Source organism: Nanorana parkeri, unplaced genomic scaffold (genome assembly GCF_000935625.1).
Source record: "Nanorana parkeri isolate BGI_ZX_2015 unplaced genomic scaffold, ASM93562v1 scaffold852, whole genome shotgun sequence".
Classification (NCBI taxonomy): Eukaryota; Metazoa; Chordata; class Amphibia; order Anura; family Dicroglossidae; genus Nanorana; species Nanorana parkeri.
The window spans coordinates 448,135-511,177 of NW_017307120.1; the positions used below are offsets into that span (position 1 = coordinate 448,135).

General features: G+C 43.5%; 1 protein-coding gene across 1 annotated transcript; it reads left to right on the forward strand.

The window, feature by feature from the left end:
- Nucleotides 1–9,614: 9,614 nt before the first annotated feature.
- Nucleotides 9,615–36,685, forward strand: KCNJ4 (potassium voltage-gated channel subfamily J member 4). The gene is made up of 2 exons (XM_018565489.1): nt 9,615–9,804; nt 35,128–36,685. The coding sequence occupies exons 1-2, from the start codon at nt 9,785–9,787 to the stop codon at nt 36,434–36,436; spliced, it is 1,329 nt and encodes a 442-aa protein (XP_018420991.1). The 5' UTR covers nt 9,615–9,784; the 3' UTR covers nt 36,437–36,685.
- The last annotated feature ends 26,358 nt before the right edge of the window (nt 36,686–63,043 follow it).

Consider the following 63,043-nt stretch of genomic DNA (forward strand, 5'->3'; position numbering starts at 1 on the left):
CCAGGGAGCCGGTGGCTTGCGTCCCAGTGCGTTCTAGAGGCCGAACACTCTGGAAAGCAGACTTTGGGGTTATTAACTGGCCCTCTCTCTTGGCTGTCTCTTCTCTCTCTCCCCACGCTCTCTCTCAGCTGTTTCTATCTGCTGTCTCTTCTCTCACTTTCTCTGTTGTCTCTCTTCTCTCTCTTTGCTGTCTCTTCTCTCACTTTCTCTGCTGTCTTTCTTCTCTCTCTTTCTCTGCTGTCTCTCTCCTGTCTGTCTTTTGTTACCTCCACTGAAGCAGCTTCCCAGGTCTCCTCTCGTGCGCCGGCGTCCTGTCCTCATGTGGTGCTCATGTGGCCGACATTGCACATGGGGAGAGGTGTCCCACCCCTTCCCGTCTGCGCCGTCTGGCACATTCAGCCGCACGAGCCCCACGGGAGGACAGGGCACAGGTCAGTGAGCCAATTGCGATCAGCCAGTGTTCGCTTTGCGATCGACTGGTGCCTAATGGCCACCCCTGCTTTACAAGATCAAGCAGCAGCATTCATTGAAAGTGATTTTAATATCATTTTTTATTTTTTTTGTATCAAACATTGAAATTTTCAAGTATAAGCATAGAGCAGTTTACAGTAGAAAGGCATTATTGAGTGCAAATATAAAACATAACCATATACAGGTATGCCGTGTGATACTTCAAATTAAATAAGCAATTGTACAGTCTGTAGACTTTGTTAGGAAAGGAAAGACAATAGCTCACAGAAGGATCTAGGAAATGGAGGGAAAAAAAGAGATCCCGTAGTTCCGGGGAAGGAAAGATTTAAAGGAGTCGAGGGGGTGGCATTGAGGTTCTAAAATTTGCAGAGGAAGTCCAGAGCCTAGAGGGACATCAAACTTTCTGGGGACAGAGAAGGATGCGTGTAGTTGATCCATGGTTGCCAGATCTCCACAAATTTCTTGTTAGCATCCTGCAGAATGCTCGTCAATTTTTCATTTGGGAAAAATAAATCTATCCTCCGCTTGACTTCTTCAAATGGCACAAATTGTTTTTTCCAAGCAGAGGCTATAGTCTGCTTAGCTGCCAACAGTAAATAGGTGGTCAAGCGGTGTTGGTTTCTAGTGAGATTCAAGGGTTTGAGGTGCAAAAGAGCCATTCATGGGTCCCTTGCAATTGGTATAGAGAATACGTTACTCAATAATCGGAATACTTTAGTCCAGAATCTGGCAAGCATGGGGCATGACCACCATGTACAGAGAACATCACCCCGGGCCAGACAACCCCAAAAGAAAGCGGACGAGTGTGTAGGGTGAAGATGGGCTATTCTGGAAGGCACTAGGTACCATCTGATAAGGGATTTGAATGCAGTCTCCAGACAGGTCACATTAATAGTACATGTGGCCATGGAAGACCAGATCTGTTGCCAGGCCTCTGGGGTCGGTGCTGTCCCAAGGTCACGCTCACACTTAGTGACATAAGTGTGTTGGCAGGGGGAGGTTAGTGAATTCAAATGGGAATAAACTAGAGAGAGGGAAGCGCAGCGAAGAGATACTGGGGAGTGGTCCGACCATGATGCCGAGAGGATGCGGGCGTCAACAACTGAAGGGAGGAACCCAGGTTGCAGGAAAATGTGGTCAATGCAGGATGAACTGTTGTGTGGGTGGGAGTAAAAGGTGTAGTCTCTGGTAGTTGGGGGGCGCTTCCTCAAAACATCAATTAGGCTATGGTCAGTTAACGTTGCCTGGAAGAGAGAAGCTTGGGATTGTATGTGTGGTGCTGGCGCAGAAGATGGGCGAGGTTCAGATTTGTCTAGTTTTGGATTCAGGGTTTGGTTGGAATCTCCCGCCACCAGCAAGGTACCCCGAGATTGTTTTTCGAGCACATGAAGGAGATGTGAAAAGAATCGATTTTGGTGGGTGTTAGGGGCATAGTAGGAAACTAAGGTCAGCTCCACATCACAAATGGTGCCCTGTAGTATTAAATATCGACCTGTAGGATCTGCTATCTCTAGTGAACACTTAAAGGGGGTATTTTTATGGAAAACGACCAGTATGTCTTGTTTCTTTTCGCGAAAGGTGGCTTGAGATGCCTGTAGGTAGTTCTTATGTAGATATTTAGGGCAGAATGAGGTGGAGAATTTTATTTCTTGTAAGCAGACTATATTTGCTTGGTGAGAGGAAAAATAATTAAAGGCCAACCTACGCTTTTGGGGTGAGTTTAAGCTCACGTTATGTGAAATAGGTTTAAAAAATTGTGTCGCCATATTTACCGAGAAAAGAGGGCAGCGCTGTGTTCAAGGTGCAGAGGTAGAAAATCTCGAGCCTGCAAAGGGGAAGAAGGAGGAAAGGAAAGATCAGAGAAAGAAAGAGAATTAGAATTACACAGAAAACAAAAAACGCAAAAAAAACAACAATCCAATTCAGCGTAGGCGATGAGTAGTAGGAAGAAATACGGATTAGTATTTCAACAGGTCTGAGGGTGCCGTACCCACCCGGGCGTGGAGGGAGAAGAACAGTGGCGTCGCTACAGGGGGGGGGGGACACAATTCCCCCCAGGCTATTGCTTGCCCCCCGATCTGTGGTAGCTGTGCAGGGTAATGACGGCTCTGGAGCAGGTGTGCGGGGGGTTAATGGTGACTCTGAGAGCATTAACCCCGCACACCTACCCCAGAGCCGACATTAAACCCCCCCACCACCACCACCTACCCCAGAGCCGACATTAACCCCGCACAGCCACCTGGGAGCCACACAGACAACCATGGACCCTGCATTTCCCACCTGAAAGTCCACACAGCAGACCACAGACCACCTGAGAGTCCAAACAGCCCACCATGGAACCTTCTCAGGCACCTGAGAGTTCACACAGCCACCTGAGATCCTCTGCAGGAGACAGGCCAGTACCCCGGAGTAGCACAGAGTATTTCTGTATAATGTATTGCTGGAATTTGTAGTCCTTTATAGCTGGTGGTATTCTGCATTGTTGTATATTGTATTTTTAGGTTTTATAGTCCTCTATACAGTGGCAGAACTACAGGGCCCTAGCATTGCATTCTGTCACTTGGGGGGCCCAGGCATTAATCCAAGCACTTCTGGCCCTGAGTCTAACCCATCTGTCTACATACACATACCTTTATCTATATCTATATCTATATATACTTTATTAGTTTTTTTTCAGTGGTATGATTAAGTGGTGAAAATTATTAGTGCCCCCCCAGTTTTTTTTTTTTTTAAATCAGAAGTCAACTTTATTTGACAAATGCTAAGTACAAACGGTACAGGGGGGGCGGTCACCCCAACATCATTACAACATCTCCTGAGGAAATCAGGGGTGTAGAGAGACACAAATACAAGCTTACAATACAATGTGCACATTACAGTTACAGGGTAGTGGTTTGGCTCAATGGATACATTGGTCAATCTGCTATTACTGCCGTCCTAGTGTCATCTAGACGATGAGATGTATAGTAGGAGCACAGGTGGTGTAAAAAAATGTAGTCAGGTTAAAATTACACTGTTGACACTGTGGGGCTTCGTGTATCGGTACAACAAGCCCTAGCGTCCTATCCCCCCCAGGGGCCGCCAACGGCCACGGCTGGGGGGGAGGGGAGGAAAGAGCAGCCATCTCTACCCCCCGACACCAAACAGCCACAGCAGAGGTAGTGGGAGCTGATCCTGCTGTACGACATTCTAAACATGGCATAAAAGGATAAACAAGTAAAGCAGAACAGAGCAGGAGCCGAGGCACATGGCCACAAAGTCAGATAGAGGAAAGAGGGAGGGGGGAGGAGAAAAGGGACAGGGGCAGGGAGAATTTGCAGGAGAGAAGGGGCACACATGTGAGCATCACCTCGGTAACGTTTTAACTGTATTAACAAAATGAACAGGATAATACACGCCTGAGACCAGCAATCATGAATAGAGGAAATGGCTGGTTTGTACTAATAGAGAGTTGGTATTCAAAGTTCGATCTTTAATGCTCCCAAAGGCGTTGAGTGAGAGACAGGGTATCCCCAAAGGTAAGTCCTTCAGTACAAAAGGTAACATCGTTCAGTTGGTCCTAAAAATTAAAGCAATGAAAATAAACAAGCTAATGTGGAGAACCGCGAAACTATGTGGAGACGGCGAGGCTATTTGAGGGAGCAGAATATTTCTGCTATTGGGGTGTTCATATGAAACCCAGGGATGAGAGACCGAAGCTGATAAAGCTGATAAAGATCAATCTCCATTGTCGAGGGTCGGGCGTGGACGTAGTTTTCTTGTGGATCCTCATTGGGATCAAAGCCGACGTTCCCACAGCGGAGCTAGGCGTCGCTCTTTCGGGGGAGAAGCGTGCCGTGGGGTCGTGATGACATTTGCCGGGAGGAGAAGTTGTAGTTGTTCCAGGAGAGGCCCCGCTTCTTCAGGAGAGGAGAATGAGTAGGCCCGTTTATCAGAGCTGAAGGTGACCTTGAGTGGAAATCCCCATTTATACTTAATGCCATGTTGTAGAAGGGTGGTGAGAAAGGGCTTCACGGCTTTCCGGCGCTGAAGCGTCTGGGGAGCTAAGTCCACATAGATTTGGTAATCATAACCTTGAAAATGTAGGGTCCATTTTTCCCATGCAGCCTGCTATTGGGTATTTGAAATTGCAATAGCCAATTACAGACTGGCTATTGCACCTGTCAATCAGCAGAGGAGGAACCTGAAGGAGAAAGTTGTCCATCAGGTCCTCCTCTGCTGATTGACAGCAAGCAGTGGGCGGGTGCAATAGCCAGCCTGTTATTGGCTACTGCAATTTAAAAGAGCATATTACAGGCTGGCTATTGCGGCTGACAGCAGAAGCGCAGCGCGGAGGGGTGAGTAGACTGCACGGGGAAGGAAACTCACAGACTGTCAGCGATTTCTTCTTACAGGCTGTAATCGACTGTCTGTCCCCTCTGACACAGATTGATGCAGCCGATTACAGCCTGTAAGGAGAAACCGCTGCCAGTCTGTGAATCTGCAGTGGGGAGAGTTATCTGTGGGGACGGTGCTAACATTTCCCCGCCCCCCACCCAACAGCACCCTTCGGGGGTGATAGGAGTCCTTAATGCTGCTGTGCGCAGACAGCATTAGGAGCCCTGTCACATTCAAGCATGCATCACAGCCGCCGAACATCTTGAGATGAGATGTTCGGCAGCTGCAATGCACTCTTGGATGTGACTGGGCTCCTAATGCTGTCTGCGCACAGCAGCGTTAAGGTCCCCTGTCACTTCAAAACTGACTGTCCCGCTAGATTATGCAGCCGAGGTTGCTGAATTCTGTGCAGCCCGCCTTTCCTGACTGTTTCGGGGGGGCATTTTTGCCACCCCCCTGAAAAGTGCCGTGTAAGGCAAACGCCTTGTTTGCCTCGCAGCAGATACCCCCTGGGTCTCCTGAAGAGGAAGGCCAGGCTGGACAGCTTTTTGCCCCACAAAAGGCTGATTACCTTTTGCGGGGCGACATACATCTGATATTCAGTCTTAGTAAGGCTGGCCATACACTGCTCTATTTCCTCAAGTGTATGGTCACTCTTAGTAAGTAAAGCTGGCCATACACTGTACAAATTCCAAAACCAACTAAAATTAATTCAGTGGGTGCCCCTGTTGACACCCTTCTGCCTGGCATTCTTCCATCAGAAAATAAAAGAAGACGGGTGGAAAATTTTCAGGCGAACAATGTTCACAGCCAATCAGCTGCCATCACTGTTCAGGTATTGTGACAGCGGTGTGACTGTCAGAATACAAAGGACACAGTGGGAGTTTCATCCATTCTAAATGTTTAGTGTGGTGGAGGACTCTAATATGTTTTTTCATTTAGGCTGCAATTTTGAACGAAAAAAATATAATAGTGTATGGCCAGCTTTAGGCTTAACCAAGTACTGTTTATGGTACTGCTAAAAGTTTTAATGGCTACTTTACAATGGGCTTAATTAAAAGCATTTGGTCATAGAGGTTTACCATGGCTAAGTAGCCATTAAGAGGTTTTGCAGACCATCATGGCAATTACCAACATACTTGTTCTAGCTTGAGCTGTGTTGATGGAATTTAACTCTGCTTCTGTCTCTGAAGCTAATTTATGAATTTGTGCAAAAATGAGATTGACACTGTGCTCAGTACAAATCCCAGTTCTCAGTTTGGGATTCATCAGACCTCATAATTGTCCTAACACCAACAATCAGTCTCACCTTCTGAGAGACTCTGCATGCTGAAGTATGCCAAATCTGCACCTTTACACAGGAGAATGGCATCCACAGAAATCTATTGCCCATTTAGGGCTTTCTTGCCAGGATCGATGACTAGGTTACAATATGGACCACTTTCAGAGCTTATGGGCTATTCTCCTAAAATATTTGTTTAAGGCTTAAAGCAGATACTGAACAATTTTTAAATACTGTTTTTGTTATAAAATTAAAGTGTCCTTAACCACATACTACAGTGGGACCTGACACCGACTTAGTGATGGCCAAAAATATTGCCACCCCTACATTTCTGTCAGATAACGCACCACTTTGCGCAGAAAATTGTCGCAATTACAAATATTTAGGCATTCTCATGTTTATGTCTTTTGTTTGTATTGGAATGACAGAAAATCTGACACATTTCACACAAAACTCCTAACATGGACTGGACAACATTATTGGCACCTTCTCCAAATTGCAAGAGATAATTGCATTCCAAGTTTGCAATGCTAATGTAATTTGTAATTAAACTCACCGGTATCAATTAACAGGTGCTGACAATATAGAAATCACAGCGGCAACCAGTTAAAATGGTGAAAAATTGACTCAACCTTTCTGTTGTGTGTCTCTGTGTGCCACATGCAGCATGGAGAAGAGAAAGAGCAGCAAAAAATTGTCTAAGGATTTAAGAACAAAAATTGTGGAAAAGCATGGACAATCTCAAGGTTACAAGTCCATCTCCAGAGATCTTAATGTTCCTGTGTCCACTGTCCGCAACATTGTCAAGAAGTTTACAGCCCATGGCGCTGTAGCTAATCTCCCTGGACGTGGATGAAAGAGAACAATTGATTAACGATTGCAATGAAGGATTGTTCGAATGGTGGATAAAGACCCTCGATCAACTTCCAGACAAATTCAAGCTGACCTTCAGGTACAGGGTACAACTGTGTCAACTCGCACTATACGGCGCCATCTGAATAAAAAGGGACACTATGGTAGGAGACCCAGGAGGACCCAACTGCTGACACAGAAACATAAAAAAGAGATATAGGAGTTTGCCAAAACGTACCTGAGGAAGCCAAAATCCTTTTGGGAGAATGTGCTGTGGATAGACGAAACAAAATGACAGCTTTTTTGTAAAGCCCATCATTCTACTGTTTTCAGAAAAAGAAATTAGGCTTTTAAAGAAAAACAATAAAGTCCCTACAGTCAAACAGGGTGGAGGTTCACTGATGTTTTGGGGTTGCTTTGCTGCTTCAGGCACTGGATAGCTTGACTGTGAGCCTGACATTATGAAATCTGAAGACTACCAAAGAATTCTGGGGTGCAATGTAGGGCCCAGTGTCAGAACGTTGGGTCTCCGTCAGAGGTCATGGGTCTTACAGCAAGACAATGATCCAAAGCACACTTCAAAAAGCACCCAGAAATGGTTTCAGACAAAGCACTGGAGAGCACTGGAGAGTACCTATGGAGAGATCTCAAAACAGCAGTTGGGAAAAGGAACCCTTCCAATCTGAGAGACCTGGAGTAGTTGGCGAAAGAAGGGTGGTCCAAAATTCCTGTACAGAGGTGTAAGAAACTAATTGAGGGTTACAGGAAGCAATTGATTTCAGTTACTTTTTCCAAGGGCTAGGCTACCAAAACAGGAAAATTGTATTTCATACTTACCGTAATTTTCCTTTCCTGTCCAGCTCCATGGCAGCACACGAATGGGTTAATCCCTACCTCCTCCCCTAATCAGGATCGTAACTCATAAAAGCTGAAAGAGTCCCCTGGCTTGCCGTTCCGTAACTCGACTACTATATGGGTGGGCCTTGTGCTGCCATGGAGCTGGACAGGAAAGGAAAATTACGGTAAGTATGAAATACAATTTTCCTGTTTTCCTGTCAGCTCAACCACGCCATTAACCTGTCAATTGACATCCAAACAGACAAACGTTTTCTGCTGAAAGACATAAAATCTCCAGATAATTGTAAGGTGCATGGGCTCCTTTAGGCGCCCAGACCAAGTAGGAATATCTCCTCCACCCATAAGGAGCAACAGCAGTGTACTTACACCTTGTTAGCCAGGCCCCGAGGATCGCCAGCGAGGCTCCCATGGACCTGCACCATTTAGGAAAGCGCTCACAGGTACTTCGCCAACTCAAGGAGGTAGAAGAAGGCGGATAGCAAGAACTTTATCCCTGCTAGGTAGGCACCGTGCTCGGATCCTGACATATAGGAGGAAAAAAAAAGAACGGCAAGCCAGGGGACTCTTTCAGCTTTTATGAGTTACGATCCTGATTAGGGGAGGAGGGAGGGATTAACCCATTCGTGTGCTGCCATGGAGCTGACAGGAAATATTAATTGAGGGTGAAAATAACTTTGTCCCGTCAATTTTTGGAGTTTTGCGTGGAATGTGTCAGATTTGGCTTTTTTTCTCCCCTTTTTGTGTAATAACAATACAAACAAAAGAAATAAACATGAGAATGGCCAAACGTTTGTAATTGCAACAATTTTCTGCGCAAAGTGGTGCATTATCTGACTGAAATGCGGGGGTGCCAATATTTTTTGCCGTGACTGTATATAGGCACTGTATTCCCTCATGTGTTAGAATTAAATTTGTAACAACTGATAAGCATTCCATTATAATGCCAGTTCTCATCTCATCTCGACTGTGGCCTAATTCAGCTCACAGAACTGTCCACAGCTGGGGGCAACAACTATACAATGAAACACTGTTACATTGAAATTAACACTCTGTTCGTGGATACTGTTCATTAATATTACATAATAATGATGGAGTTGCTTTAACAAGTGTTGCTGAATTGGGTTCTAACGGTTTCTGGTACTCAGTAACTTAATTTAATACGGAACATGCAGATTTTCTACCAGCCTTTAAAATCCATATCCATATGCAGTAATGTCTATCAAGAATTATTATGCAACTGAAACATGAAGAAACAGATAAAAATAACCCACTTTCTCCTCTGTGCACATTACAGCAGATGGTTTTCCAAAGGATTTGGCTTGCTGTTTCTTTTATCTGATGCTATTTTTCTTTTCCCAACAGTGAGTGTGTGGATTGTCAACCAGGGGGCGGCTTGAGACTCTGCTGCTAGTTACGTATGATACCCCAATACTTTTCCACGAAGAACATTAATGTCAACATTTCTTGAACCACAAAGGACATATTGTACCTCTCTGATTTACTTCGCAATCAAGTATTCCCAAAAGTTTTCTGAGCATCTGTAGTAGCAAAGGTACAGATTTTATAATGGAGATTATTGGATGTAATTTGTCAAATCACAAGTTTATTTTAAAAGCTGATCAGATCGGGACTGTGTACAAAAGGCAAGCATAGCCCAAAAGCATTTAATAGACTACAGACTTCAAAATCTCAAATCTCCCACCATATTTTTTATTTTCCAAAAGAACTTGCATGTCACATTTGCAAACACAGTTGTGAACCAAATGTCCAAAGATATGATGTTAGAGAATTACGGCTTTCAAAAATGTGTCAGGATTTTTATTCTACAGTGATGTCTTTAGATGGACCTTGGATGGTTACGCAAGTTGGCCTGAGCTAAGGAGTATCTTGCTCTACAAGCAGATTCCTGTGTCTTTCTCCTGGAACGTAACTGTTGAAACTACAATGGATACAGTTCGTAGCAGGTAAGAAGGCACATAACTTCAGAAGTAATCTTTTCCAAAATCAATGCAATACCCAGGTAGATATCGAGATCATTATGCTCAGCTTATCCTAAACCATTTTAAAGCATGGTAAAAAAGTAATGATAATCTTTCTCTGCACTCAAAAAAGCAGCACCAAAACAGCCTTGCAGGATTTTTTATCAACTACTATTTAGTGAGAGGAAGATTGGGTTAGATAGTACACACCGTAAATACCAAATTACAATGCATTGGAGAGAAATTAATTTTCACTGCATCTATTGTGGAGCAGGTATATTCATTTAATTTTAGAGCTCATTCACACTAGCATGCCTGCTAAAACAGAACATTTAAGCGGGCGGCTAGTGTGTTGTGACAGCACTGACAGTGTGTGGTGTACCTGCTGTTTCATTTTTTTTCTTTCTTTTTTTTAAAAGTACAAACTATACATGCCACATGTTGCGTTGTGGTGTGCTGATGGTGCAGTGAACTACTTTTTTTCATCCCAACATTCAACGCAACGCTATTCTGTTAATGCACTATTAGTAATAGCTAACATCATTTGGGTATAGCAAGGTAAAATCTGAAATCTTTGTTTTTAGGCTTCTTTGTCATTTTACCCTGCATAGCATCCATGGCCATCTGAATGACCTTTGTTCTGTCCCCTCTACACATTACCCTGTGGGCTGTGTATAGCTCGACATGCAGCTTAACCCTCATATACTGCAATAAGCCATACTGGATGAAATCTTGAAGCTTTATTAATAAAATAGGGTTCGGTGAAACTGGTGAAAAGAACATGAAAACATATAAGCAATATATGAACGTGTAAATTAAGTGATAGCTCACAGATATAAAGAGAAACAAGTTCGTCCATACAAGCAATGCTGCCGTATGGGGGATCTGGGCATTTGCTCCTTGATTAAGAATTTACCATTGTTCTATAGCAGGGGTCGGCAACCCCCGGCACGCGTGCCCGGCTTGGCACGCGAGGCCACATCGGCTAAAGATATATGCTCTACAGCACCATCTTGTGGCTGAATTTGAAATGGCAGGTAGGTAAGTCAGAAATCTGATGCCCGAGGACAGAACAACCTTTGTTATTACTTTAGATGTCTGCCACCATGTTAAAACAGCTCAGATGAAGCTAGATCTTATGAATTTTAAAAAGATGCAAAACTGCAAAAGCAGACTCCTTAGGGCTAAATCAGATGCGGAAATGCACTGTGCGGAAATAAAAGCAGTTCATTCCCGCAGATTACACTAGGAGAGTGCAGCTCTCCCCATGCAATTACTGCAGCAAAATATGTTCCTGATGTATACCTAATACAAATGTATCTCCTCATTTACCCTTTTTATTTTATCCTCCATACTTTTAACCTTTTAAAATTGTGTTTTGCCTTAAAATAAAGTTTTTGTGATCAGAAACATAAACATTCTAAAGAATAACATATGCATTTTTGATGAGGTATTTAGTTCACAGAAAGAAGAAAAAAATGTGGTTACTATATTAATGTAAATCTGTTCTGTTCCAACATTCCGATTAAGGGCTCAGTCAGTTTACTAAACATTGTTGCATGAGATAGTATGGTCATGTGTCCTTTTTCAGTGAAACATCACATGTGATAACAAAAAGGTAAATTAATTAAAAACAAATTAACAAATGTGAGATAAATAACACAAAAACTGTAAAAAAAAATAAGATAAACATTACATTAAAAACATTAACGTAAATTCACCCCAAAAAAGTATGAGGTGATTAGCACATGTTGATGGCAGTTGTTACTTGCAGCCTGTCAGTCTGTGGCAGTGTGCAATTGTTCATAACAACCACTTTGAGGCAATGGAAGTATTCAAGGACACATTGCTGGAGAATAAGTTCATCCAAAGGAGGATACAGTGAAGAATGCCATCCTCAAGGCGGTTATGGGACCAAATAAAAAGCGTTTTTTATGCCTTGCTGGTTTTTAGTGTTATGGGTGCAATTTACTGCACCCATATGCCTTTTTTTAATTGAAAATGACCAAAAAAAATGAAGCCTACATGATGAGATAAATACCACATGTTTTAAATCATTATCCCATTCATAGATTTGATTGAATTGTATGCTTAAAGCGGACCTTTACACTCAAAAATCAAATTCTACCAATGCATCCCTCTATGTATGATGATTAACCCCTCATGACCAGCGACGTACAGTGTACGTCACTGGCATCGGGGCTGTTTAAACAGACTCCTGAAGGCTTTTGGCGCCGGGACTCTGTTTAAACTTGTAAAGTCGACTGTCGGCTTTACAGTAGAAGCGATTCTGGCGGCTCAGCTGCCACCAGATCACTTCTACGGGCCGCTGAACGGGTCCCGCCCGACACCTCTGCCATGTTTCCCGGGCTCCTTTTGCCCCTCCTATGGGCCTGGGACCGGCTTCTTTGGTGTGGGCGGGAAGCTGGGGAGGAGATGGGCGAACCTCCGTTCACCGATCCCCTCCCAGTTCTATGGGATCGGGAACGATGCAGGTTGCATCACTTCCGGTCCCATAGCTGTCAGTGCTGGGCGTCTGAAGCCCAGCTATAAGCTATTAAAGTGCGATCTGCACTTCAATAGCTTATTTAGAGTGTAAAGGTGACACTGGGGGTCCTTCGGACCCCCAGCATCACCTTTAAGAGTACCTGTCACCACCATCTGCTATCACATGGGGGGTTTGTAAGCCCCCCTATGTTATAGCAATTAAAGTAAATTAAAACAAAAAATTAAAAAATAACAGTTTTTAAAATAATGTTCAAAATTTTTAAAGTTCCCCCTGCGAGCACGCGCATTTTTACGTAAACACGCGTTGCATGTCCCACGTATGCAAACGACGAATGCGCTACACATGTTGGGTATCGCTACGCACACCGGATTGAGAGCAATGATTCTAGGGCCAGTATTTTGGGGTATCTCTAAACTGATGACCTGTGAGGGCTTTTAAAGCGTCGTCTATGGACTTGTGGGGGTACTGAATTTTGTGGCCAGATGCACACCATTTTTAACCTGGGCATGTTGGGTATCTATTTACTTGTTGTAACCTTTTATACTTTATTAAAACAATGGGTATTTTATTGTGTTTTGGGGTCATTTAAGTGCATTTTTTCAATAGATTTTGGGGTTTGATAAGGAGTTGCGCTAATATTGTGCAACATAAAAATTTGCAACTGCCACCATTTAATTCTATAGGATCTTGGCTTTCAGAAATTATATAATGTTTCGTGGTTTTAAGTAATTTTCAGGCCTAAAATGTGGAATATAAGATGGGTGCAAAAAATGGGGGAAAAAGGCTGCAGTCATGAAGGGGTTAATAATAACATAGACATATCAGGTGTAAAATGCTGCGATTTTAGAATACTTACACTTGCAGCATTCACTTCCTGCTTTAAAAGGGTAAAATTACTTCAGTTTGCCCAAGCATTGCATCCTGGAAGGTTACATCAGCAGAGCATTGCTGGGAAATCTCATCTCAGGGAAAGGCATTTTCGTACCCTGAGATGATGTGCATGGTCACATGTCCTGGTCACATGTCTAGTCACATGGGCCAGAAATCCAGATGCAAATGCATCGATGCAAGACTTTAGGATACATTAATGACATTATATGATGAACCTATTTATTTGAAAAAGATGTTTAAAATTGTTTACCATATTGTTGATGCCTAGAATGTGGCTGTGTGGTCCAAGGAGTCTATATGCCTATAGTCATTTTAGATAATATTGTGTTGAGAGAGATGCTGTCGATACAGTATTGGTGGGATTATACATTGGCTCTTTTTTAGTTATTTATTTGTATAATAAAAATATATTTTTTAATAAAGATATATGTGCAATATGTGTTCTTCATGCCTATAGTAACACCCTAAAAGCCCCACTCTCTTCAGTTTTTGATACATATATATTTATAAAAAAAAACAAAAATGCATTAAAATGAGGATGCACAAATCCCAGGAACCCCGTATGCTCCTTAAAAATGACAGCTGCCTCCTAACTGTTGAATTTTTCTCTAGTCTAGTCTAGTCCTGGAGCTGGAAAAGTATCTGTACATGTACTTGTACCGAGTACGGTACTTGGTATCTGTACATCCCGAAAATAAAACGAAAACATCAATCAGTAATCTGACTAAAGAAGATAGACACATGAACTGTGGAAAAATGGTACAAAAAGGTATTCCTCTGTAACACTAGGAAGACTACCATGATGCAATAAAAATGTGTCAATAAAAAGATATCAATAAAAAGAATGTCACTAAAAATGTATCAATAAAAAATTCACAAGACAGATGACATACTTTGATGATGTTATATCTAGACAAACGTAAAGGGCCATATATAAAAAAAAAACTATTTAGCATAAATAAACCCTTAACCAGTTGACATCCGCGCTGTTAAACCCCCTTCCCATCCAGGCCATTTTTCAGTATTCAGCGCTGCAGTACTTTGACTGACATTTATTCCGTCATGCAACGCTGTACTGAAATTAATTTTATACCATTTTTTGGGGACAGATAGAGCTTTCTTTAGGTGGTATTTAATCATGACTGCGGTTTTAATTTTTTACTATATTAAGGAAAAATGAGCGAAATTTTACCCAAAAAAACTGTTTCCCCTATATTAAATGATAAAACATTTATTATTACCCAATTTTTTGGTAAAATATAAAAGACGGGGTCACGTCGGGTAAAAAGACACCAAACATGTCAAGCCTTAAAATTGCGTGCACGCGCGAAACCTCAAAAAACGATAATACCCAAAATTGGCCATAGGCGACGCTTTAAAAGCTGTTACCGCTCATCAGTTTAGTGTTATCAGTGATTGATGGCCCTAAAATGATTGAGTCTCTTAACTAATCCACGACAACCCACTTCAAGGCTAGGAACTCGAGTTTGTGAGCAGGGTAGTTCCTCTCGGAGGGGTTAAGGCTTCGGCTCACATAAGCCACTGGTCGTAACAGCCCATCATGCTCCTGTTACAGCACTCCCCTAAACCATCTCAACTAGCATCGACATGTAATTCGTAGGGTTTAGTGGGACCAGCGTATACTAATAAGCTTCTTTTAAAACTCTTGAAGGCCTCTTCGCAAGATGTATTCCACTTGTGTTGTTTGGACTTTCTTGGGCCTTGATGTTTGTGTCTGGACCCATCGAGCACTTCCTCCTCCTCCTCTCTTCTGGTCTTTAGCAAGTCAGTCAGAGGCCAAGCAATCTTTGAGAATCCATTCACAAATCTTCTGTAATAGGAACAGAACCCCAGGAATTACCTGAGCTCATTGACATTTTTAGGCCGCAGCCAAGTTCCGGTAGGCAGAACTGACACTTCTCCAAAGATAACTTCAACCCTTCCTAATGGAGTCATTTGAGAACCTACTAAAGTTTCTGTTCATGCTCTTCCAGGGTTTTCCTGAAAACTATCAGGTCACCTAAGTACACCAGTACTCCTACCATCTTCTCCATTAGACGCTGGAAGCAGGAGTTCCAGTTGAGCCCTGAGTCATGCGGTTGAATTCGTAGAACCTCAAAGGTGAAAGCAGTCTTCTAGTTATCTTCAGGTTGCATAGGAATCTGGTGGTTTCCACTCCGCAAATCCAACACGTTGAACCACTAGGCTCCCGTCAAGCACTGTAATGGATCCTCTATTCTGGGAGTGGTATACTTGTCAGGAATGGTCCTCCGATTGAGAGTGCGATAAACTATGCACAAACGGATGGACCAATTTTTCTTGCAGACTACCACGATAGGAGAAGCATAGGGACTTCTGGGACTTCTCAAATTATCCCAGTCCTTTTAAGCTCTGTCAGCTGCTCTCGTAGATCATCTAAGTCTCCCAGGGGAACTCGCTGAGACCTTTCCCAAAAAGGTCTATCATCCTGCAGACGGATACATGCTCTTTGCACACCCCACATCAAACTCATCTTTGGAAAATAGATCTTGTCACCTGAGGAGCTGAGCTTGTGGTCTCCTTTTCAACTCCAATGAGATAGGGGACTCTTTGGGAAATAACTTTTCATCAGGGATGTTCCTCTCTGCTCCCTACCACTAAGTAGGTTAGTGAGAGGGGGGTAGCTGAAACCACTTGCCCGACTGGCAACTTCGTTTTCAAAGTCACTGGAGCATCAGAGGTATTGCATACATTTACCAGAACTATGCCTCTGGATCAGTACAAAGCCTTTGTGGAGATTAACTCTGGGACTATCTCTATCCCAGAATACCCCAGATATTCAGTATAGGTTTCTAGGATTACATAAGGACCAGGCTGGGTCCATCTGGCTCTGGTACACGTCACTTCTCCAGGTTGCAAAACTGTTTCCAGAGGTGTCCCACTTCAGCTGGACCTTTCTGCTCCTGCATCATTTGAAGGTATACAGGCTGTAAAGCTGGATGTACCCTCGGAGAATTAAACTTCTCTTCAGTCACTAATGGAGTCAGAAGCCATCTTACCAAGTCGGTGTTGGTTCCCACAATGATAGAGTTCCTATTGGACCCCAGTGGTGGAGCACTCACAATAGCTAGTGTGTCAAACACTCCAGCTTGCCCAACAACAGTAGGGCTGAACTCCATTTGAACTTGTACATACCCAGTATACGGAAGATTTTTGGTTCCAATGTCTCAAATCTCAAGACCTTCTAGCTTCTGCAATGGTATATGCTTCAAATGTTTCTTGTAGAAGTCTTGATATATTAAAGTGACTTGAGCACCAGAATCTAGAAGGGGCTTTGTGTTGACTCCCTCCACTTGTACTGGTACTATTGGGGACAGACCAATCAACTCGTCTGAGTACCGCTTGTGATTGGCAGTGGATGCTTGAGCTCCTGTCGATTTTACAGTTATTCCCCATCTCTCTAAGGGTGGTTGTTTGGAGTTCTCCTTATTGAAAGTCAAAGGTGGGTGTGCACGACTGCCTAGTGACATAGAACCAGACACCAAGGAGGAGGATTTAGGAATTTGAGCAGAAGAAGCTTTAGAACTGATTGGGGGGCGTCTTCTGCTGATTTATTAGATTTTATCTTCGGACCTCAATTTACCTGGGTGCCCAGTTGGCTCCTTCACCCGGCCCCTTTGAAATTTCCCACCAACTCATCAGCGGCTGACTGCTGTTTTCCCACCACAGCGATTGTTCGTTTAGGATTTCAGCCTTCCACACCACTGGGCTCCACCTGGCTGTATCTTCCTAGGGGCTCCACCTGACCACCTCCAGTGCTCCCAATGTCATCTCAAATGTGAGTGTTTCACAATTGCTTACTGCAGTAGTAGCGCTCTCGATATATACATTGTTTCCGTTCTGTTACCACAGGGTTCCTCTCCCTGTTTTTCAAAGAGCTTGCACACTGTGTCCCATGTTCATTTACCTCCTCCAGCTAGTTTGTATCCCCTGGTAGTCGCTTGTCCTTTTGTCCTTGCTTTCTTTTCATCAGAGAGCAAGTCTTTCACAGCTTTCAGCGCTTCTTCTGCAGACTTGGAGGTGTTTTCTCTTTTGGGACAACAGGTTCTGAGGTGACCAACCTCTCCACAGTTAAAACATCTCCTTCTAAAAGTGGGGGTCATCATTCTGTACCTTTTTCATCAATGTGAATTGAGAATGTATATACTCTATATTGCCAAAAGTATTGGGACGCCTGCTTTTACACGCACATGATCTTTAATGGCATCCCAGTCTTAGTCCATAGGATTTAATATTGAGTTGGCCCACCCTTTGCAGTAGGGATGTCCCGATACCAATGCTAGCATCGGAATCGGGCCCCAAGCCTAGCGCCGAAGCTTGCGCTATGTTTTTTTTTTTCTTCTTACTTACCTCGCCGAGCGTCGCGTCACAGCGGGACATCCCTACTTTGCAGCTATAACAGCTTTAGCTATTCTGGGAAGGCTGTCCACAAGGTTTAGAAGTGTGTCTATGGGAATGTTTGACTATTCTTCCAGAAGCGCATTTGTGAGGTCAGGTACTGATGTTGGACGAGAAGACCTGCCTCGCAGTCTCCGCTCTAATTCATCCCAAAGGTGTTCTATCAGGTTGAAGTCAGGACTCTGTGCAGGCCAGTCAAGTTCCTCCACCCCAAATTCGCGTATCCATTTCTTTATGGACCTAGCTTTGTGCACTGGTGCACAGTCATGTTGGAACAGCAAGGGGCCATCCCCAAACTGTTCTCACAAAGTTGGGAGCATGAAATTGTCCAAAATGTCTTGGTATGCTGATGCCTTAAGTGTTTCCTTCCCTCTAACTAAGGGGCCAAGCCCAACCCCTGAAAAACAACCCCACACCATAATCTCCCCTCCACCAAACTTTACACTTGGGACAATGCAGTCAGGCAGGTACCGTTCCCCTGGCAACCGCCAACCCAGACACGTCCATCAGATTGCCAGACAGAGAAGCGTGTTTCGTCACTCCAGAGAACACGTCTCCACTTCACTAGAGTCCAGTGGTGGTGTGCTTTACACCACTGCATCCGACGCTTTGCATTGCACTTGGTGATGTAAGGCTTGGATGCAGCTGCTTGACCATGGAAACCTATTCCATGAAGCTCTCTTCGCACTATTGTTGTGCCAATCTGAAGGCCACACTGTTGTGGAAATTTTATTGGGATGTGTTTTTAGTATATTGTATATGTGAATATTGTCATCATGTCTCTTAGTGTCAGCTTTGTTGGGCTATGCTCTATGGAGCATGGCCGGGATTAATCAGCACTGAGTGTAAACTATTGGAGTGGATATCTTCCTGTGGATGGGGAGAAGCGACTGCTGTGTGCAGGGGTCTCCGCCGGCGAATGGTCCACGTGCTATACGCTGGGCTGTTGGACGTGGGAGATTGATGTGCATTGCGGAGCGGCATCCTCTTAGCGAGTGCATGGATGCCAGCGAGGGCCCCTGCGTAATGCGCAGATTTATTCATTTGGCGTGGATGCATTTGCTTTGAGAACAAGGTATCATTTGGGATACATATCTGCCTTTATGAAAGGAACATACGCCTGTATCTTTTTGGTGCATCTAATCAACGCACTGGAAATAATATGGCGTTGTCCCCGCAGATAAGCTCACATTCATAGGGACCGTAGTATAATCCTGCTAGGCATTGTTCACTGAACAATGCCTGGTAGAATTTGCGCCAGTGGCGGTAGTATATGTGCGGTTCTGGTCAGAGCGGCGTCCATGGCACGCTGATTCATTTGTTGTACTGTTTTGGCGGGAACTCCGTTGCACATGGTTTAACTAGTGTGCACGGAATTCACATGCACTAGCATCTGAGAGCTATGCACGGTGTTTCACATGCACGAGCATTTACTCCCCTTTCTATTGTCTATTCAAGTGTATACATGTGTCTCATTGGCTGACTCTGTGTTATGTTATGTTAAGCCCATGTTCATTGGCACTAGTATAGCTGGTTTAATATACTGCCATCTTGTGGTCTTTTTGGTTATAGCACCATGTTTTTCTGTGTTCCCTCACATGTATGATGTATTTCCTCCTTCTTATCTGAGTAGTCCTTTCTTCTGTCATTGCTGCCTATATCATGGCCACATGTATTATGCTCACAGGGGGGAAATATTACCATCTTTGACCTGCAAATACCATCTTTTCTATCATCTGCTGCATCCTTTTGTCTGCTGTAACCATCTGCATTCAATAAAGATCTTCGTGGATGGATGAAAAAGGTGTTTGGTGAGTTCAGCTATCTGATAAGGATTGTCCGCGGTGATTATATCTGCTTATACAGGCCAGTTATAGAGGTCTCAGCAAGGGATAAATCACAAATACAACAATCAGAGTCAGAATACTGGGTCTAGGGGTTGAGAACCTCTTAGTATTTGACACATCCTGACCTTGTCCACTGTCACAGTATCAATCCCTTTTTTTTTTTAAGTATCTGATGTAAAATCTTTTCAAGTCGTCTCACATACTGAGACATCTTTTCTCCTTTCTTTTGGTAAGTGTGTTCAAATTGGTACAGCAATTAAGCGGTTTTCTCTGTTCGCCCAAAGACTTCTTGTAGGATGTTCAAGTAGTTTAGGGCAGTGCAATCTTGTTGGCTAAGTTTCAGTTTCCGAATGGCATCAGAAGCAGGTACCTTCAAACCTTTGGTGATTCTCTGCTCTTTTGCACCTCTGAAATATCCCATTCATCCAGGGCCTGCATTGCTTGTTCAATCCATTCTTCGAAACTTTCCTCACTTACTGGCACAGGGAGGTTGCCTGAGAAAAATCTCAATATCCCAACCCAGTGTAAGGTGTATCATTCTTTCTGCACTTCAGCACCAGAACTCCTATGGCCGTAATTAATTCTGGTCCTATGCTCATTACTGAGCCCGATGGAGAAGCACTTTGGGATGAAGTAGCTTGGTTCGTGCTCTCTTCTATTTCTTCGGGCAATCACACATTTGCACCCTGAAAACATGCAGGAATACATTTTTTCCATTTGAGTACAACATAAACATGAGTAGTGCCTTTGTTCACCCTCATATCTCTTATCAGTCCACGCTGTTCAGGTGCCAGTGTGTTTATAATCTGACGAACTTGTTCTTCAGTCCATGGGTCAATAGGGATATCCAACACCACACTAAGCTCTAATTTACTGCATTGGTCTATACACCACTCTACTGCTCTCTCTGGATCCATGATATTGGATGTGTTGTTTAGTGAGGTCATTTTCTTGGTGAGGAATAACAGGGAAATCCCGGATGAGAAACCCCCCAGTGTAGCATCACCCTGTTTTCAGTCAGTGATACCCAATGTAGGATAACACTGGCTCCAAAGGATGCTCTACAGTCATAGAACTAACGGGTCTCCCTGTGTTTCCTCTGTAAGAAACCGATATGATGGATCCACAGCACACCAGCGCACCTTGAGATGGTTTAACACAGTTTACTTTGTATGATAAGATAAATAACAGTATTGACATAGACCAAAGTGCACTTTCTATCATCAAACACTTTAAACCAGGGGTCTCAAACTCAATTCGCTCGGGGTCCACAGGACACATTTTTTTCTCCCATGGGGGCCACTTGCCAAATTTTATAAAATGTCATACTTCAAAATAAAATGTAACTATATTCAGTACCAGTGTTAATGTCTGTGTGTGTTTATAATGTCAGTATATGCGTTTTTCATGGTTTCTTTGTATGCAATGGCAGTATATTTTTGTGATGGTTTGTGTGTGTGTGTGTGTGTGTGTGTGTTTTGTCAGGATTTCTGAGTAGCTTCGGTATGTACTGTATGTTAATGTTTCTGTGTGTCCTATCAGTATGTATACATGTGTGTACAGTATGTGTGCAGTGTCATTATGTGTGTGCTTTTTTTCCCCTAAGGGTTTTAATTTTATTCATAGAGGACTAAAATATTCACACATTCACTCACACACAGAAATACGCAGACGCACAGACATACGCACATAAAAAAAGATGCACAAAAAGAAATAACCCCCCCACACTTACCCATGGACATACACACAGAGAAACACACACCTTTACACACATATAAAAATTCACACTGGAGCGGCTGTCTGTGCTTTTTCGGCTGTACTAATACATGCGGAACCGCTCAAAACAGAGAAAACAATGCACTTTCATGTGCATTGTTCTGATTATTGCAGGGACAACGTAGTACGGCCCTCAAAATAGTGCAAGCGCGATAATCCAGCTGATATATTAGCCGCAAACGAGTGGAATCCGTGCAGTTGTTTCACATACAGTGTTTGCGTCCCGTACGGTCTTTAGCACAGAGAACCGCGCAGGAAATACAAACGCTATATGTGAATGGAGCCTGGAAAACGCACACAATAATACACAAAAAAACACAAAACTCCTAATACACAGAAGAACACACATAATAACAAACACACACAGAAACAGACACAATAATACACACACACCTGCAGTACAGTGAGACAAGCACTGGGGAGATCAGAACAGTGTATTGTTATGTGATTGAATTGAGCAACTTTACCAGTGTGCATGCTGCCAGCAGACAGGATGTAATTGTAGTAAGCCTTCAGCTCTCACACCGCTTTGCAGTGAGTGACTTGCAGATACTCCCCCCGTGCTGTCAGTGAAGAACAGCTTTCTCTTCTCCGTTCAGACACACTGTGTGCCAGCAGTCAGGAGCAGCAATGCGGTCTGCATCCGACAGAGATGCAGACCGTGTAGCTGCTCCCTCAAGTCAGGCACAGGGTCCTGACTGTGTGGTTTACTTGACAGCCGGCCGCAGTCCGCATGGTACCGGTTTGCGGGCCGCAATTGGGGCCCTATTGAGGAGCGATTGGCCCTACATTAATCCGGCCCTGCACTCTGTTGATACACCCAGAGATGTGTGAACAAGTGTGCGGCAGCTCTTTTAACCTGATTGCGGCCGGTCACCGACCCGGATACCGAGGCCGCACCCCGTCATCCTGGTGAGCCCGCACTGACTACCCAGAGCCCCTACTGACTGTTGAGAGCCCCTACTGACCGCCGGGAGCCCCTACTAACCGTGCAGAGCCCCTACTGACCGCCCACAGCCCTCACTAAACGCCCGGAGCCCACACTGATCGCCAAAGCCCACACTCTCCGCCCACAGACCGCACTGACCGCCCAAAGCCCGAACTGACCTCCTAGAGCCCGCACTGACCACCCACAGCCTGCACTGACCACCCAGAGCCCGCACTGACCACGCAAAGCCCTCACTGACCACCCAAAGCCCGCACTGACCACCCAAAGCCCTCACTGACCACCAGAGAGCCCCACTGACCACCAGAGAGCTGCACTGGCCCCATGAGAGCCCGGACAGGCCACCTGAGAGCCGCACTGACCGCCAGAGAGCCTGCACTGGCCCCCTTAGTGCCCACAGAGCCCTCCTGAGACCTTGGAGACATCAGGTCGTGAACCCCAGAGCAACACAGAGTATGTAGCTTCATAGTATTCTTGTCAGGGACCATAGCACCTCCAGGTGGCGCTGGAACCAGGTCCTGCAGGTCCTGTGCTCACCTGCAGGTGTCTCCAGGCAGCCAGGAGCTGTCAGGTACCAGACCACCACTGGGTGGTGCTGGAACCTGCAAGTCCAGTCCTCACCTGCGAGTGTCTCCCAGCTGTCGGCGATTAATCACCACCTGGTGCTACCTGGGATAGTATTTAATCCCTCCCTGCAGTGTGGATTTTGCCTCAGTATTTTCTCCATTACCTGAGTCCTGTTGCCTCCTTGTTCCTTGACCCTTGTTCCTTGGCTCCCCTTGTGTTACTTTGCTCCCCAGGTTTACGTGCCCTGTTACCTTTTTGTATGTGCTTGTGTTTGCATTTAGTTGATTATTATTATTTGCTTGTGGATACTTGTTTTTGCTGTCTAGAATAAACTGTGTCCTTATAAGCATTGCCTGGTGTGGTCACATATTTGGTCCTCCCGTAGAGATACCCATACGCTGTGTGGTGACACCCGTGCACGGTATCTCTGACAGAATACTGAGGCCCCCCGACCAAATTGACCACACGGGACCTGCAGGCTTTTTGGAGCTTTCCTGTTTCCCTGTCGCTGCATTTGATATGGATCTAACTGCTCGTCCCTTTGGGGGTGTTCAGCCCTTAACCGAGATCTGTGATAAGGGTGACGACTTCACCCCTCCATTTACCTTATCACAGGTTGTGTCCCTGGTATGGCTATTGGAAGACGATCCAGCTGGGTTTTTAGAGTACTACTCTGAGTGTTCTCAAGATGCCTTGTTAAAATGTGTTAATGCAGTGCAGTTCCTTGTTGACCAGCGGGTCTGTGTGGATGCCTTTGCCCAACCCCTGCTTCAGATGTGGTCTGATTTGTGGTCCATGCAGGCTGGTCCCCACTCCAGGTCCCGATCGGGCTTAACCCTATTGCCCTTGACGACCGCAGTGACTACTGCTGTTCCTGATTATGGCATCTACTCCCAGGTTTCTACAGCAACGGCTCCTGTATGCCATTCAGCTACGCCTGTTCCCAAGGCAACCCAGCAAGAACCTTCACGTCTCTTGGCTACATATCAGGCAGACGCGAAGAATCTCAAAGAATGGACTGACTGTTCAGAAGATGAAGATTGGATTGACTGCTCCGAGGATGAGACTGTAGATGACTGTTTCAGTTATTCCAAGCCTGCTTCCGTTCCAGTGCAGTCTGCTTCCGTTCCAGTCCAGCCCGCTACTGTTCTAGTCCAGCCCGCTACTGTTCTAGTCCAGCCCGCTACTGTTCCATTCCAGCCCGCTACTGTTCCATTCCAGCCCGCTACTGTTCCATTCCAGCCCGCTACTGTCCCAGTCTAGCTTGCTCCAGTTCCAGCCCAGCCTGCTTCGGTGCCAGTTCCAGCCCAGCTTGCTTCGGCGCCAGTTCCAGCCCAGCCTGCTTCGGTGCCAGTTCCAGCCCAGCCTGCTTCAGTGCCAGTTCCAGCCCAGCCTGCTTCAGTGCCAGTTCCAGCCATGCCTGCTTCGGTGTCAGTTCCAGTCCAGCCGGGTCTGGCCCTGCCTGCTTTGGTTCTCGTTCCAGCCCTGCCTGCTTTGGTTCCAGTCCGGCCGGTGACGGCCCAGCCTGCTTTGGTTCTGGTTCCAGCCCAGTCTGCTTTGGTTCCAGTTCCAGCCCGGCCTGCTTTGGTTCCTGTTCCAGTTCAGCCGTTTCATGTTCCAGTTCAGCTGGTTCCTGTTCCAGTCCAGCCTGCTTTGGTTCCTGTTCCAGTTTAGCCTGTTCCTGTTCCAGTCCATCCTGCTTTGGTTCCTGTTCCAGTTCAGCCTGTTCCAGTCCAGCCTGCTTCGGTGCCAGTTCCAGGCCAACCTGCCCTGGCACAAGATCCTTCATCCATAGGACCTCCATTATTCACATCCCCCCATGCTATTACAAGAGGTTGCCTTCATTCCATGGACAGGCTGGTCCACTCAAGCAAATGGGGTCCTCGCCCATTTCCCAAGACGTCTTGTCCTCTGGACTTCACTATAGATGTATTGGATTGTAATGCATGTCCAGAGACTCCATTTCAACTGCGGTAGTGTGTGTCTGCTGCCGAGCTCCTCGCCTCTGTTGGTCCTGTGCCTGCTGCTCAGCTCCAAAGGTAGCCACCTCCAGAAGAAAAACAGTGTCAGCACAAATTCAGAGATGATTTGAGGATCTACAGCCGAGTGATACACAAATAAGCTAAATTTTTTGTTAATAGTTATGGTATTTGAATACCGCGCCCGCCCGTTGCGGTGCCGGTTCCAGCCCAGCCTGCTTCGGTGCCAGTTCCAGCCCAGCCTGCTTCAGTGCCAGTTCCAGCCCAGCCTGCTTCAGTGCCAGTTCCAGCCCAGCCTGCTTCAGTGCCAGTTCCAGCCATGCCTGCTTCGGTGTCAGTTCCAGTCCAGCCGGTTCTGGCCCTGCCTGCTTTGGTTCTCGTTCCAGCCCTGCCTGCTTTGGTTCCAGTCCGGCCGGTGACGGCCCAGCCTGCTTTGGTTCTGGTTCCAGCCCAGTCTGCTTTGGTTCCAGTTCCAGCCCGGCCTGCTTTGGTTCCTGTTCCAGTTCAGCCGTTTCATGTTCCAGTTCAGCTGGTTCCTGTTCCAGTCCAGCCTGCTTTGGTTCCTGTTCCAGTTTAGCCTGTTCCTGTTCCAGTCCATCCTGCTTTGGTTCCTGTTCCAGTTCAGCCTGTTCCAGTCCAGCCTGCTTCGGTGCCAGTTCCAGGCCAACCTGCCCTGGCACAAGATCCTTCATCCATAGGACCTCCATTATTCACATCCCCCCATGCTATTACAAGAGGTTGCCTTCATTCCATGGACAGGCTGGTCCACTCAAGCAAATGGGGTCCTCGCCCATTTCCCAAGACGTCTTGTCCTCTGGACTTCACTATAGATGTATTGGATTGTAATGCATGTCCAGAGACTCCATTTCAACTGCGGTAGTGTGTGTCTGCTGCCGAGCTCCTCGCCTCTGTTGGTCCTGTGCCTGCTGCTCAGCTCCAAAGGTAGCCACCTCCAGAAGAAAAACAGTGTCAGCACAAATTCAGAGATGATTTGAGGATCTACAGCCGAGTGATACACAAATAAGCTAAATTTTTTGTTAATAGTTATGGTATTTGAATGCATTTTTAAGATTTAACTCCTGAGTTTAGTGTCACTTTAATGCTGTTGTACAACAAAAAACAATTAAGGCCAAGAAGCCCGGACAGAACTCTGCATGTGGTATGAGGCAGTGCAAGAAGGTGTGAAAGTCATAGAGATTCTAGTTTTTCTGTTAATTACAACACATATAACTAATTGAATCTGCCTTGATATTCAGACTTTAAGATGGGTTCCGACTGATATAGGAATGGGCAATACCATGGGCCAGGCAACTTCTGTTGCATTGTACACAGGGTTGCAAACCTAATTCTTTATTTTTTACAGACAAAAAAACCCCACAAAATACAGACATACAATGTTTTCACAGACACATAATAAAGAATTTTTTTTTTCTATAAGGACTGCATTTTCAATATCAGCAGTGATTTCAGTGTTCTAATATGTTTATATCTATAAATAACCCGAGAATCTTTTACCTTAGGAGCCCCTTCACATCAGGAATACGGTTGCCACCCTTTCTTCAAGTGAACCCCGAACACTCTAGCGCAACGTGAAATTTTTTTTGGGAAGAATATACAGGAGAGAGGCAGGAAAGAAAGCAGGACAGTTAGGAGAGAGAGCGAGGAGAGATAGCCAGGACAGGAAGCGAGAAGAGACAGCCAGAGGAGAGACAGCCAGGAGAAGGAACGAGGAGAGACAGCCAGGGAAGAGAGAGAGGAGAGTCCTTTACATGAGGCAGAGTCCTTCTTTGGGTGTCCACATCACTTCCTGGGTGGAATGGACACTTCCTACTGGCTATCCGTTAGTTGGGTCCTCTCAGAATCCTAAAGAGTAGTGATGTCAGTGTGAGGGGGCTTGCCAGTGCTGGGACATTTGTAATGGGCAGATTAAAAGTCCTCACACCTAGAAACACATGGTGGATGAGATTAATATTCCTTGCTTTACAAAGTTAGACAAAAATAAACATGCAGGATTGGTCTTCATATTTTGACTGGAGTTAGGCTTTACCTACAGGAATAGAGGATCTTCCCCTAGTGAATATTCATTTGGAAAATGTATGTTAGCTTGCATGTTAATGAATAATGTGAACCTGTGTTCACTTTGAAAACAAAATCATGAGTTAGGGAAAACAAACAGAATTTTTGCTAGCACATAAATGGAATTCAAAGTGAACACAGCTTCAGACTGTAGAGCAGTCTCTGCTTCCTGCTTTGCAATGCTACACAATGATTGTGCTGTCTAGTCTGTGGGTGTATTCATTAAACATAGTGCCTGATATTTGCCTAAAATTTGTCCAACATTCGATGGTTAACACCTTGTTGGAACCTGGAAAGGTAAATATTAGTTTAAAAATAAATCTATATGTGTCTTTCTTTTTTCTACTTTGTTTAAACTTGCACACATGGTGAACTGGTTCAAGGTAACCAGTGCTTTAGGAGGGGGACCCCTGTTTTTTTCTTTTGAAGCAAACCCTCCTAAAGCACCTTCCAGTGCTGAAGGGCATGTGGGCTGGTATCAGCATAGTAAGGAGGCTGCATGCTCAAAGATCCTTTGAAATGGAGATATGGGCCTATCCATCTGTCCTCCTGTTGACATTCGCTCTCCAGGGTGCTGAATTTCTACTCCAAGGGTCCCTAAATGTCAGACCGCAGTCCCGACACGGCCGAAGCCAGTGCATCCACTGCCAACCATAACCCCCTTCCACTTCAGTCATTGGTTGCTAGGACCGCTCACATCCTAGCAACCAGTTACATCAGGCAGGGCCAGCTTGTCAGCTATAAGTGATGTACAGCCACCCAGATCATGGCCCTGATTAACGTCATTGGTTGCTAGCACTGCTGGAGTCCTAGCAACCATTGGCATCAGGCATGGCAAGATTGTCAACTACAAGTGATCTGGGTGGCTGTATATGTGTATCTAAACTGGTATCTGGACATCCCTACTAGGGACCCTGTGAAACATTGTAATAGCCACCGCTACTACAGTGATCTTCGGGGGTCTTGGTACTGCGCTATGCAGAGTGACTTCCCCTCTGCTCTAAAAACACATGTGGTCGCTCGCTCACCACAGCGGCCAGCAAACGTTCAGTATTAATTGCTAAAAATAATAGGCATTTCCTGAATGGCTGCTGAACCCAGCGAGCAACCCCCTATGTAAAGTAATGGGAGATCACTGTAAAGCACTGTAGTAGATTATTATTTATAAATACAGTTCAGATTTAAATTGGAGCACACAATACATCCCAGTTACGTTTAGATATTCTCAAAATACAGAGATGAAATGAGCATCAAATAATATAATACCGTTTCTATGGAAATAATATGCATTCAAATGATTAAAAACATTTTAATGAATTTTTATGAATATAATTACAAGATACATTTCAGTGTGAGGTAGATCTTGAATAAAAGTGTTATTGCTGCTTTCATATGTGCTGTATTAGCCCCCGTTCACACCAGCGTGGTTCGGTCACACAGATTTGTCCTTGCTGAACCGCTGATATGAACAACTGTAAGAAAACCTACTTTACATGACTGTCCATATTGAGTAAGTGTGAGCTACATGAAGTTGAGGAAGGAAGAACATATACAGCACTACTTGTAAATTCTAAGGGTAAAGAAGTGACTTTTCTGAAGAGTGATTTCTTGTGCAAGCCCTTAAGAGCTGGCTTATCAATTAATGAGCTGCCCATTGTGTCTCAGAGGATAAATATAGAGGATACTGATACTCAAGTATATATTGCTTTCCTGAAGAAAGTCCAATATTGCAAGGTGTAATTTTGTCCAGTCCATTTTTGGAGTTTTACGTGAAATGAGTCAGATTTGGCATTTTTTTTCTCCACTTTTTTGTGTCATACCAATACACACAAAAGAAATAAACATGAGAATGCCTAAACATTTGTAATTGCAACAATTCTCTGCGTAAAGTGGTGCATTATCTGACAGAAATGCAGGGGTACCAATATTTTTGCCTATGACTGTATATATATGTATGTATGTATGTATGTACACGATATTGCCAAAAGCATTGGGACACCCCCTCCAAATCATTAGATTCAGGTGTTCCAATCACCTCCATAGCCACAGGTGTATAAAATCAAGCACCTAGGCATGCAGACTGCTTCTACAAACATTTGTGAAAGAATGGGTCACTCTCAGGAGCTCAGTTAATTCAAGCGTGGTACCGTGATAGGTTGCCACCTGTGCAGTAAGTCCATCTGTGAAATTTCCTTGCTGCTATATATTCCACGGTCAACTGTTAGTGGTATTATAACAAAGTGGAAGCAACTGGGAACAACAGCAACTCAGCCACGAAGTGGTAGGCCACGTAAAATGACAGAGCGGGGTCAGCACATGCTGAAGCGAAGAGTGCACAGAAGCCACCCACAAGATTCTAGCAGCTCTTTCCTGACCTTTCCTGACCTCCCCCCTTTCCTGACCTTCCCCTCTTACTCTACTTTCTCTTTTCCTGCTCTTCTACCTAAGTCTGTCCTCTTGTAGTTCCTCATATAAGACCTAGAGATTCATGCATCCGGTTTACAGGCAATATCTAGTACTGAAACTGCTGCTCTAGCCTTCTCCGTTCACCTCCTGGTCAACAGCTGAGTAGTCCAGTAGCGTTTTTATAGATTTGATCCGATAATATAGACTCCGGCTTCTTGTCAATGTTTCTGTTATTGCCACACCTATACCTTAGACACACACAATTTGCTTTGGTTTATAAGAGCAACTGCGATGCTAGTATAGTGTTGTCATTCTTGGTTCATTACAGGGAAATATACTCCCCTGTGTATTGTATTGCCTTACTTCTTACGTGTGGTTGTTTTTTATATATAACGTACTGTATGAATCCTACAAAACTTCTAATAAAAATTGATTCAACACTAACTCTGTTATAGAGTAAAGACTGCATTAATTGGAGGCTCTAATGGTGAAAATTAAAGATGGATTTTTAAAATCCATCTTTAATTTAAATGGATTAATAGTAATTACAGTGTTTCTTTAAAGAATAAGTACCTCTCTGTTGAAAAATACTGTTTAGTAATTTGTATACAGTAACAAAACTGAAAAACTGTAAAGGTAAGAAAGTACATTTAAATGTTCTGCTTCTATTAAGGGTCAGAAATATTAGTCCTGATCCTCTCTACACATCCCTTGCCATCATCCCATAATGATGTCATGGGGTGACATCACTCCCCCACTCAGAATCTTTGCAGATAGGGGTGAGTCAGGGGTGCGTGGGCCAAGAGGTTGGGGGATGTGACAGAAGAAGGTGCATTTGGGTCCCCCGTCGTGTCTCTGCCTGCAACTGATGCTGAAATTACAGCCCTGAGCTCCTGTTAGACGCCACCAGGGCCATAGGTTGCTGTGGCAACTGAATTATGTTGTGTGTAGAACAGTCACAGATGGTTCTTGATAAAGCATTTAAGAGCAAAAAATAGGATCCTGTGTTACATAAGAGTGTTGAGAAGTCTGCCTTGGTGATGTGATGGCTCCACAAAGTTACCAGAAGTCCAGAAAAGGTGGAAAAGGACAATTCTATTTTTCCTTTCTTACATTATTACTGTTAAACCAACGGGTGCATTTGTGCAGAATTATCTATATCACAAAGAGAAAAAAAGCTGAGACTGCTAACCAGCAAGATATCTTTTTTTTTTATTAGAATGTGGTAGAAAAAAGTAACAAAAGCAATACCATTTTTTCCATAAAATATACAAAAAAGTCTCAAATAAAGATTTACAAAGAACAACTGGGATGTGTTTCAATTGCTTACAAAGGAAAAACACTAAAGAGCTGATTTACTAAAGGAGGATTATTTTTCCTCCTAACCTAGTAAACTTTAAACATCTGATCATATGCAGGGAATTGCAAAGGCTAACAAAAATGTGCTTATTTCAGAAAGATTGGGGGTGTAATTAATATTCTACTTAAAGTGGACTCAAAAAGTAAAGATTTTGTATCTTTCTGGGAAACATCTAGAACTGGTGCCTAAGCAGTGCCCTAAAAAAGTGTGATGCACTTCCTCTACTGATTTTTCAACATATCTATAATCCACTTCAATTTTTTATTATTGCATCAAAGCAGCTTAATTTGGATACCGTAAAGAGACCCTATCAGAGAGAAGAGGTAGTATGTTCACTTCTCCAGTGTCTTGGTTTTTCTACCTCCCTTCTGTTTCATCACTGCAGCCTGCATCAGCATCTTTGACATTCAACACAGCTTTACGTCCTTTCCTAAAAACACAAAAGGAAGTGAGAAGAAATCTTTTCAAATGGAGGCAAAATTAGTTACATAATTATCCTGAGAACATGTGTTTCCCTTTACCTCATGTTCTGATGGCAACTGTAACATTTTAGATTTCTAACCACTTTCTGTCTCGGTGACAATAGTCACCAAAACAAATAGAGAAGGCGAACTTCCCCAGCTGGGACACAGTCAAACAGCTATGGTTAAATTCACACTATATACAGGGCTGAGCCCAGGGACGTGAATAGAAATCACAGGGCCCCATAGCAAAATTTCGTATGCCCCACCCCCAAAAAATAAAATGCCACTGAACAACACATTGTTACAATCATGTGGCACAGTGCCTAATCTACAGCATATATTATTATCAGGGCTGGATTAACATAGGGGCCGCTGGAGCTCCTGCTCCAGGCCCACCCCTGCAAATAGGCCCGACCAACCCAAATCCGCTGGCTCGACCCATATTGCGGCCAAGCCGACCCCAACCGAATCGCAGCCAGCCTCCCCGATACGGATTGCGCCTGGCCGGCACGACCCAAATCACACCTGGCCGGCCTGACCCGACCCGAATCACAGCCGGGCAGACAGCCGTGGCCCTCTATTCAGGCATATCAGAGGGCTGCTTGCTCCTCAGTAATGCCCCGAGAGCAGTGGCGTCGCTACAGGGGGGTGAGGGGGGGCCCCCCTAGGTTATTGCTTGCCCCCCCCCCGTGTGCCCCCCGCCAGGGCCGGACTGGCCATAGGGCATGTCGGGCCGAACACAATCAGCCTGATTGTGTTCAGCCCGCACGGCCGCTATGCCCGATGCAGTGGCGTAACAACCCCGTGGACTATGGGGCGAGCTAGATCGAGCAGAGTAAACCTTTCCGGGAGAAAATGTTTCTCTCCCGGGAGCCGCTATCTAGAGGGGACTCCCGGAGCATCTGGGAGAGTTGGCATGTCTGCCATCAGGGAGGTACGGCCAGTACCCATGTGAGGGGCCTGGGCAGCCTGAGGGGCCCCTTACATGGGTATCAGCTGTACCAGGGGCGGCATGGCAGAGATGATGGGAGGGGGTGGTGGAGGCCATGCCCCAGCAGCAGTAGGTAAGAAGAGTTGGGAGGAGGTACAGGGAAAGGGACCCTGACGACCAGCTCACCTGGGGCCCTGCAGAGCCCACCCACGATAGAGTCTCAGGTAGGCTCTGCAAGATCCATGTGCTCTGCAGGGTCTCAGGTAATAGCGGCTCTGGGGTAGCTGTGCAGGGTTAATATCGGCTCTGGGGTAGTTGTACGTGGTTGATATCGGCTCTGGGGTAGTTGTGCGGGGTTAATATCGGCTCTGGGTTAGCTGTGCGGGGTTAATAGCGGCTCTGGGGTAGCTTGCAGGGTTAATGTTGGCTCTGGTGTAGCTGTGTGGGGTTAATGTCGGCTCTGGGGTAGGTGTGCGGGGACCTAGAGTCGCCACTGCCCGAGAGGCCCAAGCGAGCTGCCCTCTGATATGCCTGAGCAGAGAGCCACAGCCTCCAGTCTCATTCAGTAATCACCTGGAGCCTGCGCTGGCCACCTGGAGCCCGCACTGGCTACCTGGAACCTGCACTGACTGCCTGGAGCCCGCACTGACCGCCTGGAGCCCGCACTGACCGCCTGGAGCCTGCACTGACTGCCTGGAGCCCACACCAACCACCTGAGAGCCCATACTGACCACCTGGAGCCTGCACTGACCCCATGGAGCCCACACTGTCCCCCTGAGAGCCCATACTGACTACCTGAGGCCCTTCCTGACCACCTGAGAGCCCATACTGACCACCTGGTGCCCTCACTGACCACCTAGAGCCTGCACTGTCCACCTGAGAGCCCATACTGACCACTTGGGAGCCCTCACTGACCACCTGAGAGCCTGCACTGGCCACCTGAGAGCCTGAACAGCCTCATGAGAGCCTGCACAGCCCCCCCTGAGACCCTGGAGACATAAGGTCACGATCCCAGAGCAACACAGAGTATGTAGCTTCATATTATTCTGCATATAAAGTATTGCTGGGATTTGTAGTCCTCTACAGCTGACAGTATTATTCTGCAGTGCTTTACAATGTATTGCTGGGATCTGTAGTCCTCTTCCCCCCATCCCCCACAGATAAAGTAAAATAAACACACACAGAATAATACACTCCCCTCGCCCCCCGCAGATTAAATAAAACACACACATACAGACAAAATAATACCCCCCCCTCGTTTCCCCCTCCTCCCTGCAGTTAAAAAAACACACACATACAGACAAAATAATACCCCCCCCTCGTTTCCCCCTCCTCCCTGCAGTTAAAAAAACACACACATACAGACAAAATAATACCCCCCCCTCGTTTCCCCCTCCTCCCTGCAGTTAAAAAAACACACACATACAGACAAAATAATACCCCCCCCTCGTTTCCCCCTCCTCCCTGCAGTTAAAAAAACACACACATACAGACAAAATAATACCCCCCCCTCGTTTCCCCCTCCTCCCTGCAGTTAAAAAAACACACACATACAGACAAAATAATACCCCCCCCTCGTTTCCCCCTCCTCCCTGCAGTTAAAAAAACACACACATACAGACAAAATAATACCCCCCCCTCGTTTCCCCCTCCTCCCTGCAGTTAAAAAAACACACACATACAGACAAAATAATACCCCCCCCTCGTTTCCCCCTCCTCCCTGCAGTTAAAAAAACACACACATACAGACAAAATAATACCCCCCCCTCGTTTCCCCCTCCTCCCTGCAGTTAAAAAAACACACACATACAGACAAAATAATACACCCCCCTCGTTTCCCCCTCCCCCCGCAGATAAAATAAAACACACACACACAGACAAAATAATACACCCCCTTCTTCAGGGCCGGATTTACTCTCTCTGCTGCCCCAAGGCCAAACCCCCTCCATGGAGAATGGCAGACCTGGGGCTGCATACAAGTGATCTCATCTCGGGGACATCGCTGGCATCACTTATACAAAACAAGTGGCGGCTTCCCCGCTGTACATTTAGCTCTGCTTGCCCAGAACTGAATGTCCTGGGCATTGGTAGATAGGAATTCCACACCCCTGCTGCCCCAAGGCTGGGCCTTGGTTAGCCTTGTGGAAAATCCTGCCCTTGTTTCTCCCTCCACCCCACAAATAAAATAATAAAACCCCATCACCTGCATAATCTCTGGTGATCCAGGGGTGATTAGTAAAGTCTGGCGCAGTTCTTATTAATCCTTCTTTTTGGCTGGAGCTCAGAGATGTCAGAGCTCTGGCCAAAAGGAACTGAGAGCCAGCATAGCCAGGAGCAGCTATGCGGTCTGCATCTGACAGAGATGCAGACCGTGTAGCTGCGGGCCGGATGGTACCAGTTCACGGGTCCAAATTGGCCCGCAGGCCGGTACTTGGAGACCCCTGAAGAGCCTTTCTTCCTGCTACTGACCGGGCCCTCCCTCTGCCCTGGGCCCCACAACGGCCCTGTGGGCTGCTACGGCAGTAGTTCCGCCACTGGCTGTCCCTATAATGAAGCAGCCTAGTACCCTTAAACTGTTCCAATTCCTCTCTTATAGCACATACACTGAACACATCCTCTGGAACCAAGTGACTGAGGGATGAATGCTAATGACTGCTCAGTCAGGAGTTATTAGATATATTCTGGGGACTGATCACTGAGAGTGTCATGCTCATACTCTGGAGACTGGTCACTGAGGGGTTAATACACATGCTATGGAAAGTGGCCAATGAGGGGTAATGCACATGTAAAACAGCCTTGTAAACTGTGTTTTCTGAAGAGGCACCGCACAGTTGACATGAATAATAGGAAATGAGGTGTGTGATGGGATAGGATCTAACTTGTAATGCACGCTCTGTTTAGCTAAATGCAGTACTGGAGCAAATTCCTCCAGCACTGAAACAGGCAGTTGCAATCTCCATTTAGAACTATATTAGTATATAGTAAATATAATATAGAAGGTTGTAAAGTAGATAGAAACACGGTCAAGAGGTACTACACTCTGTATAACAGTGCCTTGCATTATTACTGTCAAAATACCAAACTATATCTGCTTCTAATAATCTCTTTGTTTTTTCCAGTAGATACAGCATTGTATCCACAGATGAGGAAGGCCTCCGTATGCCATCCCTGGGTCTTAATGGTCACTGGTCATCTTCCCTCCACTACCCTCATTCACGGCGGAAAAGACGCAACCGTTTTGTTAAAAAGAATGGTCAGTGTAATGTCTACTTTGCAAATCTCAGCAACAAATCCCAACGTTACATGGCTGACATTTTTACGACATGTGTGGACACACGTTGGCGATACATGCTGCTCATCTTCTCAGCTGCTTTCTTAGCATCATGGCTTTTCTTTGCCTTTCTCTTCTGGTGCATTGCATTGCTTCATGGGGACTTTGCTGTTGGTAGCAGTGTGATTCCAGTAGGGAGATCAGGCCCACCCAAACCATGCCTGATGCATGTTAATAGCTTTGTTGAAGCTTTTCTCTTCTCAGTAGAGACACAGACTACAATAGGGTACGGGTTCCGTTGTGTAACTGATGAATGCCCTTTAGCCATTCTTGCTGTAGTGGCACAGTCCATCCTTGGCTGTCTCATCGACTCTTTCATGATTGGTACAATAATGGCCAAAATGGCTCGGCCCAAGAAACGAGCCCAAACACTACTTTTTAGTCATCATGCTGTAATTGCCCAAAGAGATGGTAAACTCTGTTTGATGTGGAGAGTTGGAAATCTACGCAAAAGTCACATTGTAGAAGCCCATGTCAGAGCCCAACTGATCCGTCCCTATGTTACCCAAGAGGGTGAGTATCTCCCTGTGGATCAGCGGGACTTGAATGTGGGATATGACAGTGGGCTGGATCGCATCTTTCTGGTTTCACCAATCATTATAGTGCATGAGATTGATGAGGAGAGCCCTCTCTATACAATGGGAAAGGAGCAATTAGAAGAAGAAGACTTTGAGATTGTTGTTATTTTAGAAGGCATGGTGGAAGCCACAGCTATGACAACTCAAGCTCGTAGTTCATACTTAGCAAGTGAAATCCGCTGGGGACAAAGGTTTGAGCCTGTTGTATTTGAGGAGAAGAATCATTACAAAGTGGATTATTCCCACTTCCACAAAACCTACCAGGTGCCAGGAACCCCTGTGTGTAGCGCACGAGAATTGCACGAAAGCCGTATAACTGCTTTACCTTCCCCAAGCGCCTTCTGCTATGAAAATGAGCTGGCTCTTCTTAGCCAAGAGGAGGATGAGGATGAAGAAGCTGTTGGAGGTGTACCAGATGAAGGAGTTATCCATGTTATGGGGAGTCATTTAGAACTCGATCGCCTTCAGGCTTCCATGGCATTAGACAACATTTCTTACAGAAGGGAGTCAGCTATATGATGTCAATACCAAGACTGGAGTACTTTTCCAAGGCCACACCTAGGCGGGTGTTGGTGTATTTCTTTGTGTGTGTCTATGTCTTTATTTCCGGTTAAAATAATTAACCTTTTGCACTGCAAAAAAAACAAGTTACATTGGACATGTACTGACTTCTCCAGCAGATTGTTGCTACTTTTACAAATATGAATATGTATGCTATGAAAGCAGGGAACATCAGCCATTTTCCTTGTGTTCTTGAGAAAGGGAACAACAGGGCTGGGTACATTCAGTGTATAAAAATCTTTTGTACAGATGCAAGTTAAAAATAAATCTCTAATCTGTGCTCTTCCAAACCACACATGTTTATATATTGATCTTTTCTTATATGCAGGGAAAATGTGCAGGCGGCAGCTGAAGAGAAAAAGAAGCTTAAAAGCCTTAATTTAAAAAAAGGCTTGCTTAAAGGGCCAGTAAAGTGTGAGTTCACCACTTGTTAAGACTGTATTTTCTCAATATTGCTCATTTTCATTTCCCCTTTTTTCCAGAACTCTTTTATTTGCCATCACTATAAAAAGGCATGATAGCTTTACCATGTAGTATCTGTTATAAGCTAGTAGAAATGCCCTTCACTGTGTGCTATCACAGTCCTGATATATAATAGGTGTACTCTAGTTAAGAACATGCTTGAAAAGGTGAACTGGAGGCATTGAAAATCTTTCAGGGGCCCTCTGGTGACACTGCAGTCAGGCTCAAATAAGTTCAATAATAGTGTTGCACAATGTTTTTATTACACTTAATGCAATATATACTGTAAAGCGCTGCGCAAACTGTTGGAGCTATACACTGAGTGGCCAGATTATTATGACCACCTGACGTTTGTAGGCAAATTAGCTATAATTAGCTATAATTTCGCTCTGAAGTTGCTAGAGAGCCAGACCATTATAAATAGGGAAGCAGGTTGTTTACCACGACAGTAGAAGTGATTTTTTTTCTGAAGATATGGGTAAACAACGCGATTTAACAGCCTTTGAACATGGGATGATTGTTGGCGCTCGGAGCCATGGAGCGAGTATCAGCAAAACAGCAGAATGCATTAAATGTTCAAAGGCAGCTGTTGTTAAAGTGTTTATAGACTGGACTGTCAGCCGAAAATCTGGGTCTGAACGTGCGAATTGTGGCCGTTAGCGACTAGTCAATGTAAGGGCAGAACGGAGAGTGGCAAGACTGGTACAAGACAAAAGAAGGGCAACAGTGCAGTGTCAGATTCCTCGCATCACCTTTCAACATCTCGTGGAGTCACAAGGCAGCCCAACAAAGTCATTTCGTGGAGTCATCTCGTGGCCCAACGAAGTACTGATGGGGTGGTCATAATAATCTGGCCACTCAGTGTATAAATCCTATGAAATAATAATAATCATAATACCATAATTTCACATTGCTTACTGGTTCTATTACAGCCTGAGTTACCAGTTATTGTGACTACAGTTTCTGTAATCTGACTAAAAAGGACTTACAGGCTGCAAGTGCCTGCAACAGCTGTTGTTCCTACTTCACTAGTGTCATGTCTGTGAACAGAATAAGCATTGCCAACTTGTGAATTGCAAGATAAGCACACAGAAAAGTCAAAAAGAAAAAGTAGCTAAAACATTACCTAGATATATGGTTTTAGAAAAAATGAGTGGGTAATAAAAATAATAAAATACTGCATTTCAAGATTACCTGAATGTTGTAATTAGGGTTGCACAGATACCAAGTACAGTACTCGTTACAAGTACGAATACATGTACCGATACTTTTGAGCTCCAAGACTAGACTAGAGAAAAATTCAAAAATTAGGAGGCAGCTGTCATTTGTAAGGAGCACACAGAGCTCCTGGGATTTGTACATCTCTGTTTTAATGTACGATTTTGTTTTTATAAATATAAATAAAGGGATGCACTGATACCAGTTTTGCGAATACGAGTACTGGTACTTGCCGAGTACTTACAAGTACGAGTAATGATACATTTTGGTTTATTGTCATGTGACAGTTTTTGTAAAACAATACAGACTAATGATTTCAGGACAGTGGTGGAGCGCCAGAGCCAGGTCCCAGCTGCAACCTCTGCAACCCTGGTAGTTCTCGTGAAAATGCCAAGTATCTGCACTGGTACTCGAAAAGTATCTGTGCATCCCTAGTTGTAATTGTCCCCATAAATGCAAGCCAATGGCAAATGACAAGTCACCTGTGTTGCCTATAATCTCCTTGCAGCTTGCAGTTCCTTAACAGCAAGGAGAACAATAAGCATTCTACATTCACAAAAATATTTAAAGATCACAACAAACACTCTGAAGTCTGGTTTAAGTTTGTTTCTAACAACTTGGAAACATCTGCTGTTTGTTTACATTAGAGGACTGGCAGGCTGCCAAGATCTCCTCTTATTAAACAAAAAGCTAATTTCAATGCCAGTGTTGTGAACCTTGAAAATTGATTTCTACACAATGATTATAGATACTGAGTTGAGTGGTGGATCAGATTAAATAAATGCTATAGTGTGCATCATTTGGGCACAGTTCACTTACAAATGTACTTTTTTTTAGTAGGGAAGGGCTGAAACCTCTGTCAAGTTCTTTTTTTTCTGTCTCTTCTGAGATACAAAAGGAAATGAGGGAAAATCTCTACAAAGTCAAAGAAATACCCTTCTTAGAGAGTCATCATAGAAACATACAGTGTGTCCCCATTGGAGGAGTTTCCTTTACTCCTTGCTCTGATGGCAATTTTAAATGTTTGGATTTCCCCTCAGTTTCTGTCTCAGTGACAATAGTCACCAAGACAAACAGAGGGGTAATATTCCTTGTGGGGTCCATATAGCAATGAGAACTCGACAAAGGGTATAACACATCTCCTATCTCAGGGTGGCTACGCTCACTCCTCCACTATATCTTTACAGGAGCAACTGCTTAACAAATAAAGCCCAACTAACTAATTAACAGCTAACACTTTTCAAGCATTGAAGCATTTTTGTCTGTATCGGATAAAGGTTTTAACTATATGAATAAAAGCAGAGCATTGTAATTACCACAGTCAGTGTTAAATGGTTTGTCACAATCCTCTAACTCAGGGGTGGCAAACTCTGGCCCTCCAGCTGTGGTGAAACTACAAATCCCATGATGCATCTGCCTCTGCAAATCGTGCCGGCTGTGAGAATCTTGCAAAGCCTCAAGGGACTTGTAGTTCCACAACAGCTGGAGGGCCGCAGTTTGCCACCACTGCTCTAACTGCCACTTTTGCTGGACAACTTGCCCTGCTATTGGAAGTTAAAACATTAATGGACTTACTCACAGGATCAGCAGGTAATACAACAATGTTACAGGGGGAAATAAAAAAAAAACTGCTGTGTTAAAAAATAACTTTACCCCCCAATTTACTGTTTCCTGAAACTTTTACTTTAAAGGCATGCCAACGGTCAAGGTTGCTAGTGTGCCTATTTCAGCTCTTAACCGAACTTTCAAGCCCTCAAATGGCTGGTGTCATAGCTGATCACATGTGCAGCACCAAGGCAACTGCAATCCGAATACAGGCTAAAGGTGCCCATACACTTTACAACCCTCACAAGACTCTTGTCCTGCGAGGGTTGTAAAGTACTTAAAAAAACGTACGATCTGCCCATCTTGGACAAGCAGATCGTACTTGCGATCATCGCAAGCCCGCCCCCCTGACTGCAATGAGGGGCGAGCTTCCGATGACTGCAAACTGTCGATTCCCGGCGGGTTTTCCAGCCTGCTTGTTCGACGGAAGACGTGCGAACGTACAGTAAAAACAGTCGCACGCCTTCCATACACTGCACGATTATCGTACGATCGCGGGATTTCCCGCGATTCTCGTCCGAGAATCGAGCAGTGTATGGGCACCTTAAGATGGCACCTTCCTTGGTTGTAAGGGATGCCTGTTTTGCATTCAGTTCCTCAAAATGACAACCAACTGACAAACACATTTAAATGCCTTCCAATCTACACTGACCATCACCTGCAGAAATCACACAAATCACTCAGCATTGATTGATTTCCAATAGGTTGAGGCAAAGTCTTGTAGACCCTATGAAACATATCTTACTCCAATGTAAATTAAGGGGTAGTTTAAACCTCTAATTTTGGCAGATGGCTAAAGATTACACAGATAAATACATAAATAGTTAAACAGATAATTATGGGTTATCAGGGGAGTCATATAATAGGTATCCAAATTAGCTGGTGTCTACAACTTCAATTTTGAAAGGGATTCCCATCACTGAGGACCTTGTCATTCCTAAATAACTATAATGGGCAGCACGGTGGCATAGTGGTTATCACTTCTGCCTAGTAGCATTGAGGGTCCCTGGTTCAAATCCTGGTCAGGACACTATCTGCAAGGAGTTTGCATTTTCTTCCTGTGCTTGCGTGGGTTTCCTCCCACACGCCAAAGACATGCTAGTAAAGAAATTGTCTAGTGTCTAAATCAGCCCTGTATATATGCATGTGAGAAAGGGGCCTTAGATTGGAAGCTCCTTGAGGGCAGGGACTGATGTGGCTAGTCCATTGTATGTTAATGAAGCTTATCAGATAAACACAATCCTCACATTTCAGTCCTAAGACTTTTCATTGGGACAGACCACTGAAATGGTTAAGAAAAACCTGGTATTAGCCATTTTGCCTGCTTTAACAAAACATCTAAAAGGTAAGACATTTTTAAAAAGATATTTTTCAGTATGTTGTGTGAATAGGAACATATAATGAACATACAGTAAGGAGGGGGTTGTCTAAATTTGACTGTGTCATAGACAGAATTAAATTTGATACCACACTTATCCTAGAAGAAAAAGGTTAAGGAGCACCCATATAGCATAATGCTAGAGAAACTGACATGGACACAAGGTAATCTGTATAGCAGTTTCTACTTTATTAGGATAAACAACTGATATTTATTTCCATAATCATTAATAATGTATTCTAGGTGTTTCTAAGTGTTAAATATTCATTAAAATATGTATTAGATATATTGTGAAATCAACATCAAACTAAAGTGCCCTTGGTACAAAATAATTATTATCGGCAAGATGTAGCCTAAACAAAATCAGAAGTTCCCAAACCAAGAATACAAAGAGAGAAAATTACTTAAGTTAGAATGAAGTGTGTTGAAGGTTGATATAAGTTAAAGTGGTGCTCTAACTGAGTGCACTGGGTGTCCATAATATCTTTGTCAACTCCTCCCTTTTTGATGATATCATCACTCCTAACAAAGTCTCTTAGATTAGCCCAAGATATTTCCAGGATTCAGGGCATCTCCCTACTGGCCGGGGAACCTCCAGTCTTCATCAGGGAGTCTATCCCCTTAGGTTGGAGTGAATAAAGCAAGTCTTAGTTACACATAAGTCTCTGGATCATTACTTTTCAGAAATCGTCTTTGAACGGTTGTAGGGGACCATACCGTAGTAGTATGCATTCTGGACACCAGGCACCAGGCAGTGAGAAGCTTGATTGCAAGGTAAATAACAAGTATAAGCAATACAATCAATAAAAACAGCATGTCAACCTTTTTAAACTAACAGAAGATACCACTGAACCAATTTCCAAAACTCCCTAATCCTTTAAAAGGATTGCATCCTCTGTTATTTGTCTATCCTCTTGTTGCAGATCCTGCAATTTTGTTAAATGTTATTGTATCTGATCATGTGAGTCTGATACCCAAGTACTATGTTCAAGGATTTCACCGGCAAACACTTGGAAAGTCAAATATCAATATTACATTGATCTATTGATTCAGTGAGGGATGTCACATAATGTCATATAGTGCTAACGTTTCGGGTCCTCGCTGGGATCCTTCAGCAGAGCGACACAGTGACACTGTGTCACTGTAATATTGATATTTGACTTTCCAAGTGTGTACCGGTGAAATCCTTAAACTTACTACTAGTGTTTGCACGGCGCCATCCGTGCGGTCACCTTGAGCCCTACAGATGCCCTTTTTTGAACTGTAAGACCGTAGGAGTGCGAATGGTACTTGGAACCTACTGTGATACCCAAGTACAACATTCTTTCCCAATGTATTTGCAAAATCCGCCTTCAGAGGCTAGCAAATAGTCTAGAGCCATTTTCTCTTGTAGGGCCAATTTATGCAGTTCTCTTACTTCCTCATTAAGAAGATGGACAGCAGAAAAGGTCTCATTTATAATTTCATCAACAATAAGGGAAGACTTATCAAGTCTAGTCATCATCATTTGTTCCCACCCAAGCCAGCTAGGGAAATATGACCAAATCATATCTCCAGTACCAAATAGTTCTCTCTTTGTTCTCCATTCTGGGCGGGATATATATCGGGCAGTTACTTCTCCCTCATGGGCATAGGTGGCAGGGACTAGAATTATAAGGCTACAAACAGCGTTACGCTTAAGTGGGAAAACCTTGTATGCTGCTTATCCGCATAAGTATTAAAATGGGTTGGGATGTCCAAAACAGTTCAAGATAGAGTACTCATTATTTGTGTAAAAGTTAGCATATAGAGTGGGATTGAAGAATGTAAGTTGCGACATGGCTTGCAAAGATGGCTGTTGATGGCATCTGTGAAAAAACTGAAGTTCTCTGTAGTATATCATAAAGACTTCTACCTAAGAGAATATTGATAATAGTACCCCCAAGGCATGAAGTCTTTCCTAATGGTTTTTTTATGGCCTGTAATATTATAGCATACAGTGGGTGTCCCTTACTTCCCTGTAACATAAATTGGCTTTCGTAGTTTTCTACATATAACTGGGTCAGTGCATGTGAAATTTCCAATAATCCCAGTATCCCACCATTTATTATATGGTTCTGGCAACTCAATGGTTAGATTAAAGTGTTCCTCAATATCAACTATATATAGAACAATTGCGGCCACTAATGCTGGCTGCTTTAAACTAAGAGGAGGACTAGAGCATACCCAACAGTTGGTTACATTAGCCTTTTTTGCTACCTTTTTATGGACTTGCCAAAGAGTGTTCATCCCAAATTCATTGTCAGGCAAAACTTCCACAGGTGTGGGGTATCTTTTTACTCTTCCCTGACTGAGAATAATTATCAATTCTTTTACACTTCCATAAACAATCACACCCTTCATATGCACAAATAGCAACAATATGCACAGCTATTGCAATGAAAAAGGATATGGCAAGGAAAACTGTCCATTGGACCGAATGTCCCTCAAGTGGACTCTTTAACAGCATCTCGGTGCAACTTCTTGTAATGGCTGGCGTGTATCCAAGAGGGCTTACCTTCGAGTTTGACAGCAGTCTCTGTAGTCGACAAAACCTGGAAAGGCCCCTCAAATCTCTCCTCAAGACTTGTTCTGGTCGGTTTTCTCACTAACACAGCATCCCCTGGCTTTAAGGAATGGGTACCTGTGATTGCAGAGGGATCTGGGATAGATAGGGATAGAAGAATAGACAAGATCATGAATTCTCATAAGCCTTTGCAATAACAATAAGTGTAAAAAAAGTGTAAAAAAAAGTGTAAAAAAATAAGTCACATATAAAAAAAAGTTAAAAAAATAAAAGTCACATATAAAAAAGTTTAAAAAAAACCCCAAACATTTTTAAGTCCCCCACCCCCACGTTTACGCACATATAAACGTAAATACGCGCTCGATGTGCCAGCGCGGGAAATCGACAATTGCGCTACAAATGTTACATATCCTCGTGAACTTTGGAGGGAGAGCAATCATTTTAGGGCCATCAATCACTGATAACACTAAACTGATGAGCGGTAAAAGCTTTTAAAGCATCGCCAATGGCCAATTTTGGGTATTGTAGTTTTTTGAGGTTTATTTTTAGGCTTGACATGTTTGATGTCTATTTACCCGACGTGACCCCGTCTCTTATATTTTACCAAAAAATTGGGTAATAATAAATGTTTTATCATTTAATATAGGGGAAACTGTTTTTGTTTTTTTTTTTTTCGATAATTTTTCCTTAATATATTTTAAAAAAAAACCCCCAGTGGCGATTAAATACCATCAAACGAAAAGCTCTATCTGTCCCCAAAAAAGGGTATAAAATTAATTTCAGTACAGCGTTGCATGACGGAATAAATGTCAGTCCAAGTACTGCAGCGCTGAATACTGAAAAATGGCCTGGATGGGAAGGGGGTTTAACACCCCGGACTTCAAGTGGTTAAGCAGATATAATCACTGCGTAAAACCCTTATCAGATACAGATTATCAGATTACAGCAGACAACAGGATACAGCAGATGAAGGTATTTGAAGGTCAAGGATAATGTTTCCAAGCTAGCATGTACATGTGGTCCTGCTATTGGCAGCCATGACAATAAACGACTACATGAGGAAGAAAGGCCGAACATTACACACAAGGGGAGGGAAATGCAGAAAAGCATGGTGCAATAGCCAAAATGCCCACATGATGGTAGTATAATAATCAGCTATACTAACACCAAAGATAATGGCTTAAAGAAAATTAACTATGTAAATTCTCTTTTCACATTAATACAGATATTAACTATGGCTATGCACTGTGTCATGTTTTTATGCAATTATTGTGACAGCACACTCCCTGTCTGGCATTGTAAATGCCACTATATAAATCATTACGGTAGTTATGTAAATGCAAATAAACAACAGTGCAATTTGCGTTGATGTCTTGAAGACCTGAAAGACAAAAAAGAAAACATGCATATAATACAACAACAATAACTCTTAGAGTTCGTAAATGTGTACTTGTAGCTTGTCCTTTGGACCAGAAAATAAAGAAAGAACATATATGCACGAGTCCAAATGTCAGATAAAATCTGACCATCAGCAAGCAGACTTGATAACTGGAACAATCTTTCAAGTGCAGTAGGTCACTTTCCATAGGAGGCAATTTGTAAAGTTCCTTAGTGGTGAAAACAGATGGTCTTTGGTAGATTAAAGGCACTTTAAAACAAGTCCATCCTTGGTGTGAATGGTGCATGTTAGTAGCTTAAGAACATGGGCACTGATGTAATTCCAACTGTAAAGTCTCCACGTGAAACATGAACAGTTCTAAGCTTCTGAGTGAGAAGAGTAGCTGAGGTAAGGATGGCTGTAAACTCTGAATCTATAGCCACACCACTGTCGATGAAGGGATTCGGCTTGACAGTTGGATTGTTTTTTGGAATGTCCTGCTTGTCACGGATACATTTCATCGTTGTGCCAGAGATGTTTTGCTGTGCACTGCGTGTTAGAATCAGCTGGTTTTGAGCAATGTATTTTGCAGAAAGAGGATTTTGGCATATGTGCCAACCTTGACAGTGAGTGCTGAGTGTGATAGCAGTGTGGAATATGGACTAACATTGCAGGGGTGCGTACAAGCCTTGTCCACTTGGAGAAACGTTGAAAGCGTTGACAGCCCAAGACGATTCCTTGTTCAGATCGGGTAACAAGGATTTTGACTTAAGGATGAATCTCTGGATCCCTGTCAGGATCCAGAAGACTGAAGACATCAGTTGCAGTTTCCTCTGGATGATCCAACAGGAACTGAGGACCTGTTAACCAAGAAGAATTTGCAAAGACACTTGCAGACACTGGCTGGGTGGCATGATCTGCAGGATTAATTTCAGATGGAACCTAATACCACTGCTCAGGTCTAGAGGATTTCCTGATCCTTTCTACATGGTTGCTGACATAAACATAGAAAAGTTTGTTCTGATTGTATATTTAGCCCAGAACAACTTTGCTGTCTGTGTAGAACTTGATGTCATCTATCTGAATGTCTAGCTCACGCAGTATGAAATCTGCAATTTCTACAGCTAGCACAGTCCCACAAAGTTCAAGCCTAGGAATTGTGTGTTCAGGCTTAGGTGCTAACTTAGCTTTCCCAAACAGAAACCCCACATGGGTTTGATTAGAAGAGTATCTTACCTTGAGGTAGGCAACAGCTGCTATGGCCTCTGTAGATGCATCTGAGAAGATGTGAATCTCTCTTCTTTGACTTGCAGCAAGGGAAGCTGAAGTGTAGCAGCGTGATATGTAAATTCCATCTAAGGCATGTAGAAATTGTTTCCAGGACTCCCATTTTGAACACTTGTCTGTTGGCAGTGGAGCATCACAATCTCCAATAGTCTCTGATAGCTGTCTAGGTAAGGATTTACCTTGTATGGTTATGGGAGCCACAAATCCCAGTGGATCCTATAGGCTTTTCACCACTGAGAGAACACCACGTTTGGTAAATGGCTTGTCTGCAGAGCAGACTTAGAAGCCAAAGGTGTATTTTAATAAGTCCCAACATAAGCCTAGACTTCTCTGTACAGGTGGCACATCCATTCCAAGATTTAAGTCATTAAATCCTGTGGCATGATCGCCAGGTTGAAAGGCATTCAGAAAGACAGCATTGTTTGAGGCAATCTTATGGAGTCTAAGGTTGGTTTCAGAAAGCATACCTGGGGTTCCTTGGAGCAGGTCTATGGCTTCTTCTTGAAGAGGATAATTATCTTGCATGATGACTGGCGTAGAAGACTCTGATGAGTTTCCCAAGATGTTTACTGCTTGTGGAGTTACTGGTGTGATGCTTGAGGAATCAGGTGCATAGGCCTGGGTGTTTGCATCAGTGGATTCCTGCTCATCCAAGCTGTTGAAGGAAATCTGGTGCGCAGTCTTACCAGAACCATTACAGGGTGTTGTTATAATGTCATCTTGGTTTACCTGCACAATGACTTTATTGGAGCATACATCATCTGAGGCTTGAGATTTGCATTCGTGTTCGATTCCAATAAGTACCCAACCTAGATCAGTATTTTGGGCATAAGGAGCATCATGTCACCTATTGTGCTGTTGACATACTTTGGCACTCTCAGGATGTCTCTGCCTAACAGAAGCATAATTTTGGCATCGTTGTCAAGTGCTGGGATGCAGTCAGCTAAATGTTTTAGGTGAGGTTCACGAAGTGCATCCTCTGGTTTAAGAATTTCCTCCCTATCGTTAGGCAACTGATTGCACTCAATGATCTGAGGTAAGATCAATTCTCTCAGTTCCTTTTATAGGAGAAAACATGAATTCAGCATAGGTTGTTCTACCTGTGAGTTTCACTGAACCAGTACAGGTGTGCAATGTATAGGATAGCATATTACCCTTTATGCCGAATAAGTCAAAGAATTCTGATGTGGCAAGTGAATGACTGCTTTGGTTATCAAAGACAGCATACATCTTGACTGCTTTTTCAGGTTGTCCCTGGCCAAACACCTTGACAAGACATATTTTTGCAAGAGTCTTTCCCCAAAGTCCTTTATGAAGTAGTTAACTACATTTTGATGTAACTGTTGCAGGTGGTTGCCCATGGCTGTCCCTGCTGACTGCAGTACATGAAGAAGAAACACTTGTTGTGGCTGGAGCATGACTTTGTTGCTCCTCGCCATGATCTGAAGCAGGGCTGGATGTAGGTAGGTGCGGTGGATTGTCTGGAAGTGGACCAGGATGCATAGCTGTAACATGTTTGTCGCTACTGCATTCTGTGCACTTGATGACAACTTTACAGTCTTTAGCATAATGGTTTGAGGAAGCACAGCACCTATAGCATACTCCAAGTTTCGGGAGAATCTCCCTGCATTCTTGTAAAGTCTTTACCCTAAGCCCAGGACATTTTTTAAGAGGTTGAGGTTTCTTGTGAGTAGGGCACTGACGATTAGGGTCTTTATCTCTATCGTCCACAACACTCTGATTAGTAGGAGAGGTTATGGAAGGTGAGATGTCTGTCCTTTTAACAGATACTGCTCTATTAAAGTCTCTACGTTTAACTGCTGTGTTATCAAACCTTGATGATGATGATGAAGCAAGCAATTTGGGTTCACTGAAGCTAGGATCATTTCTAATCCAGGCTTAATCACTGATGAACCTACTAAATTATAAGAATGGAGGCAAAGATACGTTATAGTGTCTTTTGTATTTTGTGCCCTTTTGCGCCCATTTCTCTTGCAGTTTAAACACCACTAGATTCACGCCATGGGCGGTGTTCAGGAAGCTTAATCCAGGTAGACATGGGTCTGTCTTTGCCAACTCTAGCTCCATGAGGAGGTCACTTAGTTCTTGGAGCTTGTGATGATCTTTGTTATCTATTTTTGGAAAGTTTTGCCGGCTCTTGAATAGAGCACTGTCTATGGCTTTCAGAGCTACCATAGGTTTGTTCAGGTCTTGCCCATGCAGCAGCAAGACCTGCATCTGGATAGTCAACATGTACTGCTTTCAATCTTTTAACACGATCTGCAGATTCCAGCCCCAACTATTTTATAAGCAAATCAAGTTCCTCCTTGGTAGTAAGGTTGAGATCAGCAATATCAGCTTTGAAGGTTGCTCTCCAGGCCCTGTAGTTCTCTGGACAGTTGTCAAACTGAGAGGCTAATGTTAATGCGCTCGCGGCGTACCATATATCTGGCAAAGTCAGACAGGTCTGATCTCTCACTTTTTGGTGCCAAAGTAACTTGTAGAACCCCTTGGCAGTGAATGTTCTCTGGTGAAGAAAGGTGAGGTATACTAGGATAAAATGCATTTGGCTGTGGTGTAGTCTCTACGTCTTCTGCTGGCTGTGGCTTGAACTGTGGTTTATCGCTGGAAGTCACCTTGTTGTTAGCAGGAGCCTGTGTGACCATGTGCTTTCACAAGATGGCGGATGGCACTGAGCTTGATTGCAGATTGATTTAGGCACACATATATACAGGCCCGGCGCTACCGCAAGGCAAGTCAGGCGGCCACCTTACGGCGCTGCAGGGTGATACAAAGCAAGCTGTAGGAATTCTGACATCCTTGACTATTCTGACTCTGATTGTTGTATTAGCGATTTATTCCTTGCTGAGACTTCTATGTCTGGCCTGTATAAGCAGATATAATCACTGTGGACAATCCTTATCAGATAGCTGAACTCACCAAATACCTTTTCATCCACAAAATGCTGGTTACAGCAGACAACAGGATACAGCAGATTAATGAATAGATTGTATTTGAAGGTCAAGGATGATAATGTTTCCAAGCTAGCATGTACATGTGGTCCTGCTATTGGCAGCCATGACACTAAACGACTACATGAAGAAGAAGGGCGGTACATTACACACAAGGGGAGTAAAAACATGGATGCAGATAACCAAAATGCCCACAAGATAGCAGTATAATAATCAGGTATACTAACACCAAAGATAATGACTTAAAGAAAATGAACTAAGTAAATTCGCATTTAACATTAATATGGATATTAACTATGGCTATGCATTGTGTCATATTTGTATGCAATTATTATGACAGTACAGCCTGTGTATTATTACAATTGCCCTTTGTTATTTGCATTTTGTTACAATTGCCTTTTTGTTGTCTGCATATTGTCACAATTGCACTTTTGTTGAATGCATATTGTCTCAATTGGCTATTTGCTGTCCATATATTGTCATGATTTCCCTGTTATTGTCTGCATAGTGTATGATTGTCCATTTGTTTTCTGCATATTTTCAATGTTTGACTATTTGTTGCCTGCATGTTGTCATGTATGCCCATTTGTTTCCCACAAATTGTCACAATTGTCCATTTGCTGCAGGTATGTTGTAATGATTGCCAGTTTGCAGCCTGCATATTTGACCATTTGTTGCTCTCATATCATAACATTTGACTGTTTGTTGCCTGTGTATTGTATATAATTGCACATGCAGGTGGTAGTTGAGTGGCTTGCATTTCCTACATCCTCTTACTTCTCCCAGGCACACAGCAGCAAATTGTCTGCAACTTCTGCTATTGCGCTGTCCTCCATCTACTCTTCCTCATCTGCTAATCTTGCCATAGCCCTGCAAATTAAGTCATCATTTGATTACACAATCACTAATTTGCAGCAGGAGGATGATCTTGGTTATACATAAGCTCCTTTCAGATATTGAGAATGAGGTAGATAGTGCCATAACCATAGAAGGAGAGAACATCAGGCAGGGAGCAGCATGATGTTCCAGCAGCTGGTGCTTACTGAGAATTGTGCTCCAGTGATGAGGAAGTGGAGTACCATTCTGAGGAAAGTTCTAAAGAAAGGGAAAGAACAACAGCGCAGGAGGAAAGTCTTACAAGGGTATTCAGAGCCTTAAGATACAACAGGTTGAGCAGGGAAGAGGGTCATGGGGCCACGGTGAGGAGGGTCTTGAACTTCTGCAGATTTCTGCTACATTATTTTCAAGGTAGATGTCTTTTCCACAGCTGCTGGAAAGGAAAACAAATGTTCCCAAATGACCCCCATCTTGAGCCTCTAATAATAGCTTGAGAAAAATGCTGGCTTTGCAGCTGCTTTCACTCTGTCTCATGAAATCTGCTACCTTCTGCCAGTTTATGGCTTGTGCTACACCACAGTGGCAAGTACCAAGCTTCCATTTATTTTGTGCACTAGACCATCCCCACCCTCCACAAGCATGTGGTATTAAATGTGTCTGTAGTGTATCTTAGCAGCAGCTGTGTGAACTGCACAGTAACATTGGTTGCTAGGATGCTGGGTGGTACAGCGTCATTGATTGTCACGACACAGACGGCCCCGAGTTTGGTTCTATTGAACGTTTGTATAACCCATATTTCTGGCTGGGTTTGGCAAGGGTCTAAGCAAACTGAACCCTGGCATTCAGCACATCACTACTCCTAACGATGCAAGCAAATTTGGATCTTTTTTTAAAACTTGTTTTTATCTGTTTATTTTGTATTTCTACCTTCAATGTTTGCCTCTTGAGGGTGAGTTAATAATAGGGGTGTTGTTTTGTGGGTGTGGTTAGTAGGTAGGGCTGTAACAACTAGTCGATAAAATTGATTATAATCGGTAATGAGAATCGTTGGCAACGAATATCATCATCGATTAGTTGCTTTTCAATTAGTTGCCACCGTTCTGCTCTTCCGGTCTTCTCCTCCTCGCTGGGGCTGGCTGCAGCAGTCTGTGTCCCTTTCAATCCCTGCTGCTCTTCCCGCCTGTTTCGGCAGAGGCAGTGGGTTCACAGACCACTGCAGCCGTCACCAGTGGGGAGTAGAGACCATTCTGACTGCATTCCCCTGCTGACCCCTCCCCCCCCCATAGCTCCGCTGCTTTGGTCCTTCTCGCTGCCCCATTCCTCCTCTGCCCTGGCCCGTTCCTCCTCTACCCTGCCGCGTTCCTCCTCTGCCCTGCTACCTTCCTCCTCTGCCCCGCACCCCATGCCTCCACTGCCATCCTGTTCCTCCTCTGCATCTAGAGGCTGGGAGCCATACCTAGCCTACTATTGGATAATAAATAAAGTTAAATAAACCAAAATTAAAAGAACTTAAACATTAGGATAAATGGTTGCTAGGCGCGAGGGCACTTGGTACCTGACCCTTTGAGTCCACAGAAGTGGAATGAGTGTATTTGAAAACAGAAGACATTTCCAGATCCGTAAACTGCACTCCCAAATCTCTCTCCCATTCCTTTAGAAAGAACAGTGAACTCAAAGATTCCAGCAAAACAAATACTATTTATTATTATGCACAATAGTTAACTGACCCACAAGTGACTACTCATTAGTGCTGACAGTATACCCACAGCTAGCTTCAATATTTACTAAAATGTTTGCTAGCAGTTATGCCCATTAAAAAAAATGGGAACGTAAGACAAACAGCTGCAATTTGGCATTTACAAGTATATTAAGTAGGAGTTATGGCTGCCATCACTCAACTTTCCACTTGCAATTACGTTGTCCACTGCATTTTTATAGACTCCATACCCGAACACAGCCAGTAAGGCTGAAAACAGTAAGATGGCCATAAAGTTCAGCTTTTGACAACACCTGCAGCTCTTTTTTGCCACAGAGAAGGAAAGAAAATTCGTTCTGACCCCCCAAGAGCATTTGGATTAATTTCTGTGATCAAAATATTGCACTCTTAGTCGATATTAATTATAATTATGGATGTTATAAATAGAAAAATAACCTAGCCCTTTTTAAAATTCAATTGTTTCTTTGTTACTACTATCTCCTATGGTAAAGGTTTCTATATCTTAATACTGCTACTGCAAAAAAAAAAAGAAAAAAAATTCTTCCTAAACTGATAGTTACATTTTGTTTCTTCCAAATATAACTGACATTGTCCTATACACAGTCCATGGTATAAAAAGTTGGTTAAGTTGAGACATCTTTTTTCCAAACTGAACATGTACAATGTTTCTATTCTTTCACCATAAGTAAGACTTTCTATCGCTTTTATTAATTTGGTTGCCCGTTTTTGAGCCCCGAACAAAATTCTTAAGTGTATTGTAATCCAGTGAGGGGCAGCTCCTCACAGTCAGGGTAAACCGGTTATCTAAAAGAACAGAGCAAAAGGAGCGCCTCCATAGTGTAAAACATATTTAATAAAGGTAAAATACAGCTGGAAATGTACTTACAAACGACTTGTAAAAAACGAGCATTGCATAAAACGGTCTCAAGTGGATCAAGATGGACAAACGAAAAAACGAAGTGCAGAAATTGGAAGAGTAAGTGTTCAAGCCAGGGCCATCTAGACACTGATCTTTCTCCGGTTGACGCCTTTCCTCAGAACCTCCTCTATATATAAATTCCGGCTTCTCAAATTAAGATGTCCTGGGGTGCTGCAGGCAGGACTAATCTGCACCTGTGCATAAGTGCACTACAGAATTGCTGCACCATGGCACTATCCAGGAATTTCTGTACTTAGCACTTCTGTTCATAGCTGTGGATGTGAGCATTTACCATATCTAAGTGGGTAGTCCAAGTAGTTCATTGGTAATAGTTTGATGAATCACCGTGTAACACTGGGTTTGGTAATGAAAGAAAGAGCCTGTGCTTGTCTGGTAATATTTGGTCTTGATCCAGCTTTGGGTATTATGGTTTGTACTGCGTTTACCTAAATCAAGCGTTTTATTTCTCACAAGTATTATTGAGGGAGGGAAAAAATACCTTACTCTTCTGCAGTCATGTAGGGACTCCTAGCTGGGTAAATGTCAAGGCAGCATGTGCATGCTATATATACATCTTAACCTTTATTGATATATCCGTGTCAGAAGAAAGAAACCTAATAATATGATGATTAATTTAGGCAAAAGGAAGGTAAAAAAATTACGGAAATATTAATATGGATCATTGGTCACATGTCTATAATACTTATAATGCTTATGTTGCATGTGAACTAATAATGCCAACATAGCCATGCTGACTTTATTTTAAAAATCAAATGATCCACTTGCTAGTCGGTCTTTACCAGAGTTGTTGATGGTGTGGATGGAACTTGTCTGTGGAGCAACAGCTAGTGTGCAGCCAGGTTGGTGACATCTGAGACTACAGACAGAATCCAAGCAAAGTACCACATTGTCCAGCAGAATCTTTGTTAGGACATGCTGGAAGTCAAGGCAGAAAAGCACGGATGGGGATCAAGCAGACAATAAAAGCATGTAGCAGACAGCAAAGAAATATAAGATACATAGACAGTAGCAGCAGATTCTCAGAGTTTAATGCCTAAATAGCATATTAAAGGGTTATTAAACCCTCATGTTTTTTTGCATATATCTACTGCTAGCAAGCAGTAGATATATCCAAAAACTTTTTTTTAAAAAACAAAAACCTTTTGAAAGAGGTTTAAACTTACCTGTATCTTCCCCACGCGATCCCGTCTGAACATCTGAAAATGTCTCGGGCGGCCGCAAAGGATCTTGGGGCGGGTGCATGCGCAGTTCAGATGTTCGGCCGGGAGACGAGGAGAGCCACAAGGTAAGTATATCGAGCAGCATGCACCCACACAGACTCCGTGGGACATTAGAGAAGAGGAGGATAGAGTAGTCAGCGCTGAATCGTAGACCCGCAGCAGCACTGGAGAGACAGCTAAAAATTACAGTAAGGAAGAAGAAGATCGGATTAAGAGGCATCATTTAAGGTAAGTCCCTACAGTAACAGGGGGGGAGTGAAAAAAAATAAAGGATGATACAGGATGCTGTGCTTACGCACGGTGTTCTTGTATCTCCCGTAGTCAGTTTAGATCCACGCCCCTAGCCTAGCCCTGCTGTGATGATTGACAGCGGCTCCCAGGAGGAGCCTCACTGTTAAATCTGCAGAGCAGACAAATATGGAAAGTACATCTGTGCTGTATGTGATGTCATACACTGGCCGCCTACTATCTATACATGCCCCATCTATGTGAAGAGAGGAGAGAATGGAGCCTGTGAGGTCACGTGATCGCAGAATAAACCATCTGAAAAAGATACAAAATGTTACATTTTTAGAAAATGTGTTTATATTTTGTCAATGTAATTTGCTGTGTCAGAATATCTTTATGTATTTGTGTGTTCACAAACACTTGGCTTACAGCAGCACCTCAATCTAAATAATATCAACTTGAAAAAGAGGCTTTTTTAGGTAGTTTTGGCTGTGACACATGATTTTTATCAAGAGGTATTAGGCCTGAATTGACCAGTGGAATTAGCAGCCACAACAAATCTAAAAGCTATAGGAAAGTATAGAAAAAAAGAAAAAACAAAGCTAAAGCCCTCAATGTCCTACAAATTGGCCAGTGGCGCAACAGTTTAGCAGTATAGTTTGTAAGCTTCTTTATTCGCAGTATAATACTGCATTGTCTTTGATATATTTAATAAAATGACATGAAAAGTGTTTAAAAACACTTTAAAGCCACAAACCCACATTCCCTAAACACCCTCCCATCCCCATATCCCAAGTTTTTCCTAAAGAATTCAAAATATAGTTGTCAGGTTTATGTTTGGTAGAAATTGGCCAGTGGCAGGACAGTACGTGAGCAGTTAACTAGACTATAAAGAGACCAGGCAGGTGTTTTCTTCATATAGAAATTAAATTATATTACTTGAGAGACAATAGCCACAAATATTGCATAGTGACTGTGCAGTGCAGCTCCTGATGACAGCTGACATCTGGAGCTGTAAAAAAAAAGCTCACTTTAATCACTGCTACATGGAGGTACTAGGTGGCAAGTCATTTTAATGTGACCTTTTTCTCCTCTTTGCCCTTCTCCACCTAAACCTCCTCCCCTTCCTCTTCTACCCCATACTCCTCCTCCTCTCCCTCTTTAACCTCTTTCTCCTCCTCCCTCTCCTTCACTTCTTTCTCCATCTACTCTTCCTCTCCTTCCTCCTCATCTTCCTTCTATGTGACCATCCCCTAAATAGCTGCTGGGTAGATCCTTCTGCCGCCCCTCAGCTGTGACTCATCCTAATTTGCCAACAAACAAGTAGCACAAACTGGGCTTTATTAATAAACCCAAAACCCTGCAGGAAAATGGGGTCTGGTTAGACAGTATAACAAAGACTATAGAAGCTTAACAACACAACAAAATACAATTACAAATATAAGGGTCCTATATGCTTTGGTCCTGCCTGAGGTCCTTGGGTGCCTAGTACTAACCTGACCTGCCGCACTTATCATGTCAGAGAGGGTCTTTAGTGTAGGTGGGGAATTTGTGATTGAGAAGCTGACTTAATAGAACAAATCAGACCTGGATCACAGAAGACTATTAAACAACCACTGCAGATGTAACTGATAAAATCAATACACTTATTTTTTTGCTGAAATATGACTTTATTACAGTTTTACAGTACAAAAGTCAGTACAGAATTATACAAGAAAAAACAGTAACAAACAGGGAAGGGGGTTAAGAAAGAAGAAATCAGAAACATATGTGATGCAATAGCCATTACAGTGGAATAGAGAGTAGACCTAAGCAGAGACAATATAGGGCATTGGTATGTGTAAGAAAAGAGTTACATTTAGTAGGAATGTAAAGGAAAGCAGATAAGCTAGAATTCCCTAAATGTTGTAAGGGTGACAGACTCCAATAATTGTTGGGTCAAGGCTTTAAAGGTGTCAGAGTCCCACTGTATCAGCCAACAGGACCAGTTTGAGAAGGCTTCCTCTGATTTGTTTCGTTTAGATGTCACCTAGATCTCGATGATCATTATGTTGTTTAGGATCTGTGCCCATTCCGCAATGTGTGGTGCAATACATTCATTTTATATTTGTTTAACTTTTTGCTGTCCAGAGCAATTTCTTATTTTTTTTATAAATCTGATTTTTGGCTCGAAAACAGCTTCAGACCCCCAAACAATTATATATTTTCTAAAAGCAGAGGTCCTGTAGAATAAATAAAAAAGCTAGTTGCAAATTTTTTATGTTGCACTATATTTGCACAAATGTTTATCAAGCCAACATTTTTAGGATAAAATACATTAAGATGACATTTAGTGCACAGAAACAGAATATAATAACCATTTTTTGGTAAAATATAAAAGATGGGGTCATGCCGGGTAAATAGATACCAAATGTGTCAAGCGTTAACAGCAGGTGTTAACACTGATTGATGGACCTAGAATTATTGCTCTCACTCCAATGTTTGTGGTGATATGCAACATGTGCAGCACAATTGTCATTTTCGCACGTAGGCACACCCAACGCATATTTGCATTTGTTTTTGTGTGTGTACATGGGAATGGGGACTCTTTTTTTTTGCATTTAAAAAAAAAAATGTATATGTGACTTTAATTTTTACATTCTTTTTATACTTAACTTTATTGCTATCACATAGGGGACCCTAATTGGTAGCAACAAGGATATAACAGGTCCTCTTTATGGAGACATCAGGAGTCTATAAGACCCCCAATTTCACCTGTAGATACCAAAGAAGCTGATGAAGTAGAGATTGTGCTTCATCAGCCAGAGAAATGACAGCCTGAAACCAGAAGTGATGTAATGCACATCGCTTCTGGGTTCAGTGATCGGAGGGGAGATCAGATGCTAAAAGTGTGCTGTTCTCCCTCCGATCAAGCAGCAGAGACCTTCTAGGCTGGTCCGCGGGGGACAGCGGAGACTGGGATAGCCGGCGATGGAGGGGGAGGACACACTTCCCCAGCACCATACAAACGAGCGTGCGGCTCTATAGCTGCCTAAATGCTTGTATATAAACAGCCATCAATGGCTGTAAAAAGATACCAAATACAGCAGCCATTATCTTAGTATAACCATGTTATTCTTTCTGTTGCTGGCGCTGCTACCAACATTTCCACCTCTTTGCACCTCTACACCATCTTCTACCTTATTCTTTCCCTTTTGGCCCTAGGTTTTGGCCTATGTAAGGCTATGCTTGGTGTCTTGCAAATGTAGAAAACAAAGCTGCCTTGTTTCTTTCTGCACAGTTTGGACTACATGAATCCCAGCTTTTTGAGATGAGGATGAGGGACTTCTTTCTAGCACAATGTATTTAGACAATGCCAATAATGTTAGGTTGAACCCTTAATTATTACATTTTAACCCTTACTTTTGCTATATATTGGCTTATCGAAATAGTAAACAAGATAATAAAGACAGAAGATAAAAGTGCAGGATAGCACTTTTGGTAGTTAAGCAGTACATTTTTATAGATATCTGTACACTGGACCAAGGAGGGGAACAACTGAAGAGGAAAAAGAGACAGAGGGATTTGGTTCCAAATGAGGAACAGTCCCTCCATGTGAGGGACAGTTGGGAGGTATGGGACTATTCTACTTGGATAAAATAAACTATCATCTTGCTGCTGGTCATTTTTTTCTAGAGTGTCTCTGGGACAATATGCTTTTATTTTAGTGTAGTAAAACAACTGCATTGTATCTAAGCCCTCCCCCCCCCTTCAATCCATTCACAAAACTGCCCTATTGCTGGTCTATTTTTTCTTACGTATTACATATTTGTAAAAAAGTGGGGATCTGGGCAAAAAAGGCAGCTCTTGAATAGACTGTCAGCAACAACTGCCTAATGCACTCTAATCACATCAAGCTAAAAGTTATAATCTAAAATAGGGAAAAGACACTAATTATCAGAAATAAAAACATAGCTAATGTGTTTCCAATTGTAGAGCTAGCTATCACTCAGTTGCAGAGAGATATTCATCTTTAAAATTATTTTTGGGTGTAAAGATCTGTGCACAAAGGCAGGGCACATAAGGAAATGTACGCCAGCACAGCAATTCAAAGAACTCAACCATAGTTTGTTAAGGTAGATGTAAATCTAACCACTAAAATCTCATATATGCTTTAACATAATAATATCACTTGGAAAATTTATTTTATGAAAATAACAGCTGGTAATATTGATATAAAGGTCCTTGTGTGGGCACTTTGGGGTTATTTCAACATGCGAATATCTGTGTACATGTGTGTGTGTGTGTATATATATATATATATATACAGTGTGGAAAATAATTATTTGATTCCCTGCAGATGTTGTAAGTTGCCCACTTACAAAGAAATGAAAGATCTATAACTTTTATCATATGTGTATTTTAAATGATAGAGACAGAATACCAAACCAAAAATCCAGAAAAAAACATACAGATACAAATGTTATAAATTGAGTTGCAGTTCAGTGAGTAAAATAAGTATATGATCCCCAAGCAAAACATGAATTATTACTTGGTGGAGAAACTCTTGTTGGCAAGCACACAGGTAAGACATTTCTTGTAGTTGGTTACTAGGTTTGCACACATCTCAGGAGGGATTTTGGTCCACTCTTCTTTACAGATCTTCTCTAAATCCTTAAGGTTTCTTGGTTGTCGCTTGGCAACTCAGAGTTTCAGCTCCCTCCATAAATTGTCTATAGGATTAAGGTCCGCAGACTGGCTAGGCCACTCCATGACCTTAATGTGCTTCTTCTTGAGCCACTGCTTTGTTGCATTTGCGGTATGTTTTGGGTATTTGTCATGCTGAAAATCCCATCCATGACCCATCTTCAGTGTTGTGGCTGAGGGAAGGAGGTTCTCATCCAAGATTTTACAATACATGGCCCGGTCCATTGGCCCCTCACTGCAGCAAAGTCGGCTTGTACCTTTAGCAGAGAAACAGCCCCAAAGCATAATTTTTCCACCTCCGTGCTTGACTGTAGGGATGGAGTTCTTAGGGTCATAATACAGCGCTAGAAACCCCCTAGTGATGTGCTAAATAAATCAATGAATAAATAAATTGGAATAAATATATCTATATATAAAAAATCGTGAAGAACATAGTGCAGGTGTCCATACTTGAATGCAGACAGGATGGATCGGTTGCATTTCAGATGAGCGTAGAGAAGAACAGGCTGCTGCGTACAATCACACGCAGCACCTGTCCTTCCTGGGAGTGGCCTAATACGGCCGTGCACACCACATGGATCTGTATGGGCCGGCTCTTAGCAGTGTGAATGAGGCCTAAGAAGTTCTTCATGGAAAATCTGTGGCTCATAAGCATCTATTCCAAGTTCACACTATAACAGGTACACGCCACAGTGTATATATCCAGGGCCGGCCTTAGGCCTTTAGGCGCCCTGTCCAAGAAAGCTTTACAGTGCCCCTCAGTGGCCTCACCGATTTCTCCAATAGCAGCACCATTTAAAGCCTCTCATTTTGTTAAGCCCCAAAGAAACAGATTAAAAAGTATGATGAAAATAAAACTTTTATTTAACCACCTGCTGTCCGGCCGTTGTAATTAAACGGTCGGACAGCTGCTTCTTGAGAGCGGGTGGGCGTCTTTAGATGTCCCATCCCGTCCCACTCGTGCATCTGTAGAGACGCCCGATCGCTTGTAATATGCGTGCGGGTGTGCACCCCCTCCGCCGCTGCTGCCGATCCCGGGCGCCGCTGTGCCCGGTGTGAGCCCGGGACCGGCACAGCAGCTCTGCGGCCAGAGATCAAACGGAGCTCAGTACACGAGCTCCGTTTGATCTCCTCCTCCTCTTCGGAATGAAGGCAGTGATGTGTATTACATCACTTCCTGCATTCCTCTGTCACTCTCCGGTACAGAAACCGGAGAGAAGCTGGTGAAGCAGGTCTCTGCTTCATCAGCTTCTCTGGGGGTCCCAAGGTGACATTAGGGGTCTTAAAGACCACTCATGGCTCCATAAAGAGGACCTGTCACTGCAAATTGGCTATCACATAGGGAGCTTGTTTGCTCCCTATGTGATAGCAATAAAGTTCAGTGGAAAAAAAAGGTTTAAAAAATTCAAGTTACCAAAAAAATTAAAAAATTAAAAGTCACATATCAAAGCAATAAAAAATGTTTCGCTTTGCATGCATAAAAGAAAAGTAAGCCAAGAAGCTCGCATTCAGCATTAGTGGGACGCCAATCCTAGCAAACCCTATTGTGGCAATGGAGTGAATCTCAAAGAAGTAACCAATGATATATAATCCACAATCTTCTGCCAGTAGAAAACAAAAAGTGGGCAAGTCCAAAAAATATGAAAAAAATCCCAAGTGGAACACGTGCAACTCCACAGGCTGCAGATATATAATGGCTTTGTTTATGCTTATAAAGTAAGACTTAGGTATCCACACGGGAATTATGAAAGAGATCAGTAAATTTAGGTAATAGCTTCATTTTAACAAGATTAATTCTCCCTAGAAAGGGGCAAGTTAGCCCATGCCTTCAGCCTCAGTCTCACACTGTGCAACACAGGAAGCAAATTAAGATCAAGAAATTCCTTAGGTGATCTAGAAATTAAAACCCCAAAGTAGGTAAAGGAGTCCACCCATTGCAGCTGAGTTACTGCCCTGGGAGCCTCCATAGCATCAGCATCAATGAGAAAAAGAACAGGTTTATGCCATTTAACCCTTAAACCCGACATATCGGAAAATGCAGTGAGTATCTCCTAGGCGCCCTGTAATGAAGGCCCAGGGTCATTTAGGAACAAGAGCAGGTCGCCCACATATAACACCACCCTCTCCTCCAGCCAACCTAAGTCCTTTGATAGACGGGTATCATAAATGTCATCAGCACACCAATGGATAATGTTCCAAATAAAGTGTCTTACTTATTCACGCATATTGTCACATCAAAATGCAAAGTTTCGGGGCCGCACAAGGTCCCCTTCATCAGTTAAGCCTGATGTAGGGGACCCTGCATGGCCCTGAAACTTTGCATTATCTATTGGTGTGCTGGTGACATTTATGATATACATTGTGAGGTGCGGCGCCATCCGCAGTCACTTTAGCACCCCCTTTCAACACAATTCAGTAAGGAGTGCGGCATTTTCTCCAGTTATGTCTTTGATAGATGGGGCCACCCACAGGGCCTCCGCAACAGGTTCCACATATGGAAAGGAGGTAGACAATTTGTTTCCCAACTTTATGGCCGCAACTGGACTATGATACAGCAACTGAATCCAATGAGTAAACTCCACTAGGAGCCTCATCTTATTCAATATTGTCCACAAATAAGGCCATTCCACCATATCAAAAGCCTTCTCTATAGCAAGAGAGGCTATCACTCTAGTACACATATTAACATGAGAGGTATGAATATTAGTGAATAGCCTGTCAGCTGATTGAGTCGCATGCTAAAGATCTTGGTCAGAATCTTCAAAACACAATTCAGCAAGGCAATGGGCCTATAAGAGGCACATTCTGCTGGGTCCTTCGGAGATTTATATATCAGGGTAATGTGGGCCTCTCTCACGGAGGGGGGTAATTAATTATCATGAAGGCAGGAGGAATACATCTCGCAGACACAAGGGGCCAGAAGGTCAGCATGAGCTTTGTAAAATTCTATGGGAAAAACATCCGGGCCCAGGGTCTTACCGCTGGGGAAGGATTGATGGCAGCTAGAACCTCACTGTCCGAGATAGGCTTCACAAGGAAAGCATATTCACCTGCTATAGCATCCAACCTAGAGGTCAGATCAGGAGATGGGACTCCTGCTGGTAAAGAGGAGGGGTACAATGATGTATAATACTCCTGAAGCGCAGCAGGTATAGCGCCTTGTGTAGTAGCAAAGGAATCTGGCCTATCTCAAGTATCACCGCCTGAGGCCCATCGCTTTGTGAAAGCATGGGTAGCAAGCAACCATTTTTGTGCCCATTTTCAAAATAGTCCTGTTTACGCTTGTGTAATTATTGTCCTCATAATCTCCATGAGATGCGATTTAAGGGCACGTCTAACTGACATAAGAAGGTTGTAATTAATGGCAGTAGAAGAGGATTCATTTTGGGACAGACAAGCACGTTCCTCAGATTGAAGCAAAGTAGTGCGGGCAGTCTCTTCAGTTCTAATGGCTTTTTGGATCGACATGTATGTATCCCCTAGTATAGGCCTTAACAGCATCCCAGGTAATATCCAGGGATGCTAATGAGGTATTAGTCTCCCAAAACTCCTCAACAACCTTAGGAATCGCAGTCAAGGCCATAGGGTGCATAATCCATTGTGGGGCTAACCTCAAGGGAGCCCTATGTTTTTGCTGACAAGTGAGAACAGTGAGGAGCATAGGGCAATGATCAGAAATGCCCCCAGGTAGGTACCCCACCCCACAGACATCTGGCAAAAGCGAGCTATTAGTAAATACTATGTAAATGCGAGAAGAGGTTTTAAAAGAGGAGGAGAAACAGGAATAGGCCCTGGTTGCAGGGTTTTTTCCACCTCCACAATTCAATAGACTCAGCAGCCATAGCCAAATTACTAAAAGAGTATACAAGAGAGCAGAGTTAAACGGTGGAGGCAAATAGACATTCACTACAACATAGCGTTGCGACCACAGAATGAAAACAAGGATAACGAATTTACCATTCGGGTCAGTATGTACACTATCAGTGACACAAGGTAAAGACATATGTACTATATAAGGATGAATACGACTCGCGAGTATGCGGAATATGAGGCATGAAAGGATTTCTGCACCCAAGAGCATCTCAGTGCTAT

Excerpts from the sequence above, each read along its gene's own strand:
- KCNJ4 (XM_018565489.1), top strand. The coding sequence starts at position 9,785 with ATGGATACAGTTCGTAGCAG. Across the intron at positions 9,805-35,127 it reads ATGGATACAGTTCGTAGCAG|TAGATACAGCATTGTATCCA; the intron begins GTAAGAAGGCAC and ends TGTTTTTTCCAG.